Source organism: Castor canadensis, chromosome 2 (genome assembly GCF_047511655.1).
Source record: "Castor canadensis chromosome 2, mCasCan1.hap1v2, whole genome shotgun sequence".
Classification (NCBI taxonomy): Eukaryota; Metazoa; Chordata; class Mammalia; order Rodentia; family Castoridae; genus Castor; species Castor canadensis.
Window position 1 is genome coordinate 189,791,253 of NC_133387.1, and position 72,089 is coordinate 189,863,341.

Consider the following 72,089-nt stretch of genomic DNA (forward strand, 5'->3'; position numbering starts at 1 on the left):
ACATAGGGTCTTGATGCTGAGTATTGGAAAGGACAGTGAAGTGCTGTAGAAAGGAATTTAGAGGCTTTCCTAAACATCTCTGCCTGTGGCTGTCCAGCCTCTAGCTCCATTGCTTTACTGAGATATTGGTGCATAGCAGAATCTGTAAAGAGGAAGTGGAATCTTACTATGGGAAGGCAGCCTGTTCTAGTATTAGATCCCTTTAAATACCGTGAGTCATAATCCAATTAGGTGTTAATTGAGCACCACCTATGTACCAAGTGTGGTATCAAGCACCAGGAGTCCAAAAATAAATAAATCCTGGCTTCTAACATCACATTCAAGTGCTGTGTTCTTCCACTTCCACACTCCTGCTTTTCAGTATTGGGTTTATTTAGTTTATTCATTGGCTTTCTTTCTTTTCTTTCTCTCTTGCCTTCCCTTCCCTTTCCTTCCTCAGTCATGTGGTGATTATCTTCTCTGATCAATCTAGTGCTAGTCTAAAGAAGTTATTGTGCCACTCTCTAGCCAGGCCTTCTCTGGCTGAGGCCACCCTCTGCTATTTCTCTAATTCCTCATAAATCACTTTTTCAGATCTCTTTTTCTGCAGTTGTGCTCAGAAATGCTTTAGATTGTCATGGACCTTCTTAAAGTCACAGTGGCACCCACAGTGAACATAATAGATTTCTTTTTAAGATTTTTAACTGAAAAATTTTTGGCTACCTTTTGTATGCAAATGACACTGCAGAGAGTTATGTTTTCCCCTAAAGTAGCTCTTATTAAACTTAGACACATGCATATTAAAGGACTTTCAGTAGAAGGATAATGGGGAGTCTATTCCCTTCAAATTTGACTATGACTCTGAATTCTTTTTATTAATGCAAAGTTCTTTTGTCACCTCGACTTTGGGACACTGTTACCAAACCTTGTGAAAATATCAAGTTCCAAAAAGTTAAATACATGGAGGAAACAAGTACTTACTGGGCCCTAGGACAAACCTTTGGTCCACCTGGGCATGACTTGGAAGACTGTTAGGTGCAGGTTATTTAATGAATTGTGCTAAGTCAGTCACTTCCTGTGAGATGTACTCAGAGTTTTAACTTTTCCTCCACAGCTACCCATGAGGAAGGAGCATCTTATAATATATCATTTAAAAAGAAAAATACCATCATCAACTGCTTGAAAAGTTCATTTTACTGAAAACATTTTTATTATATAAAATTTAAGACACACAAAAACATATAAAGAATATCATCATGAAACTTATGAATATATCACCAAGGTTAAAAATAAAATGTTGAGTGATCTTTTATTATTTATTAAGCATTAAAATTCTTGGATTATTCCATTCAAAATATTTGGTTAAGGGAATGTTTAGCAGGAAATCTATCTAATTTCCTAATACAGAAGTCCTAATTCCTAGATATTATTTGCTCTTTATATTTTTTCTTTTGGAACTGGTAACATTTTCTATTTACTGACAATGACATTGCATATTCCAAAGGTACATGTCTTATTTATCAGGGATTATGGCTGCAGGATACTTCTGTATCAAAGATTAAACATAGCACATTTATATATACTTATAAATAATTATAGATTTTATTGTTTATTTAGCTGGACCATGAGAGACTCGATTTTCTGAGTTATTTATACTTATTTTAATCTCATTAGAGATAATAAACATTGAATAACTTTTCTTTATAAGTCTTCTCAGCACTATAATTTAGTAATGTAGATAGTAAATGAGTATTTTTCTGTGCTACTTCAGAGGTTCAGCAATTTTCCCCTTTAAAGAGATTTAAAAATACTAAATAAATCATCTCAATTATATTACCACAAAAGCTCAATGTATTCACTTGCTGTCTGAATTTGTGCAGTATGGCTAGTGTTCAATACTCATGTGGGGAGAATTTTCTCAGATACTGGCTTCTGAGAGCTATCATCCACAGTCAGGGGCTAAATAGTTATTCATCTTTGTCACATAACTTAAATTTAATCTGACAAAGATTTACTGACACCTATGCCATACTGGACCCTGAATCAGAGGCTAGGGACACAGAGGGGACCCATTCATGAGTCCTTTCCTTAAGTCTCTTTAGCTAGAGTGTATGATTTTGCACTTGAGCTCTGTAGAGTCCAAGGTTAATGAATACAGTGTGTAAGATGAACAGTGTAAAATTGTTTTGAATAGAGAAGACACCTTAGCAGGCAGAACCCAGTGGTTAAACTTAAAGTAATTTTGGTGTATGTTGCATAGAGTCACTATAATGCAATGTGGCTTAAACCTTGGACATTGATTACTATTTTGGTAGCTTAAATACAACCAATGTTTTCTTCCTTATGGTGGTATTATTTAGATTTGCATATTGAAAAATGGATTGTAAAGATACTTTCTCCGTGCGTATATATGTATGTATCTATATGTACATACATATTTTACTATTGGGGTTAGTAAGTCTCTTCGCTTTGTGGATCTTTTGGAACACTTCAGTCTTTTTCCTCTACCACAATATGCCATGGTATTATTAATAGCTGAGCTCGGCAAGTCATAATGATCATTTTAAAGTATTCACTAAATAAACACGGCAAATCTATGGTTTTCTTCTCTCATTCATTGGGGCTTGAAGAACATGGTAAGAGAAACACAAACACTTTCAACTACATGCTATGTCTATTCCAGTCATTTATGGGATGGTCACCTATATTGCTATTTTGCATGGGCAAATTTCACTTTTGATTTCTTTTTGAAATTATCATCTAGTTGACTTTCTTGAGTATCTTGGACTTGACATCACTGTCTCTGCTTACTTTAAATCTTAAATACATTCTGTATCCTGGCAGGACCCGAAGAAGATGGAATTTTGAACATGAGTGCTTTAATTTTCTCTGGCTCTCCCAGGAAGGCTGTGAGTCAGAGAATAGCAGATTAAAGAATGAAAGAGAGAAAAGCACACATTTTTCACATGCTATTATTGTACATGAGAAGGTGTGGCTGATCTCTATCTGCAGTAGAAATTTGGGAGTACTTGAATAGAAAATAGAAGAGGGCCAGGTAACTAATTTCTCTGTCATCGTTTTGTATGTAGTTTGTTTTCACCTTTTAATGAAATATCCCCAGAAAAATAAAACAGGAACAAATTAAGACATATGAAATGTAGAAACACATTGTCAAGCTAAACAAAAATTCTTAAATATCATTTATAATTTGGAAATCATTAGTATTACCCCTCTAACTGCTTTTAGGTTTGATAGCTGAAACATATATTAGATAGAGGGTGAAGCTGTGTGTGTTTCCTCTTTAAAAAAATAGATTAACCTTGTTAAACACAGCAAAAGGGGTTGGATGCTTTAGGGAGAATGTGGACATGATTGCACTCACTGTGTTTGAAGGTCTGAATGCTGGGCGCCACTCATCTGAGAACCAATTCATCTTCAGGTTGTTATGAGATGAATGAATTTAACAGATTAGTAGATCAAGGCAAACTTTGTGAGACAAGTATACCAAGTATTTGCATTATAACCAAACAAAAATTTAAACTTATGTGGACATATATATGTTATTTACACAAATATTAGTTGCTGCTTAGTAAAAATGGTGAGTAGATGAATATAGTTATTATAAATTTTACACAACAAATGTAGGAAAATGACTCTAAGACCCTCATGAAGACTACTAAATCTACAGCAGACCAGACCTCTTCTTTTTGAAGCAGGGACCTGTTGTTCAGGTCTGAGTAGCTGATGGATAACAGATGGTTCTCCTAAAGATACTGGGAATCAGGGCTGACTGAAGTCTCAAGTCAAACTGGAATAGGAGAAAGCAGCTCATCTTGGGAGACAGAGACAGGAGAATTGTGGTTTGAGGACATCACAGACAAAAAAGTTGAGTGAGACCCTTCCTGTCTCAAAGAATAAACCGGGCTTGGTGGAACACGTCTGCGATGCCAGCTATACAGGAGGTGGAGGCAGGAGGATCATGCTTGGAGGACTTCCCCAGGCAAAAGTGTGAGACACTATCTTAAAAAAAAAAAAAAAGAAAGCAAAAGCATTGGAAGTATTGCTCAATGGTAGAGCACTTGGCATGTTTGCTCAATGGTAGCAAGCATAAGGTCTTCCCACACTGGATGTTGCCACAATTTCCTGAAGAGCAAATATCAAGTAGAATAAGCCTCAAGCTGACTTAATTTTCATGGGGTATACACCCAGTGGTGGTGTTGCTTGGTCATGTAGTAGTTGTATTTCTAATTTTTTGAGACATTGAAGAGATATGTGCACTTGCTTGTTTACTGAAGAGCTAGTCATAGACACCCAGATACAGCATCAACCTAAGTATCAGTGGATGGATGGATAAAGAAGATGTGGTGTATGTGTAGACTGTGTGATGCTATTCATCCATGACAAGATAAAATTCTGTCATTTGTGACCACATGGATGAACCTGGATGATACGTTAAGTGAAAGAAACCGGGTACAGAGGATCTCATTTGCATAGAATCTAAAAAGTTGCTCTCATAGAAATAGAGCAGTGGTTACCAGAGGCTAAAGGGGGTGGAAGGGAGAAACGGGATGGGGAGAAGTTGGTCAACGCATTAAAATTTACAGCTAGGAGGAATAAGTCCTGGTGTGCTATTGCACAGTACAATGACTATAGTAATAATAATGTATAGTTCAAAAAGAAGCTAGAAGATAAGATTTTTCCTTTAGTTTTAAAATTGTAATTATGAAAGAGAGGATTTTTAATGTTTAACAAGAAATGATTTGTTGGATGTGATGGATAGGCAAATTGCCATTATTTGCTCATTAGATAATGCATGCACATTTTGAAACATTTCATTGTACTCCTGTAAATATGTACAATTATTGCATGTCAATTAAAAATGAAGTAAAAAAGATAAAATATATATAACCTGCTAAAAAAGGAGCTGTTGGGAGGGAGAAAGTCAGGCAGGGCACCTGGGAGACTGCTGCCCATAGCCAAATGCTCATTCTTTCTTTTTCCCCCCATTTTTTATACTCTTTTGTACTCTTTGTACAGGGGGGATTCATTGTGACAGTTCTGAATAGGCTTACATTGTACATTAGTTAGATTGCTTCCACCGTCTCCCCCTCTATCTCCCTCTCTACCCCATTTAAAGCAATTGCAAGAGGTTACATTGTTCTATTTTGTGTATGTATGTGAAGTCCATCAACCATATTCCCTCACCTTAATCTCCTTCCAAATGCTCACTCATCGTCTACTTCCCAGGATTACTGAGCCAGGAAGGAGCTCCAGGTTGTAAGGTAAGGGGAGGCTCTCTATCCAAGCATTTCTGCTCTCATTGTGTAAATTAGAAGTGTGTTTGCTGAACCAGAAAAAACATTCGAAGGACTAGAGAAGGAGAAATAGCTATTACTCACATGTAAGTGTGATTTAATCTCTTTTTTAGAATTTCTGGGCTGCTCCCCAGCAGAGGTAGACTAGAGACACTAACAGAGGACATAATGGAGAATGTATTGTGAGGCCTTGGGCAACCTGGTGGCAAATGAGAGCCTTGGCCTCCAGATGGTCAGGAGGAACCACAAAGATGTGAGAGGGAGATAAAGAAAGATGAGGGTGGGAAGATAGGAGGATGGGTATAGGCACAAGTTATGGTCCTTGACTGTGCATTTGCAAAGTCAAAGTCTGCACAAAGCATTTCTGATGGGCCTGGTCTACAGACAGGTGCACTGCTTGGTAGGGATTATGCTGGAGTTGGCAAAGGGACCCATCCAATGAAACTCACAAAATACAGGTTAACATTTCAATGTCAGTGTCTTCATTTCTACGTCTCTGACCAATATGGCACTGAGGCCTTCCTTCACGTAGTCTGGAGATGATGTGCAAAATGTTGCTGATTTACACCTGACAGGACTCTTGCTTTGTAGTGTTCTGCGGTCTGTGGCTTGTCAACAGCTTAGAATTCTTGGGGCTTTTTGTTTTTGATGGTGGTACTAGAGTTTACATTCAGGGACTCATGCTTGGTAGGCATGTTCTCTACCACTTGAGCCACACACATCCCAGGCCCCCAAAGCTTAGAATTCTTATTTGGCCATCAGATGCCCATTTTATTCAGTCACTATGGTAACTGTAGGTTTTTTCCTCCAAAGAGATAATTATGGCCTTTTTTTTTTGGATTGGACTAATTTTTGGGTATCTTGGATTTTAAGGCAGAGTTAAAACTATATATTTACAAAAAACTACAGTCTCTTGAACTCTTTCCTATTTTATTCACAATAAAGCATTTATATATGGTGCCATATTTTTTAGTTGGCCTTTACAAGTCCCTGTAATGAGGGAAATGTATACAACACTTCACTTTTTAAAGCCATCTGGTATAAAATGAATTTTATGTGTCCCAACCAGTATTGTAACTTTCTGTTCCTTTTACTAGAGGATGCATATGATTTATAACTAAGAAAAATTAGGCACTAGGTTTTATGATCTGCATAAACTTTTTAATGTAATTTAAGACAAAAAATCAGTTCCAAAATGATACTTCAAAGATAACAGAAGATTCAGAATTTAGTGGATTACCAAAGTTTCAAAATGACCTCACTGTCAGGTTGTCTCATTAGAATACCATCCATGATATATTTAATTAACATCATGTTGTATTTCAGTGGTGTTAAGGGGGGGAGATCAGAAATAAATTCCATTGTCCATTAACAAGGGGCACCATTATGGCTTATCTTGAAAATCCAGTTCCAAATGTGGGCACACCTAAACCCATCTGTGGAATCCAACATAAAGAAAAGCACTGAAGTCCTTTGGTTCACCCCCTCAGTAAGCTCTGCGGCATTCATAGGACCCCCAGGCCATACTCCCATCTTCTTTTGTCCAAGGTGAAGGGTCATGAAGAGAAGAGGTGTCTGACCCCTCATCTGGGGAGAGAGGCATGACCTTGGGTGGTAGGTCATTTGATATGGTCATGAAAGGGGTGAAGGGGTATGGAGGTGGAGTGGGATACCCTGGTGTGGGGTGCAGATCCTCCAGGTTGTGCAGTGAGTAGGACTGAGCCCCAGAAAGGGAGGTCCCCCAGCCTGAGCTCTTGTGCTGTGTGGTGCTTCCTGGCTCCAGCTGGGAGAGGCAACCCATGCTGGATGGCAGGGTCTGCAGGGCATCTGCGGGGTCTGGCTGGCTGAGAACATCAGGCACCGTCTGCTCCCAGGAGTCCCTCTGAAGAGAATGCAAGGTCACTGCAGTTAGTCATTAGCTGATGCTCTGTTGATACCGGGTGGCCTATACCCTGGGGTCCTCCCATGGCTGATGCAGCCCACCTACCTCTGGTGTTTGACCCTGTAGGGAAGGTTTTGGTTCCTTTCTGCTCTGAGATGAGATTTCATATATATATATATATATATATATAGTATATATTATCTATGTTTATAATATATGTATATTATATATAGTGATATCTATCTATCTATCTATCTATCATCTATCTATCTAGAGATTCCTTTCTCTGGGAAATAGTAAATGACTGAAATATGAGAAGAATAAGGTGAGTATCATCTGAGTGTTTTACTGTTTACAATAATGTACTATGTCTTGCATTCTTTTCTGAGCCTCACTGTTACTCTGGGTTCTAGAATACCCTTCACCCAAGTAAAGGAAGGACAGCAGCTGGCCCCCTTTTAAAAGTAGTAGACCTCTTATTATGTGAATTTTTGAGTGGACTGACTGGGAGATACCACTTTGCCCTTAGTGAGCAGAGAGTTAGGCTTGCTTGGGGCCATCTCCTCAGTCCTCTTGGAGGGGGCTGGGCTCATTCAGAGCCATGCCATCTGAAACCTCTCTGACTCTAAGCCCCTCTCTCCATTCTTCTGTAAAATGGAGGTTTCATAAATATTTCCTGAGTTATTGCAAGTATTAAGTGAACAAAGGCACATAAATCTTCAAGTCATAGAATAGGTACTCAGTAATGTTAATTCCTTCTCCCACATTTTGTCTACGATTTCACCTTTAAAGATTCATGTCTTTGTAGGAGAAGGCTTTATAGTTACTTATAAGAAGTGTATTACCATCTTTCAGACCACTCTGAACTCCTCTCTTTGGAAGGATTGTGAGAGAACAAGGTTTTATAGGACAGAAATATTGTGAGGAAGAGGAGGGCAGGGGGTAGGAGGGAGGGAAAAGCCACGTACACCTGCTTGAGAGGACTAACTAGCCAGGTCGAGATGAAATTTCAGTGTTCCTTCCCTATGAACACAGGAATAACGATGAATATCTGGCAAAATCAGTAGGATATTAACAAAATAGACGTGAATTCTATCTTGTAGACGTTCTAGTTCAAATCTTCAGACACTATTGCTGTCATGGTTAATAAAGAAGACTCCCTCAGGTGTCCTGGCAGAGCTGGCTGGACCTGCTACCTCTAGGCAGCAAGTCAGACTTAGCCTCAACCTGGTTGCCAAGCCTGGGTTCTGGGCCAGATCCCAAGGAACCCTGACTTTCCACTATTCCCTGGGTGTGGATTAAGCATACTCACAAACACAAAATGAGTGGGATCACCAGGAAAGGGTGGTGGCAGGAGTGGTGGCAGGGGAGAGGCACTGAACAGGGAGCCTGGGGTGGGCGTCAGTGCTGGAGGGCGGTGGTCCCCATAGGGCTCTGCCAAGCAGGACTCCAGCAGTGCACCGTGGCTCTGCCCTGCTGTGGACTCGCAGGGAAAGGGCTTTGTCACGCTGGAGGTGTAGATGTCATTTGAGAATGATTTACTGTTGTGGAAGTCTGAGTCAGATAAGAAAGATCTTCTGACACCATAGTAGCCTGACATGACGGGTGAACCTGTTGTCAAATGAGAAACAAACTTCAGACTTTCCTCCCAGAAAGGTCGGGGCATCCCTGTTGCCACTGAGTCTCTGTGGGGTGAAATGATGTCACCAACGTATGCCTGCCCTCCAACATGAACGAAGAGATAGACAAAGGTCAGGTCTTAAGAAGTGTGAGCTGTTCCTGCATTACTTCTTTTACCTACTACAGCCCAAATATCTGCTATGTTTTCAACTTCACTCTACCTTTAGATGTTGCAATAACTGTTCAACCATTCGCTCAGGCAGCATACACTTATGGTGTGTCTTCTAGATATAGATGGTATGTGCTAGAAAGAGGCTGGGCCTAAAGAGCTAAATCAAAAAATCCCTTGGAATTTACGTTTTATGGAATGAAGCTTAATACACAGGACTGTTTACAAGAGGCTGCTGCTGGGCTTGTCACATGAGGAACTACGTCTCTAGATAAGGTGATACATACACCGCCACCTCCAATCAAAGGCTGGTTGAACTCTGTCTTCTAATTCTTTTGTATAATGACCCTTAACACCATTATATGTGGGCGTTTAACATGGTATCTTGTACCTAGCAGGTGTCAGTAAATGGCTTGCTTTGGGTAATATGGTTGCAGAGAAGCCAGTTTTAAAAGACCACAAAAACTGTTTCCTGGCTTTGATGAGTCTGATGTTATTTGCTGCCCTCTTGTGGCCATGCTGAGTTCCTGGCTCAGCTCACTAGGATACTCCCCAAGTTTAGGAACCCAGTGCCTGGCACACAAAATTATCCTTGGAGGAAAGAAGGAAAAGCTGAAACTGACAAGAGTCTTATTTATGATAAGGCCAGAGAAGTGGTTCCAAAAGAGGAGACGTGTTTGTTAAACACTTTCTGATCCTGTATCTCAGCTGCAGCAGGAAATACATGATCATTTTGAATGTGTTTGGGGGCACACACTCAAGGTCTGTGGTTTAAATATTCCAGCTGGTGGAGGGCATGTTCTACAGCCTACACCTGAGGCCACAAAAGGACTGAACTTGGGAGAAGATGGACCTGCATGTTTCCCTTACCTTTCCCCAGCCACAGAGCTTTGTCCCTGTTCTTCCCTCCCACCCCCACCTACTCTTCGTTGGGCGTGGAAGACAAGCTTATAGAGACCCTTCCCCTTTGTTCTCCCGACTCAGTCATCCATGACTTCACACACTCAGAACTTTGGCTACCCCCTCACTCAATGTGGTATTTTATAACAGGACCATTGCTCTTTCACCTGTCACAACTATCAGTCAATCTGTAAGCTCAGTGGTGGCAGAGCTTCTGCATCATCTGTAAACCCAGAAGTATAATATCATGCTCAACATCACATGAAAATTTATTCATTCAGAAGAAGCCATCAAAATTCCGTATGAAAACCTTAAGCATGATTCTATTCATGCCACTTTCAGCTTAAATTCTTTAACTCCAAACTTCCAATCTGCTCACACATTTGAAGACTGTGGTTAGAATTTTAACTGTGAGCATATTTCCTTGGAAAAAAATTTGTGCAAATGAAAATTGATATAAAAATAAGGTTCTGACCCATGTCATGAATTTATATCCAAAGGAGTGGTTAAGGTTGAGATCAGAATAAGGCATATGTAAACAAGACTTCTAGGCTGTCATATCTATATTTCCAATTTTCAAATAAAAACAACTATGAAGATAAAAATAGCTCCTCTGCACTCTTAAGAATATCATGTTCTCCTTAAAAAGAGGAAGAATAATTTTAGATGGAAAGAGAAGATCCAGAAACTTCCCCCTGTGGAAAAGAGCAGAAACAGCCAAATTCCAATGACAGCAGGTATGATTGGGAGATTCAACAGAGAGATCGTCATATATCTGAGTTCTTTATGACTCTTATCCCTCTCCCTTCTGCAGCTCTGAAGGGTCTAAGGTACTCCTGAGTTTGAGATATGGAAGTGTGTGTGAGATTAAGAATGTCTCTTTCCTATTCCCACAGGACTGTTGAATGAGGCATAAGTATTGAAATGGGTATAGCATGCTGAACTAAGTGTGTTAGTTCACTTAGCGAACTAACGTAGTGATCCAGACAGCACCCAAGAAATAGTAACTCCCAGCCCTGCCCTAAGGTCTCTTTCACTTTCTGTCTGAAGCAGGTGCATCACCTATCAGATCATGGGGACAGATCTTTAAATATTTAAATTGTACCAAGGGCCTAACTGCTATTGCCTTTGCCCCCAAAGCTTCTCTGGGTAGGAGATCACAAGGCTGCCTTCAAGACAATGAATTTTAAGCTCAGGGGTGACTGAATGAGGTCTCCCTTCACTGATTTTTGTACTTAAAATAGCTATTTCAAAGAAGCAAAGATGTGAAAGTGATGTAAGGCTGTTACTGCAAGATGGAAGCATTATTTGGCAGGGGATGTGACTCAGTGGTAGAGCACTTGTCTAGCATGTGTGAGACTCTGGGTTTGATTCCCATCACCAGGGGGGAAAAACACAAGAAAGCTCAAACACTCCATTTAAGCTCAAAACAGAATCACTTGCTCACTGAATGGAAGTACTCACCTGGCATCTGGGTGAATGGAGGCTGGGGGACACTGGTACTGTTCTGGAAGGCAAACAGAATGCAGGTGTTTTCTTTTTTAGTTGTGAGCTTGAATTTAATTAAGACATTTAGAGAGATAAATCAGACATTTATTTTCTGATACTCAGAAATACTACTTGAAGAGTTTGGTTACCTGGGGTCAACTGGGAGTAAAAATTCAAGTACTTTAGAATGAAGTTTTACAAGGGATAGAGAGAAACCAGACTTTGGTATCCTGATAAACATGACAGCAAGTGCTGGCTAGATGAAATAGAAGAATGTATCCTTTGTGTTTCACTGTTTGTGATACTATGCCACCAAATCTATGCTGAGTGGTCATACATGAATGTGTACATGCACGTGTACATATACAAATACACACTTGGCATTTGGCTTCAATGCTGGAGGCCCACTTTGTATGATATCAATGTAGAATAGAAGTGCCATCAAGTGTAGGGACCTTGACTGTGACTTGTCTTTATTGACTAAAATAGGTCATGGTTCCTAATAGAATCACGAATGAAGGTGCAGTCCTCAAAGAACCCACAGTCTAGTGAGCATGGGAAGTTGGGGAATGTGGTAGGTTGAATTATGTCCCACTAAAAGAGAGATTGACGTGTTAATCCCTGGTACCTGTGAATGTAACCTTATTGGAAATAGGATCTTTGAAGATGTGATGACTTAAATTAAGATGAAGTCATACTGCATTGGGATGGATCCTAAATTCCATATGGCTGATGACCCTATAAGAAGAGAAGAGCTCACGAAGACACAGACAGAGGGGAGAAGGCCATGTGGAGACAGAGGCAGAAACTTGAAAGACAGAAGACAGGCTCTCCAGCCAAGGAAGGCCAAAGATGGTGGCAACAACCATCAGAAACCAGAAAGAGGTAAAGAAGGGCTCTTCTCTCGCAGCTTCAGAGGGACCATGCCCTGGCATGCCTATCCTCCAGAAGGATAGGACAAGAAATATTTGTTGCTTTCCAATGGTAGCAATTTGTTACTGCAGCCATAGAAAACAAACATAGAGGGGGTGGGTGTTCCTCAGGATGAAACAGACAGTCACTACAGTGCGAGAAGAGGTGTGGTAGTGGGGAGGATGGGTGACATGGGCAGCTAAACTGGAATTAGGGATGAGATGGGGACTACATTCTGATGCCTACACTGGCCTCTGAAATAAGAGTAGATAGTTGTGTAGTGTCTTAAAGCGCAAATTTTGACTCAAAAATGTCCTGGAGCAAAGTGGAGAATGTAGCTGCCATGGAAGTTAAGAATCCTTGGCTGGTTGTGGTGGCTCACACCTGTAATCCTGCCTACTTGGGAGGTGAAGATTGGGAAGATCGAGGTTCAAAGCCAGCCCAGGGAAAAAGTTAGCAAGACTCATCTCCATCAATAAGCCAGGAGTGGTGGCACACATCTGTCATCCCAGCTATGTGTGAGCCACAGGTGGGAGAATTATGCTCTGGCTTAGGCGAAACTAAGACTCTATCTAAAAAACAGCTAAAGCAAAAAGGGGCTTGGGGAATGGCTCAAGAGGGAGAGCACCTACCTAGTAAGTGCAAGGCCCTGAGTACCACCAAAAAAACCCCAAAACAAAACAAGATAAAGAACAAAACAAAACAAAACAAAACAGAAGAATCCTCAGTGTTCAGTTCTTTGGCCTGAGCTCTTAGCCTTGATGCCTATGGTCCTATAGACTCTCGAGAGTCGGAAGAGGTGTTACACAGTCTCACACAGCCATCCTCTCCATGCTTGAATTCCTTACAGATGACTAACAGCAGATGCATCTTCTACCCATGACAGAGCACTCAGCACCCCTGGGGGACATTTGTTTTTTGGGGAACGCTTGACTATTATAAAGTAGGCTGAAAAGAATCACTTTCCTTGTTCTAATCTCTTTAAATTCATGTAGAATAAGTTGGTCTAATCTCTTTTGTCCATAAAAATAATAACTAACAACAGGATAAAACAGTTATGACAACATGCTGTAATAAAGTTGTCAGCATTACTACTCTTGCTCTTTGCGGTCAATATGAAGTAAAACAAGGTTTGCTTGAATACAAGCTGTGTGGCACTGTGACAGTTGATCTGATAACTGAGAAGAATGCTAAGTGACTCAGGTGCAAATAGTGTATTCAGAGTGGACTCACATCCTGAGCAGACAGAGTGGGACAGCACGAGATTTTAGCTCGTAAACAATTTAAAATTTACTAACTGTTTGTTTCTGGAATGTCCCACTTAATATTTTCAGGCTTCATTTGCCCATGGGAAAAGAAACCATGGATAAGGGTGAGGTGATTACTGTAAGATGATGTATTTTATGTCCCTTCAAATGTATAGCTTTTTTCTCTAAAACATGTTCTGATTTTTTGTGTTTTCTTGTTTAATAAGTGAACACTTTTTTTAGCTCTGAGGATCAAACTCAGGGTCTTGTGCATGCTAGATAAGCACTTGACCACTGAGCTACATTCCCAGCCTTTGGTTTTTTGAGATGGGGGGGGTGTCACTATATAGCTCAAGACTGGCCTTGAACTCGCTATGTAGCCTAGGCTGGCCTCAAACTCAAGATCTTCCTGCCTCTACCTCACGAGTGCTGAGATTACAGATGTATGTCCTCATAACCAGCTGAGGTAACATTTTTTTAATTCATTTTTTCACATGTGCATACATTGTTTGGGTCATTTCTCCCCCCGAGGTAACACTTTAAGTGGCAGAAGGGAACTCTTGAGCTTGCAGTAGTCACAAGTGGGTACAGACCAGGGTCCCTAATGTTTGTGTGATTAAACCACAGATGTGCTTATATCTGGGCACATTTCCCCAAGCTGCCAGGGCCCTGCTGTTCAGTGTTCCCCTCCAGTTTCTGGCTCTGTCTGGCAGGGTCTTTTCTGGTATAGGTGCTGACCACTCTGCCTTTGGACCTCTGCTTCAGCCTCCTTTTCAGCATGAGTAGGATATGGCAGGGGTGGTCGCTGTCCTGGGTGCTGCCTGGGGTAGTCCATTGTTCTCCCTTCTCTGTCTCTGCTTCCCTTAAACAGCTCTGGTCAAGCTGGGGCCAGGATGAAGACTCAGGTGAGTCAAAGAGCTCGTGCTCAATTTGACGCGTGGACCTTTCTGACTTCAGAGCCTGTTTTGTAACTTCTGTAACAGCACTGCCTTCTCCCCTCAACACCAGTCATCAGCTTGCACAGCTCTGCCTCCCGCCTCTGCCCAGGCTTGGGGGAAGCCTGGGCTACGCCACTGTGGCTGGCACAGCTTTTCCACCTTGAACGACTCTGCCCATCGTTCCCATCCATCACCAGCAGTCCTTACCATCTCACACTCTTCCTTCTCCTTCTTCCACCCAGGTTTAATTATTGTCATGAAACGACCAGAATTGCCTCTTCTCAGCCCAACTTTAATATTGGGACGCTCTGCAAAGTCTTCACAATTATAAGTCTAGTTGATTTTATTTGCTATTCAATAAAAAGAAGCCTGTTGTGTTTTTTCTCCTATATAATTTTGCCTTCTACCCGCTGTGGAATATATACACTATTTCCATTCTTTATGGTTATCCATAAAATTTTACCATACAGATTTGACAAAGCCTATAAACAATACCCCACTGAAAGACAAGAACCTAAGGTCATTAACTATTACCACCCTTCTCCTAATCTACATGTCTATGCCATGTTTTTTCTATTTTAGACTTCACAAATTAGATACCATCATCATTATATTAAGTATCATTAATTAAGCATCATTATATTAAGTAGATCTGGGTTAGATTTACTCAGGTATTTTTTTCTTCAGACTTTTTAGATTTGTTTCCTTCTTCTAAAGCAATTAATTCTTCAGAAAATTCTGTAAGTGTAGTTGGGGTGGTAAACTGTTTTAGGTTTTATTTATCTGAAAATATAATTTGTTTTGATCTTGTTCTTGAAAGATAATATTTCTGGGTTTATAATTGTAACTTTACAGTGATTTTTCTCTGGCCCTTAAAGATATTAGTCCACTGTTTTTGGCTACCATGACTAGGTATTAAGAAGTATGATATTCAGATTTTGGTACTCTTGAGAGTCCTTGAACCAATTCCCTCAAAGATATTGAGGGACAGCTATATTTATTTTTACTTTTAAGTCTTAAGTATTTCTTCAAATACTGATGAAATATTATTAAATGCATTTCCTATATCAAAAAAGTCTGCTATTAATCTTAGATATTTTTGTGACAATCTTTCTTTGCTTTCTGACTGCTTTTCATATACTTCCTTTGTCTTTATAGGTTCAAGGTCAGCTCACTTTATCTAGAGGTAGATTTAGGTCTTCTTTTTAAATCTATCCTGCTTAGTATAGGACGTGCTTCATGTGTCTAGGGAATCCATGTCTTCCATAAATTCTAGAAAATTTCCAACCAATATCTCCTCAAATACAACTTTATCTCTTTTGTCCCTATTCTGTTGTTCTGAGACTGTTTAGACATATTCAGACCTTTGGCTTTTTCCTTTCTCTATATCCCTGATTCATGTTCTTTATGTTAGGTTTCTTCAGATCTACATTGAATTCATGAAATCTTTTTTAATTGTAGAAGTTAGTTTGCTGTTTAACTCATATGTTGAGTGATTTTATATTTCTATTTTTGTCTGCTTGTTAATTTTTGATGGACTCTTATTAAATGTTCATTATTTAGGTTACTGTATATCGTCCTGGGAATTTAAGTTTACTGCTTATGCTGACTCATTCACAGTGGTTTTTTTTTTTTGTTGTTTTGTTTTGCATTGGTGATCTTTGATTGAGACTCAGGTAGTACAAGAACTTTTATTTTTCCACAATTATCAATATTTTCCAGCAGAAAGTTAAATTGTAATAGAAGTAACTCATAAGCAATAACTTGAAGTATTTCATAGATACACTTAGACATCATCATGGCCAAATATATAATAGGTATTGCCTTATTCAATTTTCACAGCAGCCCCTAACGATGAGGTGAAGCACTAAGAACATATCCACCTTCCCCTCTAGGACGGGGTGGATTGGGGAGTGGGTCAAACAAGCACCTCTTTGATTTTGAAGGCTGTTTCTGAATCAAAACTATGTTCCAAGAATTTTAAGAACTCGCAAATAAAAGTAGAAAAACATCATCATTTCAGAAAAATGTAGTATAAAGTAGACTTAGGGACATTCAGCGATATCATATAATTATATCAAAGGTCACAGAAAGTCAGCTAGGTTTGGATACTCCCCTGTCACCTGATGTGTACATGTGTGTGGTGTGCACGTGACCTTCATCTTTCAAGTGATATTCTATTTGGGGACAAGTCAACTTTATTGAGGCATAATTTACATATAATAAAATTCACAAATTTTAAGCACAAAACTTGATGAATTTTGACAAATTTTGATGAATCCTTGTGAGCTGGCTTTATGATCACAATATAAAAAGTTTTCACCAAATCAGTTAGTTTGCAGTTTTAGTTGGTGCTGACCCTTCTGTGGTGGCCTGCTAAATAGTTAGATGGATCGAAATAACAATCAATGACACTGTGCCTCTTCAGTTCATGTTACAGAACATAGAGCGTTCTGAAGGCCCTACGTGGGTCTGGAAAAGATTTCACAGGACAGATTTCAGGGCATGCTCTTCCTTCTTTGTCAGATTCCTGGATTTCATAGAGTGGAGAGAGTAGCCTAAGTCAGGAGTTGTTAGCCCACGAATAAGCTATCATTCCTCATGAGAAATCCTTGTTCAATGTATCTATTCACACAGTTGCCTCTTACCCCACCAACCCGCCAGAAACAGTACTGAAATTAATATTGAAGAGCCCCTAGCTTTTGACCACGAAAGATGGTATATAATTTTTATTTTGCATACTGCAAACAACAAGATCCTGCACTGCCAGGTACCCAAATTTAGAGGTTTATATTTGAATGAAATTTGCCAGTCTGCAACTTCCTGTAGCTAGCCCAGCAGCCTCACAGCTGCCCCAAAGCCCCTCCATGAAAATGAGTTAATTTGAACTAATAGGTCACCAAGGTAGTAAAGTGATAAGATTAGGAGTTTCCTTTGAATACATTTATTGTCATTTTTATGACCCTATAATATTTTAGGTGCCAACATAGTCCAAGGAATGTATTGAAATGTGCTAAGGTACTAAGGTATCTTAGTATCTAACATATTTTATAGTATTGAATAATTTTATCTTTAAATTTGAGTTATTATATAGTTTAGAAAGTGCCTCTTTACACTTAAAGATACTGTGACTAATGCTTAAATCATAATAATCATAGCCATTTCTGAATAGGCAGTATCTCTCTTCAATGAATTCACAGTATTTCATACATTTAATTTCTCGTTATGTTTAAGAGGCAGGTACAGCTGATGATGTTATATTGAATATTCTAACACCACACCTTAATATCTGAATTTAGACCTACCACAGGCTGTATGATTCTCCTTCAGCTTTGGAATAAATGTAAAGTTATGCCATATGGTACTCCTGCTAGGTTGGAACACTTTTGTCTCCCAGATAAAATGGGCATAGAGAATTAGATACCTCAGTTAATGGATAAAAGTGTAGTAGAAACAGGGGCATTCTGACTGGTGTCAAATCTCTTTTTTGGATGGTTCCGGGGTTTGAATTTAGGGACTTAGCTTGCTAGGCAGGCATTCTACTACTTGAGCCATGCCCCCAGCCCTTTTTGTTCTGTTTTTTTCAGATAGGGTCTTGTGGTTTTTTGTCCTAGGGTTGGTTTTGGACCTTGACCCTCCTACCTATGCCTCCCAAATAGCTGAGATTCAGGCATGTGCCACCACAGCTGGCTTATTTGTTGGGACCTTGCTAACTTTTTGCCCAAGCTGGCCTCAAACCTGACCCTCTCAATCTCTGCCTCTGAGTATCTGGGATTACAGTGTGTGTCACCATGCCTGACCCTTGGTATCAAATCTCATAGGGTACCTCAACTATCTCAAACATTTCTAGTAAATCTTATTACCATGGCAAAGTTTGAAACAGGTTTGACTATGAATGACTTCAGTTACATATGTAATCATAAATAAGGAAAATATTCCACAGTGAATAGGAATTACAGATATGAGCAAGCTACCACGGGCCAGGTACTTTAGAAAATGTCACCTTAGTAGAAAGTAGGAATTCTTCCTCAGTTTTACGAAAGAGCTCATTAATGGGAAGTTAAGTAACAGGCCCAACACCATCTATTTAGTAAATTATAGAACTCGGATTGAGATGCAAGACTCCCAAGTTTATTCTCCTTTCACTTCGTAAGCCACCACAAGCGAGTTCTGTGCACCAGTCTCTCAGTTGAACCCCAGAGATTTTTCTGGCAACCCCTGATATGGAAGGCACATGCTTGAAAAAAAAAAGTTCAATCAATAGCTCAAATTAAGACCTACTTAGGAAGATGAGCCAGCTATGGTAGATTAAACATGGCCACAATTTCTCTACAGCTCTTCCCATCAGGGAGCAGAGTGTACCTCTCTAACCCTGAGTTTAGAATGTCTTTGCAACTTGCTTGGACCAACAGAAAATGGTTGAAATGCTATGTAAGTTTCATAGCCTAGGGGAATTTGTAGCTTTCACCTTCACCTGCTACCCTTTAACCCTGCCCCCACCCCCCCATGGGTCTAGCCTCATGAAGGATGAGAGAACTCGTGGAAGTGAAGCCCCAGGCACTGCTGATGACAGCCAGCAGCACCAACTCTCACACAGATGGGAGAGGTGGTTCTAGATGGTCCAGCCTGCCTGAGATGCCAGCTAAATGCAACCACATGAGGAAGTATGGGGAAAGCAGCAACTTCCAGCCACCATGCAAACCTGTAAGACATAATTATCATTGTTTTTAACTACTAAGGTTTAGGTGGTTTCTTATGCAGCAGTAAGTATCAGACACAGACATGTGTGGGGAAAAGTAGCTCATGATACAGGACAGAATGTACAGACTCCAGGTGTGTGGTCCATGCTGTACACACCGGAAGTCTGATAAGGGGAAATCATTGTGTGATCATTTGAATTAGATGCTGAAGGCTGAGAGGAGGCAGAGAGAAGAAAGGAAGTCTCAGGTGTGAGGAATCTTGTGAAAGAAACAAAACACGGGGAAGGGAAAGCCCAATATTTTTTTCAAGGAATAACAAGCAAGTTGGTTTGTTGGCAGCAGAGGTTTCATTTGGTTGATTAAAGAATAATATACTGTGTGCCTACTGTGTGTCAGGATTTTAGTAATTTCCAGAAACATAAAGAGGAACAAAGCATGGATTCTGTTCTTAGACAGTACATAGCTTCATAGGGAAATAATAGTACAAATGTATTTTTAATTAGTGCAATAATTAAGAGTTGAGGTTGGGCAGGGGGACAAGCATTTCCTGATACCTACATCCTGTCAGACTGTGTCAGGCACTGTGTGTGTCTCTCAGCATCCAGGGTGACAACTAATATTTACATGCATGTACATTGGCTTGTGCTAAATGATTTACATGAATTGCTTATCAAATCCTCACCATTAATCAGTGAGATAGATGACTACGCTGTTATCCTTAGGCTATGACTGGAAAGCTAATAGATACTGTAAAGGAGTTGTCCAAGATCACAAAGGCAGAAAAGGACATAACCTGGATTGTAACCTAGATCTACTCTAAGCAGGACTGGGTACAGGTAGTGGGTGGGGGCAAAGAAAAGGTAGCAGTGGGGGTGATTTATTGTCTTGGGAGAAAATGATTGAACCCACCATAATGAAGGTGATATTTGAGGCCAGTTTTGAAGAATGAAAGATCAGTAGGTAGAGAGGATGAGGGTGTTGCATTGTGGGGAAAACCAAAGGCTCAGAGGTATGGAATGGCATGCCACAGACTGGAACATGTGAGCAGGAAGTGCAAAGGTGGGAGGAAGGCTCGGGAGCCAGGTTATAAAGGGACTTTTGAGCCAGGCTAAGCTGCTTGGACTTTGCCCTTTGGCCAGCAATGTTCTTCAGCAGTTTCTTAGTGTAGACGTGGGGAAAGTGGTGTTCTGGGAATCTGAATCTGATGCTGAAATGATGGGCCTGGAATGTTGGTGAGGTGAGTGTAAGCGCTGTTATAGTCAAATAGAGACCCTGTAGGGAGCATCTGGCAGGACTGCAGGAGGCCAGCAGGTGACATTTTCTATTCATCTCTAGTTAGCATCTTTTTAGAGGATGCTTTGAAGTTAGCTACTACCCTAACACTTAATCTTAACTCATGAGTAATCCACATCTAAACATCAACTAAGTTTGGCCCAGGGAGATTTTCACAGCAAATTGAACAAAATAAAGGCCCAGACCTAAGAGCTAGACAGAGCAAGTTAGAAATTTCAAACAGAAATTCTCTATCAATTAGACCAGGAACTAGTAGAAATTACACCTTGTGTCTTTTAACAAGACAATGACCCCCAGACCTAGGAAATCACCCCAGGGGCCAAAGGGACCCAAAACTAAGAGTTTCTCAGTAAATATTCCAACTTTAAAACCTGACCCATCATTCTCTCCCCTGAGGTGTATTCCTTTCCTAATAAACTTTACTATTGTTTTTACTACATCTTTTGCATCTTGCTTGAATTCTTTTCCTGCCAGACACAAGAACCAGGGTAATTATCACCGCTAATTTCCCCAGTAACAGCAGGGACTATGTTTTTTTGTTTTTTTTTTTTTTGGCATTCTTTTCTACATATTTATTTTATTTTATTTTTTTATTGTCATGAGCAATCTTGTGGCTAAATTGCCACATAGTTCTTTTTTTTTTAAATTATTTTATTATTCATATGTGCATACAAGGCTTGGGTCATTTCTCCCCACTGCCCCCACCCCCTCCCTTACCACCCCCTCCCTCTCCCCCACACCCCCTCAATACCCAGCAGAAACTATTTTGCCCTTATTTCTAATTTTGTTGAAGAGAGAGAGTATAAGCAATAATAGGAAGGAACAAGGGTTTTTGCTGGTTGAGATAAGGATATACAGGGAGTTGACTCACATTAATTTCCTGTGTGTGTGTGTTACCTTCTAGGTTAATTCTTTTTGATCTAACCTTTTCTCTAGTTCCTGGTCCCCTTCTCCTATTGGCCTCAGCTGCTTTTAAGGTATAGCAGGGACTATGTTATTGATGAAAGAGGATTAAGTGATTTACTTAAGGCCCTCAAATGTATAGAGGCAAAGTGAAGACTAAAACCCAGGTTTCATTACTCTCCAAGGGAAGGGAGTTTACCATGAAAACATTAATTTATGCATTTTTATACCAGTACATGTAATTATCTAACATAAATTTTGATATTCATTAACTTGTTGATGCTGTAACTTAATTTCTTTCTGCTAAAATGTCACCCCAAACAGCTGGAATTGAAGTTGAACATAGTGGCCCCTGGGATGTAGAATAAGCAAGTAGGCACCAACTAGGGGAGACTTTCATAGACTTCGACTTTTCACTTTATGCTCTTTGGTTCTGTTTGGAAATTTTATAATGAATTTATTTTGTCATTAAAGTCGTTAGTTAAAATAAAGCAACTAATAAAAATTAATTAATGGACATTAGGTTCTATCTTTATTGTTAATCTCAATTTTGTTTTAAACTATGATTCCAAGTGCCTTAAATGTCTGGGATCTGAACTATCTTATGTCTTTTTGGAATGAGCACACGGTCACAGAATTTCAACTTTCTGACAGATCCTGAAATTTTTACTGTTCAAACTTCTCCTGCTCGGCACAAAATTGTGTCCAGGCTTCTTCTGTGAAGAGAGCAATTGCAGGTTGCCTACGTTACAAAATGACACAATTTTTTTTTTACTCCTGGATCTTGGTGTGCCTTTGGAATGTTGTTTGAGTTGCTTCGGCCAGAACAGAGTCTACAGAACTTCAGCTCTGCCAGGTGGACTTGCCGTGCTTGTTTTGCTGCAAAACCTGATTATTTTCACAAGCTGTGAGAAAGATTTCACCACTAGGAATGATTTTAATTTTCATGACATTAAAAAAAAACTACAGAACCAATAGAACAGCTGAAAAAATAAGTTCCTTGCAAAAGGTTTGCTTTGATTATTATTTTAAAAATTTCTGCAATTGTGAAGGAGCAGGTGGTTGGGTGGGGAATGTGGAAAGCTCTGGAAATGTGGTTCAGTTCTTTAAACAAGGCAGGCCAGTGGGCTAATTAAAGTCAGACAATGAACCTTTTAGGAAGCCTCAAAAAATAAAGCATTCATTCAAATGAAGGCCAAGAATATAGTATGTATCACTGTATTCAAACAATGGCATTTTGAGTTTACAAGGCATTGTCTGCTCAGAAAATACTGTTTTTCTTTTTGGATTATTTCTGGGCTCATGAAGGGGATTAGGTAGCAATGTTAACAAGCAATATGCAAAATGCCTTGAGAATGAGCAAAGGTGTGGGGGAAACCCTCCAGATTAACCTTGAAAAATTACAGGTCATAAGAAATGAGTTCTTCTGGTGACAATTCAGAGTAAAATCAGTAAGGTCAAATGAGATGTATTCATTACAGAGAAATTGTGATTTTCCTAAGAGCTGTAGTAAATCAGAACTTCTTAAAATATAAGGAAAAAGATAATACTGGGGAAATAAAAATATAAGACAGGTTAAGAAAAATGAACAGATAGGAAAGCAAGAAAACACCTATCAGCTACATGATGACCATTTTTTTGTCATCATGTGCCCAGGTAAGCAGGACAATCTTACTGAAGCCAGAACAGATTGTGGGGTGGGTTCAGTTTCTGAGAGTTGAAGAGATGGAAAATAACTTTTATGACAAATTTTAGGAAATCAGAGAAGAGCACAAGCATTTCCTTTAATACCCATTGTGCTCACATTTTTTCCCCCTCTCCAGTGTCTGCAAAGCCTGGGGTGCCTCAGTTCAAAGCTTGCCCTTTGTCCTCTGAATCTATATACCATCCATGCACCTCTGTGATCTTAGATCTGACAATACAGTCCTAACTTTGATTTCTTCTTTGAGTTTATGTGTGGCTAACTCCCTAGTTTTAAGGCATGGGTAATCAGTTGTGAACTTAAGTTCACTCTGCTGCTGCTGTTTCTTTCATTGTTGGTTAACACAACCATTAGAATGGCAAATTAGGGCCATGCATAAACTGTCCAAGTTTTAGCAGGTTTTGGGGGAGTTTATCTTGATTAGAATTAGACTTCTATATTTGGAAAGGGTTCTACCTGTCTTCAGCATGGAGTATTAGGAAGTGAGAGTATTGGTGGTTCCCTCTCTACCCCGATCTTCCTCCATACTTCTATAAAAAAATGAAGGCAGAAGGAAATTACTCTCCTCTTTCCCTAGTAGTTATTATATTTATTAAGAATATGAGGGAGGTACTTTCATGTCTATAACCATGAAAGAATTCTGAACACCATGGGGGTTAGGAGAGCATCAAAAGGATGGGTCATTAGAGATAGTAGGTCAACTGAGCTAGGAAACTCTAGGTTTACTGGGTCCAGGAATCTTCCCAGCCCTCAGGTGGGAACTGACATGGTCCCTGCCTTTGCCAGTGGACTAAATGGGTGTTTGACCTCAAGGTCCAAGAATGAGCCACAGGACACCAGCCTCTTAGATCAGAGTGGCAGTCACACTTCATCACAGGACATTGCATAGGCAAAGAAGAAAAGCTCAGGAAGAAATGGTAGTGTGAGTCTGGACCTAGAGATTTACAGAAGAGTAGAAAAGAGGCTTCTGTAACCTCCGTGGTGTGCTTTGACTCTGGATTAGGAGATGTTATCCAGAGAGGGGAGAGCCATGAAGAGACCCACTATAGCAGGTGTCCAGAAGGGGTGGGAATGATGAAGAAAGATTAAATTCTAGCAACAGGTTCTAGGGTAGAACTAAAGAGTTTTAGAAGGAAATGAGAAAGTGGTTGGCTCTAGATTCTTCTAAGATGTTCAGGAATCTAGGAAATGAGCCCCCTGGTTCTGGCTTGGGCTGAGTGTGGCATTCCCTAGCAGCCTACAGGTAGCGGAGTACACATGTGGCTGGTGGGGAGTAAAAGGTGTAATTGGAGCCCAACATCATGTGTAAGAGCTGAAGGGCGATATGAGGGCTGAGCAAGAAGGAATGAGGTAATTGCTCCAAAGTGTGTCTTTCCTTGCTGTGGAAATCTCTATTTAAGGATGCAACATGCCATGTAAAAGAAAGACTTAAGAGTTCCACAAACTTGGGTCTTAATCTAAACTCCACTGTTTTCTAGCTTTTATTTTCCTCATCGTATTTCCTCTTGAGGCTATTGTGCTCTTGTTGATAAATGAAATATATTTTAAAGTATAGAAATGAAGATATTTGTAAAGACCTTATTTCAGAGTTCGGCAGTGACAGCTGTTATTATCATTATTAATTTCTTGTTTATCCTAGAGAGAACTGATGGAACATGAGGAGACTCAGGTCTAAAGTTCACTTCAACTCTACCACCAATGCTAGTCTTTGGCTAGATAATAAAGTTAGTTTCAGGACACTTGTGGGTCACATAATTGTCCTTGTGATTTATGGGATTTTTTTGGTTCTCTATTTCCTTGCAAACTCAATTTGCAAAACTTTAGTTGAACTAGAGGAAAAAGGAATTATCTTTCTCAGATAAATAAAGAGGAGGTTCAGCTTGGCCTTGGAGGTTGGTGGTTGGGATGCCCATAGGTAGAACATTCTTGAGGTTGAAAGAAATGTATTGGGGGCTGGGCATGGTGGTTCATGTCTACAAACTCAGCTACTTGGGAGGTGGAGGTCTGAGGGACTGCAGTCTGCCTGGGCAAAAGCATGAGACCCTATCTAAAGCCAAACTGAAGCAAAAAGGACTTGAATGTGGCTCAAGTGGTAGAGTATTTGTCTAGCAAGCTCAAGGTCCTGAGTTCAAGCCCTAGTACTGACCCCCCAAAATCTACTGGATCAAAAGTAGAGACTGTGTACCCAGTGGGGGGAAAGGGGACACATCACAACAGTAAGAACCCTCTCATGGGCACCACTCATGAGATCCTTTCACACTGAGGGAATGTAGACTTCAGAAAGTCACAGGACTTCTGGGGACATGGCTCAAGTGGTAGAGCACCTGCCTAGCAAGTATGAAGCCCTGAGTTCAGACCCCAGCACTAACTCCCCCCTACAAAAAAGAAAGCCATGTGACTTTTTAGGTCAGGAAGTTGGCAGCGAATCCTGATCAAAATACAAGGACTTTTACTTCTACTACTTAAAGCTGGATTTTTCATAAAATGATAGCTTATGATGGATAAGTATAACTCCTGATTTGTTATCCAAGGCTAGCTAAGTCTTTGGGTATTTAGGACTGTACAATGGGAGCAGTTGAACTTATATTAATGAAATGCACCTTGTTGAAATTCAACTCTAGCCATCTTGACCTACAAGGATGGATTTCTGAGTCAGTATAAAATCAAGGTTTCTCTTCCCATGTTTGTTGCAGCATTGTGCATGACAGCCAATTCAGGGTAGCAACTGAGATATCCATTGGTGGGTGAGTGGGTAACAGTGTGGTACATATAAACAATGGAATATTATTCAGCCATAAAAAGAAGGAAGTCCTGTTGTTTGTGGCAACATGGATGGAACTGGAGGATGTTATGTTAAATGAATGAAGTTGTTAAAATATAAAGAAAAACACTGCATGTTCTTGTTCATGTCTGAAAATGAAAGAAGTTGATCTCTCAGAAAGTGAGAATAGGACAGTGGTTACCAGAGGCTGGGGAGGCTCAGTAGGGGAAAGGAGGAGTGGAGAGAGGATGGTTAAATAGGTACAGAGGCACAGCTAGATAGGAGGAATAAATCCCAGTTTCTATAGCACATAGCATAGAATGACTATGTTTGACAACAATTCACTGTGTACTTCAAAGTACTAATAAAGAGAAATTTGAATATTCCCAATGCAAAGAAGTGATTGTACACATGTATTGAAATATCACAGCATACCTCATGAATATGTATATGTCAATTAAAAGTTAAAAAAATCCAAAACAACAAAAAATTAAGGTCGCTAGCTCTTGTTTCTCATCCACTCAGACCTACAAAGTTACCCTGTGACTTCTCTAAGGGTCTGACATACTTAGATTATAATAGAATTTGCAGTAATGAGGATGGGATAGCTGACTCCCCATAACCTAGCACATGTTCCCTTCAGCCTGGCACACCTTTGCTGTGATACTTATCAAGTGCTGTCTTGTGTCCGGTACCATAAAAACCATAAAAGCCGCTGAACACTCACAACATGCCATGTGTTGTACCAGGTGCTTTGCAGAAATTGCCGTTTCACTCGAATGGCACCTTTAGCAGTGGGTATCACTGTCCCCATTTACATAGGAGGAAACTGAGATCTAGAGAAATTAGATCCCTTTCTCACTCTGCTAGAGTCAGAACCTCAGTCAACCCAGTTCTGAAATGCAAGTTCCTAACCATTTTGCCACCCTGCCCTTCTTCTGGCTCTGAAGTTCCAAAAGGGAAAAAGAGAAATAGCAAGACTTTGTCAATTGGAGGAGCTTTAAGAAAACAAGCAGTCACAGTGCAATATAATAAGTATTGTACAGAAAAAATATGTGGGAGCCTAGAGGAGTGTCTGGGGGACCTTATCAGGCAAACCAAGCCTAACACTGAATTTTGAAGGACTGTGTACCAGGCAGGCCACCTAACCTCTGCTTCTTCTCCACTCTGCAGATAGAGGTGGCTCAATCACCGAATGTGGCAGACAGAGCCCTCCTTTCCCCTGGATTTTGCCCTGCTCATGGCTCACTTTAGTTGTCAACTTCCTTTTAAGCTTAGCTCAAGGCACCCCACCCTGTCCACATTTTGGTTACTGTCCTCTGAATCTTCATGGTGATTGCTGATGGTCACTATGTAGTGAAACCATCTTGGTGTTTAATCATTTATTTTATGTGTAATTCCTTCCTCCACAACGGAGCATATTGCTTTGAATCCCAGCCAGCATCATTCCTTGAACACAATAAGTATTTAATAGTAATGACATTGACTGAGCACCTATTATGCACCAAGTCCCTGGTGAATATTAAATTTAACCTTTATTATAAACTTGCAAGGCTAGGTAACTTTGTCATCAGCACACAGTTGGTAGATGGCAGAGCAGGAATTCGAATTTAGATCAGCTGGATTCAGAACCACAACTTTTCACCATGCTATGCATGGTGAAGATAAACTTCAGTTAATTAAGTCCTGGAGGTTCCCAGCGGAGAGCAAGCCAAAACATTAGCTACAGGTTAGTTCTCAGAGAGTCAGATCTATTTTCCATTCTAAACAGTGAGATGGGATATGTGAAATACAACAAAAATTAAGATGATAAAGGGATAAGATAAACTTTTAAAATTTGAGTCTCAAAAGTGAATACTGAAAGTTGGGTGTGATCCCAGCACTCGGGGAGGCTGAGGCAGAAAGATCACAAGTTCAAGACCATTCTGGCCCTTAGAGTGTGACCCTGTCTCAAAAACAAAACCCAAACAAAAAAAACCCCAGGGTGGTATAGCTCAGTGATAGAGCACTTGCTTAGCAGGGGTGAGGTCCTGAGTTCAAGCCCCAGCACCACAACAACAAAGAACTGAGTTTGAAGGGTACAAGTAGCATATAGATAAGATGGAGTCTACAGATCCGTTGTACAGTATAAGGGCCCTCGTCCATAAAATTATGCTATGTTAGGGGTCTTTGTTTAATAAATACCTTTTAGCTGCTCTTGTCCCCAAAAAACTACATGAGATGACATATGTTGAATTGCTGATGACCACTATTTCACTATCTATATGTATTCCATAGCATTGTATTGTAAACATCAAATATACACGATCAACTTTAGTTAAAAGAACGAATACTGAGAGGAGAGAAATCTCAAATGTCTCAACCGCTTGTCAGTCAGTCTGCTTTGGTTGACCAGGACCCTGACACTCAGAAAGGAGAAAGGAATCGCCCAAAGTCCCAATGAGGGCTTCAGAGAGACTAAGATAGAGCGTTTCTCTTTGGGGTAGGAGACATGTCTTGAGTTTGTTTTCCAGAGTTTCAAGGTAGTCAAGGAAACTTTGAGATGACATCATAGAGTTTCCAACTGTGTATTTTTTCCCCCTGATACTTTACAAGAAATCCAAATGCAAATCACAGATCTGGACATCACAGTGTTTACATTGTGTGGTAAATGAGGAGTACACGTGACTGGCAGAGAAAGCAGCAGCTGCATATGTAACTAAACAAACCTCCAACCAGCAGCCCCAAGGAAGGAGTTACTAGGAACTGGGCTCGCCAGTGCACATCTGTTCTGCAGTTAGAGTTTGCCAGGCTCTCAGCGAAGATCAAACACTTGCAATGACTCCGTACCATAAAGACGCTATATGGCACCCATTCACCTTCTGTTCCTTCAGATTTTTTCTTCAAACACAGACCCTTGTCATGCTTCCTTCAGCTACTTACGATGTTTTCACTCCAAAAATAATTAGAACAAATTATTAACCAAGAATGCCAGCTGACAATATGGCCTTATCTGATGTGTCCTTGACATAGAGATTTAAGCAGCTGATTTGAATGCAAGGATTTAGGAAAACGTAGAAACAGAAAATGGCTGTAAGTTATTGAGATTTGAGAAACTAACACTTGAGGTTGGTATGAAAGAATCATGTCATGTGGAACTAAATCTTACTCTGAATTTGTATAAGATGCATAATTCAAGGCTGTATAATCTAGATAAATTCTCTACCTGGAACATTTTTTCTCAACATTTTCCTCAGTTTAAGCTTTCAAAAACAGAACCAAAAATCTTTAGTTATATTTCTTCATGTTTACATAAAATATCAAGGAATTTTTGCTTAATTTTTTCTATTGTTACTGACTGTAGCTTTCTCTCTCTCTCTCTCTCTCTCTTTTTTTTTTTTTTTGCAGTACTGGGGTTTGAACTCAGAGCCTCATTCTTACCTATCAATTAAGCCATGCTTCTAATTCTTTTTCCTTTAGGTTATTTTTCAGATAGAGGCTGGTGCTTTTTGTCTGGGGCCAGTGTTCCTCCTACCTATGCCTCCCACATAGCTGGGATTACAGGTATATACCACTGTGCCCAGCTTGTTTGTCAGGATGGCATCTCACTAACTTTCACAAGATTGGCCTCAAACTGTGATTCTTCTGACCTCTGCCTCCTGAGTAGCTAGGTTTACAGTTGTGAGCTACTGCACTCAGTCTGACTGTAGCATTTTGATGAGTGAGCAGAGCAGGAAAGTTGTTATGATGTCCATAAATCAATAACATAGGTTGGTCACCAAACCCTTGTTCCAGGCTCATGCTTAGTCTTCCATGTTTAGTATCCCCCCACTCTCCCACACAATTTTAATTCAAAGTGATTTCTATTTCCTACTGAGCAAGTTTTAAAAATTCCCTTCCTTATGCCAGCTGCTGTATATTCAGTGATTTAAATGGATCTTTATGATTGCTTAACAAAAACTTCATTTGAAAGCTACATAGCCTGAAAATTGTTCACTGCATTTTTCAAAATAAAACTGAAAAATTGTGACTATTACATTTATCACTTTTTTCTATAGATAACAAGGTTTATAGAATTAAATGTTGCCACTTAAAAAATTCAACAATTAGCTTTTATGGAAGTCAATTTAAATAGTACAATTAAAAAAAATGCAACAATCAGAAATCTAATAATATAATTTTTGGTATAGAGGTTAGTGAGTGTGGAGGATCTTGTAATGTAGTAAAGAGTAAGTAACACAGAAAAGCTTGAGAAAGCAAAAGGAAGATCCATGGCTTAAAAGTGGGCGTGCACAGCAGTAGTTGTAAAGGCACAGAATTACGCTTAAATGGAGAGCAGTGGTTTTAATTTCCAGCATTTGGTGAAAAAATCTCTTTCGATGCAAGAATTGTGTTTCTATGTTTTTTAAAGAATTGTTATTACAAAGATTTGAAAGATATTTCATAGTATCAAAACACATGTTCTTGAGGGGCACTGTGGTAGAAATGGAACAACTCAGTTTGTGTAAAACATCAGTGTTGACACAAACAGAACAGTGATTTGGACATCAGATGGTTACTTCCTAAAGCGTGCTTGTCCAATACATGGTTTTTATCGTGTATGTTTCCTAGGACTGCTGAAACACAGTACCACAACAAGGTGGTTTAAAACCATCAAAATGTATCCCCTCCTCTGGGCATAGTGGCTCACACCTGTAATTCTACCTATTTGGGAGGTGGAGACCTGAAGGATCATTGTTTAAGGCCAGCCTGGGTAAAAAGTTCACAAGACCCCATCTCAACCAATAGCTGGTGTGGTGGCGTGTTCTTGTCATCCCAACTTTCCAGGAAGCACAGATAGGAAGATCACAGTCCATGATGGCCAAGCATAAAGAGAGATCCCCCAAATAAAAAGGACTGGCAGTATGGCTTACCTGGTAAAGCACCTGCCTGGCCTGGAGGCCCTGACTTCGAAGAGCCCTCTCCCAAGGTATCCTTTCATACTTCTAAAGGCCAAAAGTCCAAAATTGGGTATTGGCAGGGTTGTACTCGCCATGCGACTCAAGGGAGAATCTGTTCTTTGCCCCTTCCAGCTTGTGGTGAAAGGCTTGACTGGTAGCCTCAACACCCTAGCCTCGGAGGAGGTGGTCGCTTTACCTCCTTCCTCCTCGTCTTCTCTCCTGTGTGTTTCTCTCTCCGAGCTACCCCTTACAAGGACACACGTGATCACACTGAGTGCCCACCCAGGTAAGCTAGGGTAAGGGCTGCCTCCCAGGAACCTTAACTTAATCACATATTTTGGCATATAAGGAGACCTTCACAGGCCCCAGGGATTTGGCATGGGATCTTTGGAGGTTCTTTTTGTTTCTTCCTTGCTCAGCACAGTATTTTACATTAAAACTACAATAGGGGCTTTGGTTATTAGTCATGTTGTCAGTGGAAAATTTTGAATGACTCATGGATGGCTTCCCATCTGAACTTATCCTCTATGTCAAGCTCACTGTCTCCTAGAACAACAGTGTGAAAGAGAGGAGCTGGTCTCAGTATAACTCATGTAGCTATAATCCCATGCGTGTCCTCTTGTCACATGTGTCAGCTCCATGATTCCTGATCATCAGGTAGCATTTGGAACAGGGACAGAATACGTGCTAAGACTGGGTGATCATTATAATATCCTTGAGATTTAAAGATCGTCTAGAGTAGTGGGGAGAAGTGAGCCACAAACAAGTGGATAGTGAAATCAATTCATAGAGATGTCTAGAATCCAAATAAACCCATATTGGGATGTTATGTATTTAATTGCCAGATTTAAAAGATCATTGACGTGAGGATGAGGGAAGATGCTAGCATTGAGATGCCTGGGAATATGATGGGAATGCAGGGTTCAGGGTGAGTTTGTGCCACGCATGACTTGATCCTCGAGAGTAACTACCATGGCTAGGGCTGCTTTATTCCTTGCTAGTCCTAATTCTTTCTACGTGATATGTTCTCTCTCTTTGCCTGTCTCTCCCACTTTCTTGTTTGTGTGTATCAGAGATTATGCTACTCTACTCTAAGTTGATCTTTCTTTTTAGACATGGAAGTAGGAGTCAGAAGAGCTGCTACTGGGCAGCTTGCAAACAATCTCTTCCCTTCCCTTGTTCTCAGTTTATTCTTCTGAAAAATGGGACACTGTACATGTTAACCTCACAGGTTAGGGTTAATACACAAGGAAGTACCTTGTAAACTGTCCATTATAAACATTCTATCAGTTTTCATATCACGTGCTATGCTGCCAGTCTTTTGTCGTTAGCATTTAGTCCAGTGCTTGGTTTATATGGTCCCTGCATTTTTTCAATGTGTTAGGCATTTTTCCTTCCCACAGGTTATTTGGTCTTTAATGGCACAGACTGTGTATGTATTCCATGTTTCTTGTACCCACTACCCAATAACGGTGTCACCAGGCCAGTAGCCTGGTGCTATTGCTCGCTATTGCTCAGCAAGTTCTTATCTGGGGAGAGACAAGAACCTTGGCTGTGGGGTGTGAAGCTTGGACATTTGCTCTTTGCTCTATGGGAAAAGTTTTCAAATGGTGCCATGCAAGTATCTCCCAAGCAGCCTGTGAAAGTGACAAGGTGCCCATTCCCTGACCCTGGCCCAATAACTCTATTAGTAGACATGGGATGGGGTCCAGAAAAATCTGTATTTTAAAGTGACATCACATAACATGGCTTATTACCAATTATGCTTATGTTTTTATATTTTTTACTTTTTTATTCACTTACATTAATGGTAGAAGGGTTTTCATTGTGATAATTCCATAGATGAGCACAGTGTACTTTGAATAAGTTCACCTCCTCTGTTATAGTCTCCCCTCCCTCATCTTTTTATCTTTTGAGAAGTAAAAACGTAAAAAGTAAAGAAATAAAGCACAAAACCTGTGGCAGTAGTAATAGATCTTGGGCAAGAAGTCATACTGAATTTGGATGAACAGTATACTTTCTTATCTTTTTATATATGTGTCTTTTTATGGAACCCTGGAATGGTACCTGTCATTTATATCTAGGTATTGATGATATCATAGTGTGAGTTATATCCTCATTCACACTGGACAAATACAATGTGTGCTCTTTGACCTGTGGCTCTTGTCTTCCAACTGACAGTTTGCCTGGAACTTTTGTCAAGTTGCAAAATTCAGTTGTTCTCTTATCTGTAGTTGGAGTCATTGCCAAGTAACCCGTGTTATTTCCACCTGAAGCTGTGGTTCATTTTGAGTAGACTCTGAATTCTCTCTCAGGAGACTATGCTTGTAATGATATCCATAACATCCGTTCTAGACCCTTCTGAGCAGACACGATGAGAGACATTGAACAAGTTGCAAGCAAGGAACCAATTACTCAGATTTCTCTGTGTCAACTAAACTCCATTTGTGGAGCTAGAAGAGGTGGTTTCAAAAGAAAGTGTTGCAGAAAATGTACAATAAAAGGTGTTCTTGGGTGAGGAAATTGAATCTGGAGGTACCTCATTTGCAGTATGTCCCAGGAGTTTATTACTGGAGCAGTGTTGACCATGGTGTCTACATCCTCCAGACATGCTGGAGGAAGCTCTGCACTAGAGACCACTCGGCTGCCCTGTTTATTCCTGGTCATCTGCAGATGCCCGGCATTCATGTCATGATACTTTACTTGATAGAATAGGTGGGGATTTACTGATCTAGATAGGCAGATGCTGCCACCATCCTCGAATCATCTTTGGAGATCTGGGTGCAACTCTTAGACAACTTAGGCATAGAACAGAGTTGTTTCTGAAGACATGGATGGAAGAGGTTTTAGACTCAAGATGTCTACTAGGATTTTAAAATCTAATTTTGTGTATTATAGAAAGGACTTTTTTCTAAGTTACTGCTATCAGGTTTAGACTACCATGTGACTGTGCGTCAACATTATTGCTATAAATTGAGCCTTTGTTAATTCAGGATTGGGGTAAATGGTAAAGTCAGAACACATTGTCTTTTCATTGCCACTAGCTGAAGTTGTCAGCCAATAAGGTCAAAGCGATTTTGGAACATTGCTGTTATCTAACAGACATACCATGATGTTAATAACAGATTTTTATATTATTAGGAACTTAAGAGGCCATTTTGGTTGACTTGTTTCATGCTAGATCCAGAGAAGTCAAGTGACTTTCCCAGGGCCACACAGCTGGTTTCTGGCAATGCCATGTCTTCTTCTCTGCCTCATTCTTTCCATTCTACCAGGCTTCTTATTCAGGAGAAGAACCAGCATTTATTGATTATGTTTTACATGAAATACAAGTATGAGGGAACATGAATTCTATTTTTGAAGGCATATAATCAATAACAGATGAATAGAGAGATAAATGTTCTCCCAAAAAGAACATGAAAACCAGTGGAAAATAGGGTGAGGAGGGGCAGAGGGGGAGCATAAGTTAAAGTACAAGCATTAACACCTCTAAGTGAGAAGACAGGAGAATATCCAGTGAGTGTGCTTATCAGGAAAAGATAGTTCATCATGGGAAAAAAATGAAAAATCAGTCTTTCTGCCAGATTAAGGCTTTGTCTTGAGAAAATCAGACCCAGGAGGTAGAAGACTGGCATGTAGACAAAGAAGAGAGGAGATAGCTAATCTCAGCAGAGGGCTCGAACTCCTAATACTTCAGAGTGTAATACATAGTGACTTACAGTGAGCCTGGAGTTACTTGTCTGCCTGGATCGTTTTTCTGCCAGAAGATCTTTGACTGTGTGCTTCACTCTCACGCCCTGGTACACTCGTTTGCTGTAATCTCCTGGGACTTAAGCAAATGGAATAGTCACAATCAGAAGGAGAAGGAGTAATCAGGTCATCCTCCCAAGGGATACATTCAAAGGCTGATGATTGTGATGCTGTTTTTTTCTTAGAATGAGCGAAGCCTTGCGTCTGAAGTGAGTTCAATAGTCTCGGTTCCAGATCCTTGATGGGAACTCATCCTGTGCTCTGTGTTAAGTGAAACAGCCTTTCTTCCTCTCTGTAGCATCTTTTCCAAGTGCTCTCTTTTTTTCTACTCTGGTTTATCAAGGTTTACTCCAGCAAGATTTACAGTTCACACTTTAATCATTTGATAAAGGATTGGATGCAAATAAGGCCTCTTATTATTTGTAGTAAGTAGATGGTATGATTCAGATCACAGAGAGACAGTTTCTTGCCACTGCATATCTGTACCTGATGTGAGGGAGAGGTTCAACTGGACTGTTTTAAGAAGATTATGCTACAAAGAAGAAAGTCTGTTGTTATCTGTCTACTGCTCTAAAAAAATATGTTTTGTTTTTGAAAATATGGTGATTGGACACAAGAAGTTACTGCTTTAAAATTAGGTCAAGGATAAGCGAATAGTTTTTCATGCATTTAACAAATATTATTTGAAGAATTACTGTGTGCATTTACTAAAGAAATTAAAGTGCTTGACAATTTACATGCATTATTTCACTTGATCTGCTTTATAGATGAGGAAACTGAAGTCCTGAGCTAAGATATTGGTCAAGGTCTCCTAGCTGCTAATGCATATTTGAACTGATTTTTAGATTCAGGTCAGCTTGTCTTACTAACAGCTAGAAAAATGTGCTATTTTCACCAATAGGAAATTACAGAGTGATATACAAATATGGAGAACAACATCTCCCTAAAGTTCTAAAATTTGTCAACAGTGCTTCTAGAGATGGTGAACGCTTTGTTGCTGAGGATGGTCAAGCAATGCCCAGAGAACCTTTTATCTGGACTCTTAGAAACTATTCAATTGTTGAATAAATGGTTGAACTAGACACATTTTAAGATATTTATAACTCTGAAATTGTTCTGCGGTAGGTTGGATGACTTTCAATCCATTTTAATTGAAGTGTTGCTGGCTTTCTGGCAAATTCAACTGGGAAAGAATTAGCATCAATGTGTATGGCAGAATATATGAATGTATTTATGTCGGAGATAATCTTTGCCTAAAAGATTATCTAATCCGATTGAATTTGTAGACAGTATAGGGTATATTTGACATGTAAATCAAATTGTATTGCAATAAGAATGAAAGGAAGGAAGAGGGAAGGAAGGAAGGAAAGCTACAACCAGAGGCAGAGTAGTGCATTGGGTAGAGGTGGTTGCTGGTCTAAGAGTCAGGGTGTACAGCCACACTTTAGTCACTGACTTGGGAAAACCATAGTAATTTAGCTCCATTTTCCTCATGTGTAAAATGGATACAATTTCTTCTTAGTTGTCTTTAGAGGTTTATAAGGAATAAATAGTATATGCATATGAAGATGCTTTGAAATGACCAAGGTTCATATAAAATACTGTATAAAGATAGAGGAAAAATAATCTAGGTTCTAATACAATGTGTTACTTAATTCAAACAAAACCACGTGCAACCTGATTTCAGAAAAACAAAATTATTCAAATGGTTCTTTCAGTCTAACTTTGACAGGATGAGGTCTATATATCTTTTAATTAAAGAGCTTTAAGTACTTCTTTCAAATAAGTTCCTAATACAAAGCAGAATGAGTTGAGATTTGTTCCAAAGGAATCCAAGCATTGCTTCTAGAATTGAGTATTAGGCTTAATTTTTTGGAAAGCCTAAGATTACATTTATTTGTCAGTTATTTATTGACTATTTTTTATGTGTCAATAGAACACAAAAGAACATGCTATCTAGCGAGGAGAGAAATACTTAAGAATTATAATGCAAATGCATCAAGTGCAACAACAGAAGTAGGGTTAGGACATTCAGAGAAACACAGAAGATATCACTTCCTTGTGGGGGCAGGGAGGGCAGAAGGAAGGCAAGGTGATACCTGAGCTGAGGCTTGAAGGAGGTGGTGATGGCAAGATGGGCAAGAGCATTCCAGGTATAGAGAACAGCATGGGCAAAGGCCTGGAGGCCGAAGAAAAGATATGTGATGGAGGAAGTGGCAGGAAAGGAGGCCAGGGAAACAAGTAACATTCAGCCATGATGTTTCTGGTTTGTGGAAGGAGCTTGGACTTCATCCTGTGGGCAATGAGCCATTGGAGGCTTTTAAGCAAGGGAGTGGTGTGGTTTGATTTGCATTTCAGATAGACTCTTCAGGCAGCTGTGTAGGAGGTAGATTTGAGAATCACAAAGCCACAGAGAGATTGGTCAGGATTCTAGAAAAATTCAGGCAAGAGGTAATGGGGTCTGAATAGTGGCAGATGGAAGGGCAAGGACCAGAGAGAGCGAAAACTATTTAGATGTAGGAGGTAAAGGAGAGGGGAAACTAAAGAGAGATTCTCACATTTCTGCCATTGCTCTAGGACATAAGATTCTAAGTCATCATGAAGCTGATGACAATGACCACTAGGGAAGAGGATGTAATCCCTTGAGGCAGTCTTAACAGGGTCACCTGATGGCACACTTAGAAAACAATAATATGTGCCTGCAACTCTGGAATAAACAAGCCAGTATACTCCCAATGGCTGAGAGTGAGAATATTGTTATAAACACTGAGTTCTTATTTATTTATTTATTGTTGTAACAGGTGTTGGACTCAGGGCTTTGCACTTGCCAGGGAGGTGGTCTACTACTTTAGCCAAGACCCCAGCTCATTTTGCTGTAGTTATTTTTTGAATAGGGTCTTGAGTTGATGTCAGCCAGCCTGGACAGCCATCCTTGTATTTATGCTTCCCACATAGCTGGGATGATACGCAAGTACCACCATGCTCAGTTTTTTATTGGTTGATATGGGTCTCACAGACTTTTTCCAAGTAGCTAGGAGTATAACTCTGAGCCATCGTGCCCACCCTATTACATCAAGTTCAGAAATGTTTTTTGGGAAGCTCTGAGCTCAGTGATTAAGGATGGAAGTGTGAGAAGCATTCTCATTTGAAACATTCTTGGAGAAAGAGATGAGAACCTTGTGGAGAAGACATGAGAAGACTGGTAGAGGAAGAACCAGTAAGAATCAGGGGGAATAAGGCATCTAAAATTCAGGAGGAGAGATTTCCAGAAAGGTAGAGAAAGTATCAAATGCAATGAAATGGTGCAGGAAGATAAAGACAGAACAGCATCCATTGCTTTCAATTCAGGGGTGGGTGTTGACTTTAGCAAGAGTGATTTTAGAAATGCAGGGTGGCTAGAAGTCAGATAGTAATGTCATGGGAGGAGGTTAAGGCAGAGAGAAAACCTAATTATTGAAATTTGAATGAGAAAGGGAAATGAGATTGGATGATGGTTCCAGGGAACTGTAGCCTTAAGGAAAGGTTTGTTTATATTTTTATATCTATTTAAGTATTTATGTGTAGGAAAGAATTGAGGATACTTGAATAGGATAGAGGGAAGAATTAAAGATTTTGGAAAGAGGAAGACTGATGGAAGGAGGTCTTGAAGAGGAAGAAATAGATTGGGATCAAGGACACACATTGGTCTTCAACCTCTGAGAATGGAATAAAGAAGGATGGGGGAGGGGGGGTGGTATAGCCAGTGACAGACAACTCTAATAGGCATGGAGAAGCCTGGAATGGAAGAGCAACTCAGATACTAAAGGCTAGAACAAGACAGGAATCAAAGTCAGAAAGACACATTGAATCGAGGATATACATCTGTGATTTTCAGAGTGCGATCCCTGGACCCTCAGTATCAACAGTAGCTGGAACTTTTTAGGAATGCACAATTTTAGGCCATACTTCAGAGTACTGAGTCAGAAACTCCAGAATGGGGCCTGGCCTTGTAGGTGATTTTCATGTGCTCTGAAGTTTGAGAGCCAATAAAGCACACACAAGTAAGGCTCTTACAAAGGTCTTGTGTGAGGCAGTGTGTGTGTAGCTCTAATCTTGGCCATTTTGCTAAGCAATGGGGAGTCTGAGTGATTTATGGTAGGGGTAGACTGAGTGCTGTGAAGGAAGAGGTGCTGGATCCTTTGTGTGTTTTGAGATGGCCTTGGCTTTCCTTTTCTCTGAAGGGCTTTTTAATTGATGATTTCAATCTGACTTAGCAATTTGGATTTTATGTGTATGCCAAAAAGCCTGGGGGAGATATGCCTCTTCTAAATAAGCTTAGCAAATAACCTCATGGTAATTAATAGGGTAATAAATTTCACAGAATGGAAAATAACCAGATCAAATCTTTTGAAGTTTTATCATAAAACTATTAGTCTCATGTACCAGTTGACACTGACTTAGTGCAAAGTATGGGGCTACATGCCTCAGGGGATGTGAAATAAGTTTAGAACATATAGCAGATGTACTGAAAGATCCTATTTTTGTGAGAGAAATAAGACATTCACGTGTGAAAGACTAGAGAAGGAGTAGGGTACACTTTGGATGACTGAGAAAAGTTTTGTGGCAGGGGATGGAGCTTCGGCTGGACTTAGAAAGATGTGATAGGTTAAGAGGAGAGAGAAAGGCCTTTACCCATGCAGCAGGCATGCATGGGTAAACACAAAGAGGCAAGAAGGAGCAATGCTGTGTCAAGTAAAACTGCCATTGCTTGATGTAATTGCATCTATATGTAGATGAATTTCAAATGGACATCCTCAGCCTGGCCTGACTTTAGACTTGGACTTCCATCTACACTTGCATAGCCAGTAACATCTCACATTCCACACATCCGAATCAGAGCTGCATTTTCCCTTCCATATTTGTTTTATCTGAAAACCTTCCCTATCTTGTTTGATGGTAACTTCGTCCTTCTACTTGCTCAGTTCCCAAATATAGAGTTATCCTTAACTCATCTCTTTCTCTCAGACTTCACAAATCAACTTTTAAAAATACATGATGATGTCGCCTATAAAACAGATCTAGAAGCTTCTGACTTTTCCCCACCTCCACTGTCAATATTCAGGTTCAATGTTCTGTCATCTCAAGTAGATCACTGTAGTCAGCTTCTAATAGTCTTCCTGCTTCACGGTGAAGTAGTCTATTGTCAACACGGGTTCTTTTAAAAGTAAAATACAATTGTGTCACTGCTCTGCTCAAAAGCCCATGATGGCACCTCATTTCACCCAGAGTGAAAGCCAAAGTTCTTATGATGGCACGAAATGACCTTATTCCCTGCTTCCTCTGCTCTCATTTCTTAAGATTATCCCCCTCTTATTGCTCTCCCGCCAGTTTCTGAAATGTGACAATAGCACTTGCCTTGAGAGCTTTGCATTGCTGGAATATTCTTCTGTACTTTGTCCCTAGGACTAACTGTCCTTTTCTCCTTCCATTGTTGGCTCAAACATTATCTTCTCAATGAGAACATGTTGAAAGTTGCATCTCCCCTATAAACCATTCCTGATCCCTCTTATTCGGTACTACCTTTTATTTCTATGTGGCACTTGCCACTTTATAAAGTCCTATATAATTGCTTGATTTAGAGGTTGTTTATTGTGTGCTCTTTGTAAGAGTGTAAGCTCCACGAAGGTGGGGATCTTGTCTGTTTATACTCGTTGGTGTCTCCCAATGCCAGTGCTTGGTATGTATTAGGCTTCTACTAAATATGTCAAAAGTATTGTTTATGGATAATCATAATGAAAGTGCTACAGGTCTAAAAGTTGTCTGTAGAAATTTATATAGCCATGCATTGTAAGAAATGTGTCAGATAATTTCAACATTGTGCCAACATCATGGAGTGTATTTTTGCAGGCTAAGATACTAGGTGGCATGTTATGAGATCATTGTCCTATCTGCAGTAACTTGTTGACTGAAATATTATGCAGTGTTTGACAGTATTTTGTGTTGGAGGTGTTAGAAACCACTAACATTTTCAACAGAAGGGTACTGTGACTTCTATCATATTTTTCGGAAAGTTTAGAATTTTTTTTTGCTACTGGGGTTTGAACTCAGGGCCTACACCTTGGCCACTCCTCCAATCCTTTTTTTAAAATTTTTTTTTTTAAGATACTATCTTTTGAACTATTTGGCTGGGCTGGCTTTGAACCATGATCCTCCTGATCTCTGCCCCCTTGGAAGCTAGGATTACAGGTGTTAGCCACCAGTGCCCAGCTTAGAAAAATTTTTGTAAGATTAATCTGAGGCTAGATTCTCGAATGGATTAAGGATGAGGAAACAGAGAGGTGGGAAATTGAAAAACAGTGGAAATGGCAAGGAAAGAGTAGATTTAAGAGATTTTGAAAGGACACACACACACACACAGACACATAGTCGAACACCATGAGAAAAATCAAGAAGATAGGGAAGAAACTTGGTTGGGAAAGAATTCAGTTTTGAATATGTTGACTTTGAGGTTGTGGTGATATAATCAAATAAAAATAAAAATATCTTGTAGATAGGATAAGAACTTGGACCTGGGTTAGTACTGTAAACTTAAGAAACATCTTTAAAACGATGATAATTAAAGTTCTCCAAGGTGACTTTGCAACAGGAGTAGAAATTCAAGCACTGAGCCCTGAGAAACGGGTACAGTTCTGATGCCTTGAGGAAGGAAAAGGCCAGGGAGGGACCACTGGTGGAGGACTGGTGAGAGCAGAGTCCAGAAATGTCCCAGAGTGGAAGCATCAGGGAGATGGAAGAAAGAGGGAGTGAAGAGAAAGAGGAATAACCAGAGCTATCATGTATCTGGCATCTACTAGGTGCTTAATAAATGCTTATGGTAAATACAAAGTACTTTAGAGAAGTTGAGGGAAATGAAGGTGAGAAGGGTTGGAGGGTTTCGAAAGGTGAAGCTATCTAGAATTCAGGATAGAGCAGTTTCCTAAGAGGTAAGGGTGCACCCCTTTCTTTGAGGCCTCATGGTACTTGAGAATGAAGAAGCAGAGAGGATGGGAAATTATAAAGCAGAGGCTATCCAGAAGCAGTGGAAATGGTAAGGAGAGGGTCAATTTAAGAGACTTTTCAAAGGATGTCATGAGATAGACCGTGCTCCAAAGCAATGATGAAAAGTAAGCACCTGCAATTGACAACAGTAAAATAAATTTTAACAAAGCAATGAAGCCTAGTTTAAATTCTTCAATATCACATCTGGAGTGTTTTTGAGGATTATGGAAATTTCTTAATCTACTTTATTCTCTCTTTTTTTCTTTTTTTACAGAAGTAATATTTAGAGTTCAAAAATGCTACCAGCATTCTTACTCCAAAACGCTTTTCCCTGTGCATTGTGTCTATTTAAAGACTCCACACCTGCATAAACCAGGAGAGCTTAAGAGTTTTTATTCAAATATTCTAGCTACAAACTTGCATTCAGATCAGTTGTTGAGAAAACAAAGACAAGTGTTTCCGGAGAGAAAGCACAAGCAAATTTATCAATAGGAATCAATTTATCCTATAGAATTAGGGGAAAATGCATGGTAGGATTGTGATCCTGTATACACAGGAAATTGTTTCAGTACTATCCTCTACTTGTTCCTGCTTTTTTGATGGAGAATTTGCTCCATGGTAGATTTCATGGTGCTACTGCTTTATGTTGGTTCTGAAACCTTTTCTCCATCAAATGCAACTCATGTATTCTGAAACTGATCTAATACTTCACATACAAGTGACCCCTAAACTGTTTTTGGTTATCAAATAATAAATACACATGTTGTATTTGGAACACATTTTTACTTTACTATTTTTGTTGACATTCTATGGGGGGCATTTTCGGACTTTTAAATTCTTTAGAGCCTCTGAGCAAGCAAGGGAACCAAAAGATCATGAGAAATAAAGAAAAACCACCCTGAACTATCTGATAACTTTAGAAAAAAAGCACTTATATTTTGAATTCTGTAATTGGATAATGGCACAATGAGGAGAGTAGACGATGTCTCTCTGAAGTACAATCCCTTATGACGTTGATATGTAGGCATCTTGTCCCTCAAGACAACAGAATAAAATTCTGAATGATGGGTTCCTGATAGAGAACCTGCATATTTGTCCCATTATCTGCCTGTCATGGAAGCACCAAGAATGAAGTCCCAGACAGTGTATTGGTAATACACTGTACAGGATCACTGGCTGGTTCAGCTATCAGCCCTGGTTTTATGGGTACTCTCTCTTCACCCCACTATCCCCGCTCACTCAGTCAGCTAGGCTGAGGATTTGAGGCCCCCTCATTGAGAGGAAAGAAGATTCCTCAGGAATAAATAGTGCTGGCTCCACACCCACTAGCTCACGTTTGCAGCTCTACTTCTGATCTGGGGAGATGATATATTGGTTTTATTGTGGGAAACCTCCCGCAGAATATGAAGTTCATTAATCTTGAAATGTTCAAATTTTTAAGCAGAAAATAATTCGTACTGCTTATGAAATCTTAAGTTGAAATAAAGACTGAACATTTTAAAGATGAAGCTCATCTTAGTCAACATCTTAAGATTTTGTTGAAGTTTGGTTTGCCCAACCTTAAGTATCCATGACCTACCTCTTCCCGTCTTACCTCCCTTCCCACCTGCTAAGCTTCATAGCTGGATACCAAACAACATTCCTGCCAAAAACTATTCCATGTTGCAGAAGACAGATGCTTTATAGCTTTAGCTTTTGTCTTCTGAGATCAGACTTTGATATTTTTTAAAATGGCATGTCTTCAAATTTTCTTTCAAAGTACTTTACAAAGTGTTTTTCAAATATTTATTCTGTCATCATTTATGAATGTTTAAAGTGCTCATGTTGTTACTCAAATTTGTTCCTGAACAAATGGCTTTTTACTCCTCATTGATATTAACACTTATTTTGTGAGGGTGAGCAACCTGGAAAAGACCTATATGTAGTTTGAATTTATGAAATAACACCCCAGTTTCTTCCTTATCATGTATTATAGAATGTTCTTGACTACTATCCTTAAAAGCCTAAAGTCATATGCCTGAATAAAAGGTATTTCAAGTTCTATATAAATGTGGGTTCTTTTTCTGTACTTTCTTTATAATTCAGGGCTTACCAGAAGTCATTACATTTAACATAAAATTTTCAGAGTATGGAAGAATTCATTAATATTCAGGTCATCATTTTACAAAAACAATGCTTAATTGTATTGATCTTTCAGAATAAATACCTATCCAAAGTTGATGTAGCAAAATCGAATCTAACAATTATTAATTAAATGTGACTGCAATTATAAGACTGTTATTAAGAGTTCCCTGGTCTGTGTTTTTATATTTTTATACATTCTAGCCAAAGTTAGCTCTATTTTTTCTTTACCTTTGCTTTGTGGTATGACTGTGAGGTCAGAAATAAAAATTAGAATTACTACAGTTTTTTTTTTAATTCCAACAATTGGCATTGACTTACCACTTTCCATTCTGAATAGTTCAGGTGGATTTCCTTCCTAACAGCAGTGCAGGGCTCTGACAAGTGACTTCCTTGGTGAGGGGTCCTGGTGTCCTGGAGGGCTCACCCTGGTCCTGGTAGGAGAACCTTCTACACACTATAGTGATGTTTCTGAAATTACTTGCTTTATATTTGATTAAATGCAAATCCTTTGGTGTATGTTTCTCTCCAATTTGCATCCGCAATGTAGATTATATATGAAGGTACTTCTTTCTTCCCCAAGAAGATTTTTATTCAGTAACAATGAGTTTCCATTAGGAACCACCTCTCTTAAATGTTTGTTATGGAAACAAGGCACCCATTATTTGTTTCATGAATAGCAGTGGAATTTTTCTATCCCTTTAATTTAGGGTTAGAGTACTAAAAAACAGTATGCATGTTGTTTGAAAATACCATATTTTCCAGCAGGTACTATGCTTGCAATATTTGATTCTGGGTAAATGATTTTAAAAAGCTGGACATCTTATAGGTGAAGATAAAAATCCTAGGAAAATGTTTTCATTTAGGAATAGAAGTCAAAATTAGTGTCACTTAAATACAATTAGATCACCTTTTTCTTATTTATAAAACAAATGTGTGAGCTACGGCATAGATTCCTAAACCCTGCAGTATGTCAGAAATATCTGTGAAGTTGGTTAAAAATACCTTTGCTGAGGACCCACCCCAGCAGAATTCAGGTTCTTTTGTAGTAGGATATGGATGGCTACCTTCTAAACAAGCTTTCTTGGTTTTTAAAAAAGGAGACTTTTGGATACAAAGTATCATCGAGGAAAACATATTTTAGGCATTTTCTGACATTCCCCTCAGTCTGAGAACTGTTCCTGTAGACAGGCTTCAGTAGTTGAAAGGAACTTCTAGAGTGTTCTGATGCACAAATTTGAGGATTTGTGCCTGTGCTTTTCTTACTAATAGAATATGCCTCTTTTAGTTTTTACACTTCTAGGAGAAACTCCAAAAGGTAAAATCTGTCTTAATTTCTGTTTCCAGCACCTGCTTACATTAAGGGAAGAGCATGACCACAGACCCTATGGCCACAGTGATGTCTATCCTTTGCAAGCAGGGGGTGCTGTCACTGCTCCTGATACTCTTTCAGCCCACAGCTCCGTATGCAAATGAAATATAGAGTTATTCAGCAATCTATTTAGAGTAAATTTGGTCTGAATTTACTATAATAAATTTCTCAAGCTTGTAGATTCCTTTTAATACTATACTTTTTAAAAGAAGCTGGAACGACCAGAGCCTGTCAAGCAGAATAGAACTGGCTTAAGTCACAGACGTGACTCCACATTGCTGATAGAAAAAAGCATGGCATTTCAGCCTTGCTCTGACCTGGCCCCATCCGCTTTTCCATCTGTCTCTCATTGCTTCCTTCCAAAAGCCTGGGCTGCAATGTGGGTTCTCTGATGTGGTTCTTGGACAACTTGCCCCAGAATCACTTGTGATGTTCATAAAAGTCAGTCTACTCCAGAGTGACTGAATCTGAATAGAAGGCAACCATGCCACACAATCTCCACTTTAAACACGCCTGGACCCCATGAGGTTCTCTCTCTCTCTCTCTCTCTCTCTCCTTCTTTTTTTTTTTTTGGAATTACTGAGTTTTGAAATCAGGTCTTTGTGCTTGTTAAGCACTCTATCACTTGAGCCACACCTCAGCCCTTTTTGGTTTTAGCTATTTTTCAGATAGGGTCTCGCTTCTGCCCAGGACTGGGCTCAATTGAGATCCTCCCAATCTCTACCTCCTTAGTAGCTGGGATTACAAGCATGAACCACCATGCCTGCCTATGGGATTCTTAACTCCTGAAAGTTAATGGCTTCTGGGATAGCTGTGACCGATTGCTCTGTGTTGTTCAAAGAAGACTTGGGTTCTCATCTTTCTGCCTTTGTTTGTAGTATCTCAAAGTGGAGCACTCTTTTCTTCTCTCATTTTGTGTTGGTCAAAATTCGCAGATCTTTCCAGATTCTTCTCCAAAGCCACCTTCTCCTTATAGTTTGCTTGTATGTTCACTAAGATTGGCTTCATGGCCCATTTCTAATGCTCCTTGTTTGAACCTCTGTAACAACACAGATTTCCATTTTTATAAATGTATTTAGTTATTTATCTAATTGACATGTAATTGTTGTACATGTGCTTTCCATTCTTGTCTGTAGGTTCCATACACATCCCTCATCCCCAGATGGATTGCCTGTCTCTCTTTTCTTCTCACAGTCCTACAGCACTTAGCTGTATTTATGGTGCAATGTGCAAAGTAGGTCCCTGAGTGTGTCAGCCATGTTGAACCTTGCGTGGAGTCCATCAGAGATGATGGCTTATGGGCACAAGCAATGATGTATAGAAGATAATTCACAGAAAAGGATAGGTTCTTACTTTTCACAATAAGGAACTGTAACCACCAGTATAACCTTTCTTTTGCCACAAACCAAACATGACATTGAAGAGGTTCCTATCTCCCTGTAGGTTGGTCCAGGGTCTGAAACTCAAAGACATGATGATTTTCTTGAGCAAGTTTAATGTAGGTATGTCCAGTAGACTGCAGAAGCATTTCAGATGCCAGGTATCCTCATAAGAGCTGAAATGGAAACTAAAGTGTTGATCTGCAATAAATACTTGCTTGTTATTTGAAATACCCTCTAGTATACAGGATGCATTTACTTAGAACTCCAGAATTGCTTCTGTAGAATTAAATACATTTAAAAATAAATCTAGGGAAAAGATTGCTTTCTTATACCATGGAAACAACTATCCCATGGAACTGAGTGGCTGTTGCTAGAAGGATGTGGGCTGGTGATAAGTTTGGATGCTTGCTTAATTGCTATTGTGTTCAGGAACATGGCATATGTGGGATCAGGCAGGTTTCTGGATCCCAGTAAGGGATGATGATGGCCTGGCAGTCTCCTTTTTCATTCCAAGTCTGGATCCTTGCTCTGGGGGTTGGCAGTGATTTCACTGACAAATTAACTGTGAGGCAGACATGGTGGAGGTAAAGGTGGGGAGCACAGGTGTAAGGAACCCTGGATCAGGCACATAGGTGGGAAACAAAACACCTTCTGTTTTCTTAGCCCTGACCATGCTCTAAGGCCTTTCCATTTCCCAGGCTCTACAAGATAGTGTGGCAGGGAACAGCTAGGGCTGCTCCGTGGTTTGGGCCATTGTAATACTCCATTCACACAGTGCAGAGGAGCTCAGGCTTGAGAATGTAGTCAATAGTCTATATTGCTGACCTGTGGTACAGCAGTGAGCATTGAAGGTGCCAGAGTGACATCTCCAAGTTGACTGAATTGTCACTTAGGGGGACCTATCTGGGATTTGTAGTAGAGTGACCTGGCTATTTAATCACCTGGATTCATTTACATGTGGCCAGTTTTATGACCACAAGTTTCCCCTTCTATCTGAAAACAGCTCTTTTGGAAATCCCATAGTATTTGGGCATGAATATGGAGGCTCAGTGGGAGAATAAAATGTGGGTGAGAGACGGGTCCACTGGTGATGGGGAGCCCATGTTCCTCAGTGTGCATTGGAAGAACACTTTGTTCTGGGTCTGGGACAAGATTAAGTCACCATCACTGGACAAAGGATAAAGTGGATATTTGTATTTTGACTGGTAGCATTGGAACTGCAGGCATTTGGGATACTGCTTTGGTGGCAGGACATGCTCCAGGGGGACGTTGATCATATAGTCATGGGAGAGGATAAACCTGCAATCATGAGCTGGTGAAGCTGTCAGGAGCAGTTATTTTGTTTCCTGGATTGCACCATTCTATGAAGGGGACCTACTGTCCCCTTCAGGCAACCATGAGAGTTGAAGCATCTCTCTGGGCAGAGGAGAGGATGGGTGGATTTGCTGAGCAGTGACTGAGATCAAGGAAGTTCTTGGATCCCTAAACTCAGGCTTGAAGGAGCCAGTCAATTCTCTGAGCCCATTCCCAGAATCTAGGAATGAAAGGGTTTTAGGGGGATTGTTGAAAGGCTGAGTGAGCTGGAAGGTGGTAGAGAGGTGAACTCCTGCTCACTTCCATCCCTGTCTGTAATACCTTTTCCTTTGGTGAAGAGCTTGCCTCAAATCAACTATGGTGCAGTGGGGGAAAGCAATGGTGATGGCTGGGGGTGAAAATGAACCCTTTTTCTAACCATGGAATAGCCCTTGATTACCAAAAATGCCAGGATTTTAGAGTCACTAGGTTCCCATATATTTAGGTATCCTGGTCATGACAGTTGAAGTGGAGATCTTGAGTATGTAAGTCAAGAAGTAGAATTAGTGAAATCAATTAAGTAGGGATTTCACTTCACATTCATGGAGGTCGTATGAGAATATTGGTTGCTGTAGGGTCAGGGTTGCTTCACACATAGCACGATGCTATCATGGACCACATCCATTTGAAATACCACGTCAATTGTCATCTAAATCTCTCTCTCTCTCTCTCTCTCTCTCTCTCTCTCTATATATATATATATATATATGTATATACACATATATATATATAAATATAAATATATACCTCAATGTATTCCTTGACTTTCTATTCTGTTCCATTAGTCTATTTCTTTACAAAGCAACACCATATTTAGTTTTTGGTACTTTATATTTTAATACCGTCGAGGACAGTCATTCCTCTTTCCAACAACTGTTTTAATTTGTTTATTTTTCCCATATGAACTTTAGAGTTACACTGTAGTAAAAGTAAAAGAAATACTAGGGGTGTGAAAGGGAAAGAATTGGGAGAAGTGGGGGATTATAAAGGGTACTAGAGGGACTGAACATGACAAAGTAATTATGTACATGTGTGAAAATGTCATATGGACACCCATTACTTTGTAAGATTAATATATGCAAATAGAAAATTAAAAAGTAGGAAAAAAGAAGGAAGAAAGAGAAAAGAAACAAAAGGAGAACCATTTTTTTGGTAAAATATACCAAAATTTATGCCAAAATAACATGAATTTACCGAATTCATGTTATTTCTATATTAGCATATTTTTATTTATTTTTAATTACTATCTTCTCATAGTAATTAAATTTTATTTGTATGAGTTTACCCATCTCAGTGAGTTTATTACAGTAATATTATCTATTTTATTGATAATGAAAAGGAAGTCAGTCTCTTCTTCCTTTTTATTCCTGTATATTTCAGAAATATATATGGGGGAGAGGTGGCCCAAATAATGTCTCACATGTAAGTAAATGTAAAAACAATAATATAAAAAAAATAATAAAATAAATCAAGACCAAAAAAAAAAGAAAGCTGTTGATTTCTACAAATTAATTTGGCATTTCTCATGTTGCTAAATATTTTATTGTTCCTGGAAGTTTTATAGTCGCTTCTATTTTTTTTTTTTGTTTGTTTGTTTGTTTTTAGTGGTACTGGAGTTTGAACTCAGGGCCTCACTCTTGCTAGACAGGTGCTCTACTGCTTGAACCACGCCCCCCCCAGACCTTTTTGTTTTAGTTACTTTTTAAATAGGGTCTTGCATCTTAGCCTGGGCTAGCCTGGACCTGATCCTTCTGTTTAGGTTTTCTGGAATGAGATGTAAATAGGCATGCACCACCACACCTTGCTTATTGGTTGAGATGGGGTCTTGCTAATTTTTTTGCCCCAGCTGTCCTTGAACTGTGATCCTCCTGGTCTCTATTTTTTAAGTAGCTGGGATTACAGATGTGAACCACTGCACCTAGTCTTCAGTCACATTGTTTTTCAAATTTACAATCATGTCATTTCTGGATATTTTAGATAAATTTCATGTCCATAGAAAATTCCCATTTTATTTGGATTTTCAGATTTGTGCAGAATTGAGTAAAGTAAACTGTAGAATTCTGTTAATTTCTTCTTTCTGTGTGATGGTTTCTCAATTAGTTCTTTTAATGCCTATCAGTGTTTTATTTTTTAAAACTAGGTTAGGTAGAAATTTTTATTTTAAATAGGATACAGCTTTGCATTTACTTATTAGTTCTATCTTTAACTTTAATAATTTATGCTTTGTTAACTCTTTTGGTTTAGTCTCTTGTCCTAACTTCCCCAATTTGCTTTGTACATTTGTTTTTGTTCTTCACAGTCTACTCAAACTCCTCTCCTGAAAATTATGACTTACAGACTAAATTATCTAGTTCAATCTCTTTTCCTCCATCTGCATCATCCTAGAGTTTTCTTTATTTTTGACTCTTGAAATGTCTTTCTTTCCTCTCCCATACACTGCACACTTCTTGTTTTTCAGCTTTTCAGGTGAGGCTACTGATTCTTTTTTTTTTTTTCTTTTTTCTTTTTGGTGGGACTGGGGTTTGAACTCAGGACTTGCAAAACAAGTACTCTACAGCTTTAGTCACATTTCCAGTCCTAATGCTCTGGTTATTAGAGATGGGGACGTTCTCAAAAACTATTTCCCCAGGCTGCCCTTGAACTATGATCCTCGGGATCTAAGCCTCCCAACTAGCTAGAATTACAGGCATGAGCCACTGGTGCCTGGCTGAGGCTGCTGGCTTCTTTTCTTCTCTCTCTCCAGTTAACATATGTGGTTTTTCAGGTCCCTCCAGCCTTGCTTTACGTCCTCTGCCCTATCGGACTTGAGTTTGCCTATACCTCCAGGTCTCTTTGCCTACAGACTATTTTTACACCCCTGTCTTAAGATAGAAAGAACTGTCATCTTCTCAGCTTTAGTCTTCCATTCTGAGCTGTTTCTAGAAGGCTCCATCTAGATCTTCTAGGAAGTTAAACATCACATTGGAACCGGAACTCTTCACCCTCCCACCCTCACCCAACCTCAGCTCCGTTCTGACTTCTGTTTCTCAGCAGCACTACACTTTTTGAGTAACTAAACCTACGAAACTTTGTGCTTTGTTTTATTTCTCCTTTTCACTTCCAATGTTCCATAGTTGTCAGGTCTTGTCAGTCTCACTCCCAACATGGGTTCCCTTCAGGCTCCTTCTTTGCACCCATCACCTGAATCTAGCCTGTGCTTTTTTCTCTCTGACTTGATTTTTCTTTTAGTTTCTTGTCATTAATATTTCCATTGCAGTCCACCTCCACCAACCCCAGAGCTCTGACTTTCCCTCCCCAACTAGAATCCCAAGTGACTCCCAAGATCCATTAATAAAGGATTGGTTCCTATCCTGGCACCAAATCCTCCACAATGGAGCTCTGAGCTCTCTGGGAAACTTGTTCTGCTAAGATCTCTCCTCATTTATTTCCCAGACTTCTGATATTCCTAATCTTCAAGCTTTGAATCACACTCTTTTCCTCAATGGTTAACATTTTCTTCTTTTCCTTACCCACTGAAATTTTGTTTATTCTGTGAATCCCATCTTCTATGGCATTTCTTCGTCTGTGAGACCTTTACTGTTGCCTCTGAACTGAGATGATTCCTGCCTCATTTAAGCCCCTCAGATCTGTCTGCTCTGCTTGTTTTTGTTTTCTGAACTATGTGTATTCATTTATTCTCTTTGGCTTCCCATTAGATCATGAGTTCTGAGAAGGATGAGAGTACACATCTCCCATGGAATATGACCCAGAATCTTTTATACTTATTAATATGTGTGTGCTCAAAGCTTATTGAATTCTCTAAAATGTAGTGAAGAAATAAAATGAAATAGTCCCCAAAGGACCTGTGCCCAGCAAAACAGCCTGCTACTTTTCTGAACTGTAACACAGGAGAGAAATAAACTTTATTTTTATGGCACTGTAGTTCACGGCTTTTTTGTTACAGCATCTTAACCTTTCGAACAAATACAATATCATGAACATAAATAGGTGATCATTAAAATATACAGAGGAAGGCTTCTTCATTTGTTATCTCTGGGGATGCTTATCAGCTCTGTATAATTAATAAATGAAGACCTAGGGATGACTCTGTTAGTCTGATTAAGTTCTTCAGTGGTCTGAGCTTTTGCAATAAGGAGAGACAACAGGCTGGTAGCTGTGATAGGGGTCCACGCGGAGTGGAGAGGGTTCTGACATGACTCTGACCATAAGGCCATATGGCCACTAGTAAGACTAAGCTCTGAGCTCAGCTTAGAACAATAGGTAGAGAAGTCACATTCTACCCAAGGACAGAACTGACCTTGGAAAGTGAGTATAAATAAGAGAGAACATGGGTAGGGAGCCAGAAATTTCAGGGGACTTGACTGTGGAGACTAACAGGAAGGTGAGGAATGAACTTCAATGTTATCCTAGATATACCTGAATGACAACAATGCCTAACAGTCAAATAGGAGAAATGCCTTTCTCTTCCTTGGTCTGAATACTAGGCGCTTTCAGGAACTTGGGTGTCTGCAGAGTAGACATAACAAAGGCTGGGGGCAGAAAGGAATATCTGGAGGCTCATTCATAGGGAACACATAAGAATACTGGTTCCTGCAGGGTCAAGGTTGTTTCACACACAGCATGATACCATCATGAACTCACTTGGGACCAACTCTGTGTGGACTGGCCAACATTCAACCTGGCATTGGTTGGCACTGGATTGGCCCCTTACTGGAATCTGATCTTATCTGTGTAGGTGTTTCCTGTCTGACCCTTGGGATGTTTGGGCCTTCTCTATATCCCTATTTTCTAGAGGGAAAGTGGGCGGTAGTCCAATTAGCTGCCTGGTTTTTCCTAAGACTGGGCCCTGGGATAAATCCTTCTTAGCAATCACCTTGAGTTGGCTTTCCAGTTAACAGCCTCATCTGCACCAGATACCAACACAATATTGCTTAGAGTTCTAGAAGCTAAATTCAATCCTGTTCTCTCAGATCTTAACTCCTAGCTGTCCTCCTTCACCATCACTTTCCATCTTCACATATCTCATCTGGCCTAGAGTTCTGCTGGAGATCTTGGGATACATTGACACAGACTGCCAAATTCTTCCATGGAAGGTCTTAGTGTTCCAGTCTTAGGTCAACTGCCTCACCTTTGCTTGCTCTCGTCCTCTCAGGATGCTCCTTAAATATGCTAGGTAAGAGGCAAAATCTAGGCATCCATCAACAACTCCTGAAACAGCAAGGATGGAGAGGCACAGCTTTGCCATATGCCATCCCTTCCCTGGGTCACTCTGAGTTTTTTGTATAACTTAACAAAAACTGTTCTTTGAGAAGAACAAATCTTTTTCCCATTTATTCCTTATTTTTTCTACCTCTTCTTTGCCAACACCCTCTATATTGGGTTTTCTCTAGATGTTGAGGAGGGCCCACAGATATTCAGGATGGTTCCAAGTCTTGGTTTTAAGTAAAGCCATGTTGGAGAGCAAGTGACTCAAGTGTGGGGTTTAGTTCTCCTGGATTCTAGCTCTTGCTTTGTACCAGATACACTGGATAAACTTATAGTGCTGAACAGGCTGACATACCGGAGACACAATTTAATGGTGTGTAACTATTGGCTAAAGGGAATGCAGAAAGAAGGCATGAGTACGGGTAGGTTTTGCTTTCCACTTTGTTTTTCTCTTCCTTGGCTAGATTGGCATTGCCCTCTTTGCCTCTGATTCACCAGACATTCCTTTGGCAGTATTTTCAATTCAGGACGCTAGGTGGTGCCTCAATTCTATGGGTAGCTCACTAAAGGACTGGCTCTGACATCTGGGTAAAGAGGATTTTTTGTGACCTGCAGTGCCTTGGATGCAATGTACTCTTTTCTTCCTGAAAATCCCGGAGATCAATCCAAATGTTCTTTCCATGACTGGCTGCAGAGAGAAAGGCTATTTTTTTCAACTTCATGCCTATTCCTCCAACTCTGCCAGCCCTTTGCTGTAAATCACTATAGGAAACTGGGAGAATTAATAATTAGTACCTAGAGAAGGCCCCCTTTGAGTTGTTGGGGGGTGGGTAACTTCTCTCTACCAGAGACAGCAGCAGAACCAGAAGGTTAAGAGCCCAAGCTCTAGCTCTATAGAGTCAGGTTTGAAACTTGGCTCCACAAACAAATCTATGCAAACATGGGCAAGTCACTTAACTTTTCTGGGCCTCAGTTTCCTCATCTGTAAAATGGGGAGTGGCCTGCCTCATCAGGGTTACATTGTGCTATAGTAGTTATTATTTATAAGCACTATCTGAGTTGGATACTTGATCAAATGAAGCAAACTTTAGTCCTAGGCAGGCTCAATTTGTCATCTTACTGGCCCTCATGAAAGAATATGAGTACATGTCTTTTCTGTCCTTTTCTCCAAGAAGCAACTTTGGTATGCTTCTTGCCATCAGGACAGGGACTGACTTATTTCAGACCACAAAGCTGGCCCAAGAATATTAGCCTGCTGTTTTGCTCTTGACCTTTGTCCAATTGACTATATCCTCAGAGGCAGAAAGTTCACAAGGTAACACTGGCATTCCAACTCAAGGTTGGCAGCTGTAGACCCTCCCCAACCTCCATCACCTTGCTTTTGACATGTCCTTCCTTTATAACCTTTGTTTATCTAACTGGCATTTTATGAAAACATTGCTGGATACTCTGCTGTATGTAAAACCTTTGAAATTACTCGGTTTGAGAGCATTTGCTCAGTGGCTCTTAAGGCTAGTTCTGTGGTAGTTTGCATTTTGTATCTGATGGGGTGCTGTTACTGGAGCATGTGTCTTCACTCCCAGCAGTCTAGTCGTAGGGATCAGCTCTCTTCTCAGTATCTCTCTATAGCAGCTAGACGGGACTATAAAGTCATCAGTTCCCTGAGAAACTATTGGGGATAGTTGTGTATCCAAGCTACATCATAAAATGAAATCCAGTTCTCTCTGGATCCTTGAAAGAGCAGTGATTTGAGTATAACCACAAGGAGGGTGTCTATAGCTACTCAATGTCACCCTGAGAAGCAGAGCCACCAATAGGGGAGAAGAACCCCAGCAACTGACTAATTAAGAGATCCCTTTCTCTACCCTCTGCCTCTTTCCTGCCAATGTACTGGAGAAATCAGACCTTGACAAGGAATAGGAGAAGTTCAGAACTTCTTTGACCTTACTCTTCACCTGTCAGGGTCTCTTCACAAAATGGCTGGAGGGAGGAGAAGATGTGATATGTAGATTTAGTTAGAGATTAAAGATCAATTGGAGAGAGTTTTAATAACAGAAAATGAAAGTCAAAGTTTTGATGTCATTAAGGGATGCAAAGGGCAGATTTAACAGAGCTTCACCGAAGGCTGTAATTAAAGCAAAATACAAATGCTTCATGTTCATACATCACTGAGCTGAGATGGAGCAATATGCAGGTTACAAGCCCTTTAAACATCTTTGTTCCAAAAGGGACACTAGTGTCTTTAAAACAAAAAAATATAGTATGAATTATAGATACTTTTTTCCTAACATCAACATCTAAGCAAAAAATATCACTTGGTGTTAGGTTCTTAGGAGATTTCTGTGCCTTTTAGGTGAGAGTAAACATGAAGATTTAGGATTATTGGTCTAAACTTCCATTCCTTGCCTTCTTAAAATAGGCTCAGTGCACCAGGGAGACTAAAAGTCTTCTCAATTAAAATGGTCTCTGAGCAAATCTCAGAATTGAAATATCTTTGGAGCTATTCTAGAACCTACATCTGTCTTGACTGATTCAGTTCAAGCATTCAGCTTCCAGGAGCTTCAATTTTTTTCTTTTAGGACTAGTAAGTCCTGCTTCTCTCAGTCAGGAAAGTGTGTCTGTCTGGTGTGGGTCACCTGGTGTGGATGACCAATAAGTTTTGTTTTCTTGCTCTGATGATTACTTTCCTTCCCTGGTCATTGAATGTCCTGTGACTTTAATTCTGCTTGTCTAAGATTCCTTTCTGAGCTGTCCCTCACCATGACATCAGCTTAGCTTAACTTATCAAATTCTTTTGTTTAGCCATGATCTTTGCTTTATTAATCTCTGCTGTCTGTCTTGATTGAGCATTTTCAAGCTCTGTCATTTTTTTGTTGTTTTCAAACTATTTTGCTTTTAAAGAACATGGCATGAATAAGGTGAGTAAGTTTTTGCAGAATGGGTAGAAAGAATACTGGTCAGAAAACACACGTGTTTTCCAGGATCAGGGTATCTTTATCCCTCTGCTGTCTCATGAGTACCTTGGGCTGCCTTCCCTTCCCCAACCCACGCAGAAGCAGACACAAAGCTGCTGGCCTAATGGGGAAAGCTAACGCTCTGACACATGTTTATATTTTGTTAGTTTTCCTTCTCTAAAGGTGAGGTAAGCCTGGGCTAGGGACAAGGGGAGGGAAGGTGGAGGGCCAATGAAGACTGGAGTGTTTGAAAAGGGAGTGAGAGGAAACCCAGACATGGAGAAGATTGGGGATGGAACAGGTAGTTGATCCTCAGGACTCACCACTCTACCCATTAGCTGTACACAATCTGTTGTCTACAGTCCTGGGTCCTTAGAGGTCTCTGGGAAATTTAGGACACTTTGGAGGAATTTGGTTCCTTTCACAAAAGGAAAGCTGCGTTCTTGGTCAGGAACCATTCAGAATCAAAAGATTTCTCTTGGAGTCAGGGAAATGGTGAGTACATTCTCTACCATTAAAAACTTAGGTGAATGGGGCTGGTTTTGCGGGCCTGTGGGTGAAAAATTTCACACTTTCACTTGAATTTTAAGTTCTATGTCTTCCAATTCTAGAGGGCCTAAGCTTCCAATTGAAATGTTAGTTCTACATGTTCAAATAAATCACAAGGCACAAAATAATATTTTACCTGGATGATATATTGTGACAGTATATTTGGGTGTTCATTTTGCTCTGAAGGCAGCATTTGTCATTCTGTTGGTCTTCAGAGTTGGCTTGTGATCTGAATCTTTCTGTGGCTCATGATGCTAGTTTTGTAGGTAGCTACTAATGACTTAGCTGGAAACCCAGTGACCCAACTTCGGGTTCTAACCTCAGATTCATGCTTAATTGCTTTTATAGAATTCGGTATACACAGATACATCATCAAGTCAACTACTGATATTTTGAAGTTAATTATGTTATGTTCCTTTGTGTGTGTGTGTGTGTGTGTGTGTGTGTGTGTGTATTACAGACATGCAGAAGATATGAGTATAGTACTTAAGGAGTTTATATTCAAGTTAAAGAATAACTTATAAAGTTCATAGGTTTATATTTAGTATTGTCTTATGGCTAAGCTATCTCACAAATATTTCTTGGCCCTTGGGTATGTTTTTATTATTATTTCATAGGACATCAAAATTGAAGCTCCAACTGAGACAATAGATGTTTACCAAAATGAGACATGAAGAAAAAAAATATAAGAGTTTTAAGAAGCAAAGGTTAGTAATGGTCCTATGGTTCTTGGGTCACCTAGTCAAATCAAGAGGAATCAAAAAAAAAAAATCAAGAGGGGTTAGATTTCATGGACAGGATTTCATAGAGAAAGCTGAGCTTTGACCTCAGGTATGTGTGTGATATTATGTGCTGTGTGTCTCCCCAGGTTGATTGTGTGTTTCTGTGGGCCAGTTTATTGACTCTGACAGAGAATCAGAACTGCAAAGATCCAGGATAGAGGGGGGTAAGGAGAGGAATGCTCACATCTGGGAATCTGGGGTGACAGGGGTTCTATGGGTGGCTTCCGAAAGACTCTAGGAAAGCACCCTCAGTCTTTAAACAAATTGCCCCTAGAACCTGATGCCGGTTTACAGTAGTTCTGCAGATAAGCAAGAACTTCTATAGCCTTTGACTCCCTTTCCTGCTCTCCTGCTTCAGCTCAGGGGGTCCAAAGCAGGTAGTGAGGGGGCTGAGGATCAAGAGAGAGAGCAAGTGCTCTCTTTCTCTGCAGTCCAGTCAGGTTTTCACAGTGAGAACATAGCTTCAGCCATTAGAGTGTCTGGTTCAAGTCACAGCTGTGGCGTCTGTGAGGGAGGCATTTATTTTCTCTACCCTTTTGTTCTCTCCCTTATAGAGTGGGAGTATTAATAGTATGCAAATCATTAGATTTTTGTCTTCTTGATTTTTAGTAAAATTTATTTTTTGTAAGTTTTAGACTTACAGGAAAATTGTGACAATAGTACAGAGAATTCCACACAAGCTTCCTTATCTTAATATCTGATATTAATATGGTATATTTTTATAATTGATCAGCCAATATTGATATATTATTATTAATTAAAGACCCACATTTAATTTAGATTTTTTCATATTTACATAGTGTTCCTTTTCTTTTCCAGGATCATATCCAAGTTACCTCAGTACCTTTAGTTGTCGTGTCTTCTTGACTGTGGTAGTTTCTTAGACTTTGTTTTGATGACCTTGACAATATTAGGAAGTCCTGGGCAGGTATTTTTAGAATATCTCTCAATTGGAACTTATCTCATGTTTTTCTCATAATGAAACTGGGGTTATAATTTTGGGGAGAAAACCACACAGTGCCGATTTTCATTGCATATCAATGTGTCTTGGTACTATGCCAATCTTGATCACCTAGCTAAGATACTGTTTATCAGATTTCTCCACTGTGTGTTACTTTCTCCTCTCTATACTACACTCTGGAAGAAAGTCCCTATGTGTAGTTCTCTAACCCCTGATGGGGAAGGAGTTATGATCTACCTCCTCGAGAGTGGACTATCTCCATAAATTGCTTGGAATTCTGCCTCTTATCTGCAATTTATTTGTTCAATCCATCATTTATTTTTTTCATTATAGACTTATGGGTATTTATTGAACACTTTGTATTGGAATCCCAAGCTACCCTACTCTGTTACTTAAATTGGTCACTGTTACCCTGTTACTTATCTTTGTTCACCGGGAACCCTTTAAGTTGACTCCTGTGTCATCTGTTATATGTCACCATTTTGTGTGTGTGTAATAGTAATTGTAATAATTTATATCCGTATTAACACATGAGTTCATACTATACATATCTATATTTAAGCAGGAGTTCAGACAAATGTCACTAACTATTCCACATGGAACACTGCAGTCTCTTGTTTTTCGCATTTGCATTTTTGTATTTGTTTCGCTGTAAATTCCCATGCCAACAGTGAGAGAACTGGTTCCTACCATCTGCCAGCCACTTAGTTAATTGTTCATTTGTAGTATCCATAGATAGTGGTTTCAGAAATGTTAACCCAAAACTATGGGAGACATCTTTGTCAATTATAGTGCTATGTATAGTTCCTTTTGCATTTAGTTTTATACTTACTATTCATTTCCAAAGTAGGTCAGCAATGGTTTTTCCTTACCTTTTTAATGAGATTGTTTCATACTCATTGTTAAATTGTTTTGTTACATATTGTATCACATCCTGGGATTCTCTGGGCCTCCTAAATGACTTTGCATTAGGGTTTATTATTTATGCTGCAAAGTTGTCTGGCTTTGATAAATGTACAACCTCATGTATCCACAATTATAGTGCCAGGCAGAATGCTTTGACTGCCCTAAAAGTGTCCCCTACGTTTCACCTATTCAGCCCTCAAATTCTTCCAAACCCTTGGTAACTAGTGATATTTTTATCATAGCTACACTTTTGCCTTTTCTAGAATGTGATACAGTTGGAATCATACAGTAATTAACCTTTTCAGACTGGCTTCTTGCCCTTACCAATATGCATTTAAGATCCATCCATGTCTCTTTGTTTGTTGATAGCTCAATTCTTTGTATCATTGAATAATATTCCATTGTATGGATGTTTCACAGTTTATTCATTCAGCTATTGAAAGACATGGTTGCTTCCAGTTTTCAACAATTCTAAATAGAGCTGTTATAGACGCTTGTGTTTAGACTTTTGTGTGGATATATTTTGAACTCGTTTGGATAAATACTCAGGATCATGTAAGACTCTATTTGGCTTTGTAAGAAACTGCCAAACTGTCTTCCATTGAGGTTTTCCCACCAGCAGTGAATGAGAGTTCTTATTGTTTCACATTGTTCATGGCAACTGGAGTTGTCACTTAAAAAAAAAGCCATTTCAATAGGTGTGTAGTGGTGTTTGCAATTCTCAAATGATGAATAATGTTGAACATTTTATTGGTCATCCATATCTCTTCCTTGGTGAGGCATATGTTTAGGTTTTTGTTCATTTTAATGTAGTTTTCTTGTGGCTGAATTTTAAAAGTTCTTTGTACATTTTGGACATGATTTCATTATTATATGTGTATTTCAAAAAACTTTTTTACCCAGACTATGGTCATCATTTCGCTCTCTAACAGCTTTTTCCCCATAGATCAAAATCTTTATGTTTAATAAAGTCTAAGTTATCTGTTTTTCTTTCATGGACTTTGCTTTTGATGTTGTATCTCAAAACTCATTGCCAAATCTAAGATCACCTTGTTTTTTTTTCCCCTAGTGATCTCTTTTGAGTTAATTTTCATATATGACATAGATCTCTGTGTTGGATAAATGTCTAATTGTTCTAGCACCATTTGTTGAAAAGACTATCCTTTTTCTCACTGAATTATCTTTTGTTCTATTTCAATGATCAATTGATTAGACTTGTTTGAGTCTATTTCTGAATTCTGTTCTGTGCTGATCTGTTCTGATCAAGACCATGCTGTCTTGATTATTGTAGCTTTCCACGTTGTTTTAGGTAAAATATACAGAATGGCACTGCCTTGAGGACTATATGGGCGTAAGGCATCATTGGTTGAGTGAGGTTGCATTGTTGATTAATTAATGTCTCAGACTGGGCTCTTAATCTTTAAGATCAGGCTATATTCTAAGTGATTGTGCTAGTTTCTAGCTCCTTAAAAGCAAAAGAAAATTCATGAGTCCTGGTGTGTTTCCATCGAGTGCAGGGGCAGAGGTTTAGTCACTGAATAGTTTCAAAGGGCATTGACAGATATAAATAAGGTTGAGTTGAATTAAATCCTACCCAATGGTCTTATTGAAGATATGTGCTAGATATAAAATATGTTGAAATTCATGTAATATTTAAATTGTTATTTCATGGATTTGGATTGACATGGTCAAATCAATGCTCTCTCAAGCATTCTAACCATATCCAACAAGCAAGCCCTTGATATGCATCATAAATCATTTGGTATCTTTTCTGATACCAAATTTACAAAGGAATTATGTTGGATTTCCTTTTCTTGATATTCTAGTGATATAACCTAAATAAAATGTAAGTGGTTCCAAGTAACATTTGTTTTATTTTCTTAAGTAGTATAAACTTAAGCTTGCCTTAAAAACATTACAGTCTATTAATTACCAGCCATTTCTTGGTGTTTGTAGTTTTTCTAAAACTGGGGGGTCTAACACTGCATCAATTACAATTTGTGATGTAGAGCATAGTAATTATTTAAGGAATTTTCCCTCTTATCTAATTTTATGTCAGGAACAAAATTATGGTGTACACTTTCCTGTTCACTTCTACCACAGTTAGGGGATAATCTTGGTTTCCTTGGGAGCTACTTGAGTGATCTCTAGTGTTGTCTATAACTTCCCTTATCCAGTGGGACAAATCTTAGTCATTAAAAATTTCCCAATAACATTTAAATAGCTCAGAAACTATTAAGCATTTTCCCAGCGAACTGTCTGATTACTTTGCATCTTTTCCATGCTCCCATTTAGAAAAAGGAAGTTGTTGTTAGAATTTGCCTTGTGGTAGAATTAAACTTACTTAGGCAAGAAATATTAGTTAGAATAGACCAGAGGTTGGCTAACTTTTTCTACAGATATTTTAGACACTGAGGACCATACAGTCTCTGTCTCAACCACTCAACTCTGACATCATATCATAAAAGCAATCATAGATAATATGTAAACTAATGAGTTGAGTTCTGATAAAACTGTATTTGCAAAAACTGCCAGTATTTGGCTTTGCAGGATATAGTTTGTTGATGACTGGCTTAGAAAGTAAAGTAAATGTCTATTTCAATCTTTTTCTAGGTTTGAAAGTTTGGTGGAATTACATAAATAACTTGTAAAGTACAACCATGGATTTATAATGGATATTTTTGCTATCAGTCTGCCAGGAGTTCTTTAATAAAATTTCTCAGATACTAGCATGTCATCTAAAAAAATTTCAAGAATAAGGAAGTACTGGTATCAAATGCTATCTTGTTTGTTCCGAAGATGAGTAGAATGAAGGACAAATTCTACAATAGTGCACACAAGCCCCTGTAATCAATTCACCTCTGAGTTGTAGACTTAGCTCATACTTAGCAGTAGTGTATGGTCTCAGAGGAGCCTCCAGCAACTAGATTATTCTGAGATATTGCAGAGAGAACAAAATAGACACATGTACTGCTTCAAAAGTGATTCATGGGCTGGACATGGTGGTGCATGCCTGTAATCCCAATTGCTCAAGAGGTGGATTGCAGTTCAAGGCCGGTGTAGGCCTATCTGTAAAACAAACTAACACACACACACACACACACACACACACACACATGCAAAAAAGTGAGATTTAGTCACTGAATAGTTTCAAAGGGCATTGACAGACATAAATAAGGTTGAATTGAATTAAATTCCACCCAATGGTCTTGCAGAGAGACCACTGTATTCATTGTTACTTTCAAATAAATTATCTAGTTTCCTAGTCCAAGATGGATTAGAAACAGCAAAAAAGGGGAACAGGAAAGCTGCCACTGCAGATTAAAGAAAGACACGGACTTAAAACCTATGCAATAATTCAAAACCTCCACCCTGCAGTCACTGACTGCTGGGATAAACAGTCCTTATGTACAGATTTCTATTGATCTTGATGAAGATAATTATGAAGTATGGACCAGACCAGTTGGAAGCTTTGTGGAAATGAAGGGATATTGACATATATGTGTTCCTGAATAGATGTTACTTCAGCTAAGTGAAATTGACTTGAAGTAATGGCTTCAATGGACACAAAAAAAGAGCAGTTTTCCAGCAAGTGTTTAACAGCCCAATGTAAGTAGGGGAGTCCTACTACATATATTTCCTGAGGATGAGGGTGGACAAGGGTCCTGGGGGATTATAAAGCAAAATGAGATTAGGAGCCTAACTGATCTTGGCCCCAGGTCAACACAAAAACTTTAATCATAATCTATCCACAGCCTTAAGAAAGGAAGAAAAACATCCAAATGTGTAACAGTTTTCCAACAATGATTTCAATCCAAGTGGTTAAAATTATAAAAAGAAATGTCTTGGCACTTAAAGGCGTAAAATTATTTGAAACACTTCATTTCACAATGATGTTGAATAAATAAAGCATTACTCTCCTTAAGTAAGGCCAGGTGTACAAACAAATTACTTTCTTTTCCTTCTTTTGCTGAATTTCTTAGAGATTTGTGCTTGCATGAGATTGCTTCCATATAGTACAAGTGCAGTGGGGATTTGAGTCTTATTTGGTGCTGGCAGTAATGTTAAATACTCAAGAATATTTTGTTTTGCACATGAATTAATTTCATGCAAATTTTAATCTTTGATATCTAATACCAATGAAATTAATTGGATCACTGCCAACCACCTTTCCTTTTTCCTATGTAGACAGCATTTATGTCACTAAGGAATAGTTGGAATTCTAAAGTTATTCCAGTTTTCCAGTCTTGTTTCCAAGAAGAACTGGCTGAATGGTTTTTTATTTTTTAAAAACAATTTACCTGTTCTTCGGGTTTAATTCTTTTTCTTTTTGATGGTACTGGGGTTTGAACTCAGGGCCTTAGTCTTGGTAGGCATGCACTCCACTACTGGAACCATGCCTATAATCCTTTCGTACTTTACTTGTTTTTCATACGGGGTCTCACTTTTGGCTGTGGCTGGTCTCAGACCTCCATCCTCATATCTATGCCTCCCAACTAGCTGGGATTACAGAAAAGGTTACCCTTTCTCCCTTATTTGTTTCATGTTTCTTCTCTCCCTTTTTTTTTTTTTTTTGGTGGTACTGGGGTTTGATCTCCTGGCCTCACCACGCTTGCTAGGCAGGCATCATACCACTTGAGTCACTTCACCAGCCCTGTTTTGTGTTAGGTATTTTCAAGTTAGGGTCTTGGGCACTATTTAACTGGGCTGGCTTTGAACTGTGATTCTCCTGACCTCTCTCTCCTGAGTAGCTAGGATTACAGGCGCGAGCTTCCACCAACTGGATCTCCTTTTTAATGTTTGAAAAAAATGTGATAGATAAAAAAATCAGCCCATTTGTACCCAACTCCAATCCCACTATCCTCTGTTCTGGTATACAAATAAATTATAATAAATTCTCTATTTATGAACACTTGCACTGTTTTTGTTGTGTAAGTAATACTGAAATTGGTGTCGATTTGCAATTTTTGCAATGTTTGTTTCCTTGTCACTGTGACATATCTCTAGAAGTAGCACTTCTGGGTATGTTCTTCTTCAACCCAGATATTATTGCAAAATTGCTCTTCACTGTACCAAAGGACAGTTCCATTAGTATCTGAGAATTGCTGTGTGTTCTTACCTTCAATAAACTTGATATTGTCAGGCTTATAATTTTGAAAAATTTGCCAATCTGATAAGTACTGAAATGGATAGGATTGGTTTGAATTTGAATTTTCTAGATTACTAGTAACACCAAGCACCTTGCCATGTAGTTTTGCTTTCTTCAGGAGGTTACTGAAGTCATGCAGAATGAAAATGAGTGGAGGTGTCAAACATCTCCATGATCAGGAGTTGAATTAGAAACAAAAAATGAGGGAGGGATTACAAGTTGAAAAGCTGTCTGAAATGAGCAGAGGCAGGAGGTGGCAAGATCTTGTCAGGACCTAGAGTATATGAAGGCTGGTTTTGAAGTGCCATGGGGACCCCAAAGACCCCTTCCAGAGGTCCCTTGGATTGAGAAGGAGACGGTCAGAGAGTCAACAGAAGGGGTTAGCTTTTATTTAAGATGTAGGAGAGTTTGCTAATTTCAGATTGGGAGAATTAGGCACATAGGAATCAGAGTGGACATAGGAACTTGGGAAGGATAGGACATGAGGACTGATGGGATTGGCTCTGACATCTCTCATAGGAGGTGGAAACCTGTGGTGGTGGAAAGGTCTCTCCTGAGGTAAGGTGGCTCACAGGAACAGGGATTAGGCTCCCTGCTCTTATGGAGCACAGTGCCTTCAGCTGAGTCAGTATTTTCTTGTCTTTAGTTCCCTAGGAGGTCCAGCTATTTGAGTCCCCAGAACCTAGACCCAGGATCCCTTATTAACCCGTTTCTAGAGAAGGGTTCACAAAAGAAGTTCAGAATTTAGACTAAAGTTCACTAAGCAGAATCTCTCTAACATACTTTTTAAATGTCTCTACTTTAACTGTGTAACTATGAATTATTGTTTTTTGGCTTAGTCATTATCAAAAACCTCCTTTATTATTTAAAGATGACTTTCCATTGGGATTATATCATATGCAAACATCAATTCTAAATGAATTGTGGATAACTCAGCTTCATATATTGTACAGAGTATGTTTACTTTACACACATTTATCCACAAGGACATATTTTTGGAATGTTTGTTGCTGGGAGTATTTTGATGCCTATAAAAAACCATTTCATTCATACATTTTGCCAAAATTCATGATTATGACAAAACCTGTTTTTGTCTGCTGTACTGCTTCAAATATATAACAGCAAAGCAATTGTAACTTTAAAAAACATCAAAATCATAAATTATCAAATAGTTCTGTTATTAATTAGTTAATTACACAATAGAGTACTCATAATACTGTAAGAATTAGTAAAGCCTTCTCAAATTTCCTGAAGAGTCAGTGATGAGTTAAGACAAAGGAATTAAGGCTCTATTTGGCCCAGTGCCTCACATCACATCAGGTCATGAAGGTTCTGCCTTCATGAGGGATAAATGCCCTTTGTAAACAGGCTGGAGGGAGCCTGTTTGCCCCTTCTGCCCTCCCACCATGTGAAGACACAGCAAGAGATACCATTTTTATAGGAAGTAAGCCCTCACTGGACGCTGAATCTGCCCTTGCTTTGATCTTGGACTTCCCAGTTTCTAAAACTGTGAGAAATAAATTTCTCTTGTTTATAGATTACATAATCTAAGGATTTTTTTTTTATAGAATCCCAAACAGAATAAGACAACCCATTCAGACCCAGAGAACTTACTCTATGGTTCTATGTTAGAATTTGTCTTGCCGTTGTAGAGAAAGTTGAAGTATGGCCATATAAACTTAAACACAGACTATTTCAAATTCTCAACCCTTCAAAAATAATACTACAGGATCTCACTGAGCTCTCAATGAATTTTTTGGCTCATTAAAAATGTTCATAAACAAGCAGTTGAACCACAGTTTTAGTTGGTGAATATTAGTACCAGCTACCTGAAAGGAGCGTGTTTCTTGGTTTGCAACGCTCAAGTGTTTCAGATAAATGTGTCCTTTGTTAACCAACCTTTCTAATCAATTCATACCACTGGTTTCAGAAGCAAAATATTTACAAGCTGCATAGGAATTACTGGGAATCAAGCAAATGGTTCCTTCCATAGTAGTTGCAGTGTTTTGAAAGACACAACTCGGCCTGAGTTATAGCTAAATCCAAATTTAATCTTAATGAAAGGATTCTACTATGTTTTGTTTAGAATTTAAATTTTGCCTAGTTATTCACTTTCATTCTTTGGCATTTTACTAGCTACCTCTGCAGCTTGGATATTGGCCTGATTAATTAGTGGTTGTAGACTATGAACTGACTTTATGGATCATTGCTTTTGTAGGCAGTTTTTAACCTCTCCTCTGAGCTAACATGCAGACATTTTGTATGAGGTTCATTCTGTGGCTGAGACAGTCACGAGACTGTAATTCTTCATTCGGCCTATCATTCAGGTGTCTATGAATTCATCAACCATTTGTTTTTTGCCTTGTGTGTATCAGGCACTGTTAGATGCATGAGGCATAAAGATTAATGATGCTTAGGCCTTGGCTTTGAATACCTTACAGTCTAGAGGGAAAGGTGACTTTTGAACTAAGATGTGAAGGACGATAATGGAGGGTTAATCTAGAATTAACAAATACAAAGAAATGATTCTCTTAAAGTATCTAGGAATTGGTTAAACGTCTAGGCTGGTAGGAGTACAATGCACAAGGGAGTTTTGAAAGATGAAGTTAGAAAGATATATTGAGGATTGTGTTAATTATCTATTGCTGTGTGAAAATCACCTTAAAACTCAGTAGCCTAAAAACACTAAATTATTTTACAGTTTCTGTGGGTGAGAAATTTATTTATTTATTTATTTATTTTTTCTTTTATTATTCATATGTGTATACAAGGCTTGGTTCATTTCTCCCCCCTGCCCCCACCCCCTCCCTTACCACCCACTCTGCCCCCTCCCTCTCCCCCCCCAATACCCAGCAGAAACTATTTTGCCCTTATTTCTAATTTTGTTGTAGAGAGAGTATAAGCAATAATAGGAAGGAACAAGGGTTTTTGCTGGTTGAGATAAGGATAGCTATACAGGGCATTGACTCACATTGATTTCCTGTGCGTGGGTGTTACCTTCTAGGTTAATTCTTTTTGATCTAACCTTTTCTCTAGTACCTGTTCCCCTTTTCCTATTGGCCTCAGTTGCTTTTAAGGTATCTGCTTTAGTTTCTCTGCATTGAGGGCAACAAATGCTAGCTAGTTTTTTAGGTGTCTTACCTATCCTCACCCCTTCCTTGTGTGCTCTCGCTTTTATCATGTGCTCATAGTCCAATCCCCTTGTTGTGCTTGCCCTTGATCTCATGTCCACATATGAGGGAGAACATAAGATTTTTGGTCTTTTGGGCCAGGCTAATGTGGATGAGAAATTTAGGAGCAGTTTAGCTGGGTGGTTCTGGCTATGGATTTTGCATAGGTTGCAACAGAGATGTCAGGCCAGCCTGCAGGCATCTGCAGGAGCCTGCAGGTGTGGGTGGGACTAGAGGGTCTAAAAGGTGGCTTACTCACATGCCTGTGAAGTTTAATGCTGGCTTGGTAGATCTCAGTTTCACGTCTCATGGGCCATTCTAGAGGGATATTTGGGAGTCCTCATGACATGGTAGTTGGCTTTCCCTAGAGTGACCCAAGAGAGTATAAAGTAGAAGCCATAATATCTATAAGGATTTGACTACAAAAGGCTCACGCCTCCATTTCTACAATATCCCATTGGCTATGCATGTCAGCCCTAACAATATAGAAATACCAGAAGGCAAGGATCATTTGGGTTCATGGTGGAAATGGACTACACTGCCTTGTGAAGTGCCTTGTGTGTATAGCTCAGAGTTTGGATTTTTAAAAACAATCCCAAGGAAGCCAGTAGAATTTTTTACTTAAAATGGCACTTAGAAAGTAATAATGCACATTGTAGAAAATATAGAAAGTATACAAAGATGCAAAGAAACAAAATACTCATAATCTTACCATGTAGACAGGATCACTGTTAACATTTTAGCTTATTTGTCCTGTTGATTGGCTTTTGTACTTCCCGCCCTACTTTTTACTATAATGGAAAACATTTTTATATAATTAAAAACAGCAGAGATTATTAAACTGAATACTTTAGGGAGCTAAACTGGAATCTTGAGAAACTTGTGACAGAGACCAATAAGGAGTCTGAGAGATAATGAGATATTAGACAAAATAATGCTAATAGAGTTAGAGACAGAGTTGGAAGAAACTTCTGATCTGGAATCCATGAAATTAGGTGATTATAATTAAAGAATGGATTATGCATTTTCTAGACAGAGCAGCCATCTCTGGATATGGCTATGGGAACAGCTCACTATAGTGAAGATAGGATATCCTGGGAGGGGTGGAACCCAAGTGTCCAGGATCCCTGAAGATCTGGTGTTAGCAGACCCAACGACACATATGTTAAAGGTACCCAAGGTAATGCAAAAAACTGGAATACAAAAGAAGAGACCAAAGTTCTTTGTGGTGGCCAGGGGGTGATGGTGGAACAAAGGTGGACATCAGTGAGTGTCACAGGCCTCCAAAGAAGAAGAAGGGCCTTCGAATGAGGGCAAAGTTGCTGGGTGGACGCGAGGTAGCCTGGCACCAAAAGAATGTTAATCCTTAGGCATCTTTCTCTTGGGATTTTTCTCTTGGAAATTCCCAGTTTGATTTTCTAGGGTCACTGTAACAAAGTGCCACAAACTCAGTGGCTTCAAACAAGGGAAATTTATTCTGTTTCAGTTCTAGAGAATAGAAGTCAGAAATCAAGTGTCAGCAGGGCCATGCTCTCCCTGAAGGCTCGGGAAAGATCCTTCTTTGTCTCTTCCGAGCTCCCGGTAGATGTCAGAAATCTTTGGCATTTCTTGGATGTTTGGCAACATAATTCTAGTTTCTGTCTCCATTCTTTTCCCTGGGTCTCCTCTATGACTTCAAATTTCTCCTTCTTATAAGGACACCAGCCATTTAGGGCCATCCAAATCTAGTATGACATTATCTTAACTTGACTGCAATCTGCACAAAGACCTTATTTCCAAATAAAGTCACATTTACATATTTTGGGTGTTGGGACTTCAATATATCTTCTTTTTAGGGGAGAGAGAAATTCAACCAGCAACAGAAGAGACATTGGTTGTGTAATAAAGATGAGAGAATCGATGAGCTTGCTTATAATTAAGTAAGGGCTTCACAGTATAAATAGGTAGGATAGACAGGGAGCCATTAAGAGATGACTGGCTGGAAGGCAGGAAGTGGGGAAGGGACAGCTATAGCATTGGTGTCTATAAAGCAAGGAGTTCAAATGTGAGTGCTCAGGGAAAAGTCCTCTAATACCAATGGTTGAGACTGGATGGGGGGCGTAGTGAGTGCACTGGCCACGATGTGCTCAGTTTATAGAAAGAGCCAGGTGGTCAGTGCCAGGTGATGTTGTCACAACAGAGTGGACCCAGTGCTGCAGCTTTTCCCATAAAAAGCAGGACACACAGATTATGTAGCATATCCTGAATTTTAAATAACAGAAGCTGAACAACACAGACTATAAATCTCTATGCAGGCTGGATTTGTACCATGGGTGGTCAGAGATCATGTGATGGAGGAGGCAGGGCATGGGATCAGGAAAGCAGTACAAAAATGTAATGCATAGCTGAGGGTTCCCTTTGGCACGTTGCTGGTTCCTTGGTAAGCAGTTTTCTCCTGGAAAGCTGTTAGGCTATAGAGACTGAGTCCTGATGGCCCCTGTTGAGAGCAAGATGTTGAAAGTAGATCATCGTCTTCCCTTTGCTAGAGACAATTATGTTGCCTGCCTTCAAAGAGCTTGCTTTCCATTTGAGTGGAAAAAACTATTGAACCCTAGATGTGAGGCTTCTTGTGTAAACTACCTGTATAGGATTTAGGTGTACAGAAGAGGTGGAGTCAGATTCTTTAGGAACCATCCTGGAGACAAGCAGGGACATGGTGTGTGCCAAAGGAGTGGGTGTGGGCCTGCTAGATTACAGGGTATCAGGAGGTCATGGCAAAGTCTCACCTGTGAGCCCATTCATTCTCCCTCTGCCCCTCCAAATTCATTCTCCCACTGGACTCTGGGTATCAGGAGATTGACCTTTAGGGATTAAATCGTGCCCTTTGGTAATAGGTTAGGTTCAGTCAGTGGGAGGCACCAGCAAGAGATGAGAATGGAAGAGACTTATCAGAGTGTTTACTGCCCAGGAGCTTTCCTTGCTGGGCTGTGGGCTAGCAGTGACTTAACCAGGATCACAGTTCCTGTTGGCCTAGGACAGCCTCCTCTTCATCTGTAGGTCTCATTGGGTTCCTGTAAATACTTATCTTTCTCTGTCAGGCCTATAGGTGACACAGCCCTCTGTTACTGCAGCTCTTGTCGCTCTACCTGCCTAGTGTCCCCTTAACCCTGCCTTCTGCTTTGTCAGTGGTCTCTTCTTGCTGATCGTGGTGGCGATGCCGGTAATCCCAGCTACTTGGGAGGTGGCGATCAGGAGGATCATGGTTTGAGACAAGGCTGTGTGGTAGCCCATGTCTGTGGTCCCAGGTATGTGGGAGGCATGGGTGGGAGGATCAATGCCTGAGGCCAGCCCTGGACAAAATGTATGAGACCTTGTTTGAAAACTAACTAAAGCAAAAAAGGCTGGGGACTGTGGTTCAAGTGGTAGAGCACCTGCCTAACAAGCACAGGCCCTGAATTCAAATCCCAGTATAGCCACAAGAAAAGTCTCTTCATAAACAACTCAATTATTCTGTTTGAGTGTGCCATTTGTTTCCTACTAGGGCTCTGAATACCTATAAACATCATATATATTTATGATATGTGCATATTTGTTTACCTATTATATATATGGCTATACATACCTATATCTGTATATCAGGTTCTTCAACCTTATGATATCTTTCATTAGGTTCAATGCTTAGTATTGTTAACAGCAATCAATATCTCTGGGCACTCTCAAGCAGAAAGTTTCTCAGCTGATCCACAGGGGAAGGTCTCCTAGAATTCTGCTGCCTTTGCTTTCACGTCACTGGCAGTGAGCTTCCCACGGGGCTCACTCAGACACAGCCACTTAGAATGCAAAATGAACCCTCATAAAACCTAGGATCAAAGAACACAAAGGTACAAATTGTCATCATGACAAAATCGGCACAAGGGGTGACAATAATCAGATCTTTGTGTCTGTGGTTTTATAGCTGATTCACCTTTATTGTGTTCACTAGATGCAAACCAGACTCATTTTTGCCCATACAGCTCCTCTTGGTTCTCTTTCCTTTTCTCTTTCTCTGGTTCATTTTCTCTGTCTCTTGTTCTGTTTTTCTGACCACTATTCCTTTGGAGCCGAAGCAATTCTCGTCAAATCACAATTTCTTTCCTCCCCTCCTTTTTCTTGCAGCTTCTAAAAATAGTTTTGCTTTGATTTTCAACATAGTCCCAGTCAGAACTAGCATCCACAGTGGTGACACTGTGCCCAGAAGCCCAGATGTAGCATTTCCAAGTCTCATTGTTTCCTTTGCTCAAGCAATTGTGTGTAAGTGAGGCAACTGCAACCTAAATGCACTTCCATTGCTTTGACTCTGGAATTGTATGAGAAAACTGGGTATTGTGAGTAGGAATTGTGCTGGACTATAACAAAATAGGATGTGACAGGCTCTCTGAGCCTCAGTTTCCCCACCAACAAAATAGAGGGGAAAAGAGAAGAGTATTTTAGTAGCACACATATTCTTGTTAAAGAAAAGTCAGCTGTATATAAAACAGGTCTATATATTTTTCTATTCACATTTATAACATTTACAAGTGGCAAAGTCAGTCACTGAGAATAATGCATTCTGTTTAAACAAATAGACAAATTTAAATTGGGAGAGGTGGGGGTGTAGAATGGGCAATGGATGTGAGTTCAGGGGAGCCTCCTTGTCAGCAAATTTAATTCTAGAATTGACGGATCACTGGCC

General features: G+C 39.6%; 1 protein-coding gene across 1 annotated transcript; it reads right to left on the bottom strand.

The window, feature by feature from the left end:
- Positions 1-6,780: 6,780 nt before the first annotated feature.
- Positions 6,781-43,947, bottom strand: Pou2af2 (POU class 2 homeobox associating factor 2). Its single transcript, XM_074057540.1, has 5 exons — positions 43,938-43,947; positions 34,448-34,557; positions 11,330-11,372; positions 8,489-8,787; positions 6,781-7,176 (listed from the first exon to the last, which is right to left on the bottom strand). The coding sequence occupies exons 1-5, from the start codon at positions 43,945-43,947 to the stop codon at positions 6,781-6,783; spliced, it is 858 nt and encodes a 285-aa protein (XP_073913641.1).
- Positions 43,948-72,089: the final 28,142 nt, after the last annotated feature.

Bases quoted from the DNA above. Each gene is read 5' to 3' on its own strand.
- Pou2af2 (XM_074057540.1), bottom strand. The intron at 8,788-11,329 runs GTGAGTACTTCC...ATTTGACAACAG, and splicing joins TCCATTCACCCAGATGCCAG to GTTCACCCGTCATGTCAGGC. The intron at 7,177-8,488 runs GTGAGTATGCTT...CATTCTCTTCAG, and splicing joins ATCCCACTCATTTTGTGTTT to AGGGACTCCTGGGAGCAGAC.